The sequence below is a fragment of the Python bivittatus genome, unplaced genomic scaffold (assembly GCF_059951505.1).
Source record: "Python bivittatus isolate LINGU-HERP-01145 unplaced genomic scaffold, Pbiv_v1 ctg000480_np1212, whole genome shotgun sequence".
Lineage (NCBI taxonomy): Eukaryota > Metazoa > Chordata > Lepidosauria > Squamata > Pythonidae > Python > Python bivittatus.
The window spans coordinates 6,783,152-6,838,151 of NW_028277075.1; the positions used below are offsets into that span (position 1 = coordinate 6,783,152).

Here is a 55,000-nt window from a genome sequence, read left to right on the forward strand (position 1 = left end):
TGAGTAGGCAATCATTTAGGGCTAGGGTTGCATTCTGAGAGATTGTGAAGGGCATACTTACAAAATGGTTGCAATGGCTTGCCTGCTCATAAGTAGTTGGCATGTCCACTTACAAGACACTCATTTACTACAAGGAGAACTAACTCTTTCCTACCCAAGATGCTCTCTTCCATCCCAGTAGGACCTTTGTGGGACCCAAAGATATTGCTGCAAATATATATGATACTAGAGACTAATGCTTTGATTTTTTAATATGCCACCTTCCTATTTAAGTCAGGAGAGGTATGTAGCCTGGTGGGCACCAAAAGAGGTGTCTAAAGATGATATAAACAAGGCAACCCTACCAAAATCTGTCTTGAATTTTGTCATAAATGATCTGAAGTCTCATGAACATTGACCTGGTCAAGTTTGCTCATGACATCGACTTATTCAAAGCAGTAAAATGAAAAGACGGAGTTCTCCAAGAGATCTGAGCTTGGAGAACAGGTATTAAAACAGCAAATCTTGTTCTATGTAAGCAAGAGAAATGGAATAAAAAATAACAACAAAAACCCTTGATCACGTATTCACATTCATAGTGATGGGATCTTCTGAGTCTCATGTCTGATCTGGAAATGAATCTTGTGGTGATGAATAGCTTCATGAAAATGTTGCCCTGCTATGTTGCTGCTGCAAAAAGATGCAATCTCCATGTAGGACATTATTAGGACAGAAAATGATAAAAATAAATCTGCTAATTACATAATATATTTATACAAGATGATAGAGTGAACATATCTAAAACACCGCATAATTGATCACTACATCTTCAGAATGACCGGAAAATATATTGGGAAGACAATGAAAATTATTAAAAAGCTGGAGCAACTCTTCTGAGAGGGAGGATTAAAAACGAATGGGGAGGCTTTCTCCTTTCATAGTACATTCCAGGATCATCTAATGAAGCTACATTATTCACAGCAATAATAATTTTTAAAAGGCACTTTGTCCTACAATGCATGAACTTCACCTCTACAAATTGTACTGAAGACTGCCAAGTTGATGGTCTTAATATATTAGTGAAATTTATGAATGATAAGGCTATAATTAGCTGCTGGTTAACATAACTATATATTACACTTCCAGTATATTTCTTAATATACATTCCTGGGGAGCAGAATGTTTGTTTAGGGATATATTGTCCTCATCCTTCTTGTAGATTTTCTATACTAAATGCATGGCACTGTGCAAACAGACAGTTGAACCCAACAAGTGCTTGGTCTGATCCACTAGAACATTTCTGATATTCTTAAAGTTACAGTTTTAGATAAAGGCTCACAAGAAAGCAGAGTACATCTTGAAAATGCCTATCAACATGAAAAGAAACCATGCCCTTTATAATATAGATTTCTAATCGAGATATCATTTAAGCCAGTGTTGTCCAAACTTGGCCACTTTAAGATGAGTGGACAGAATTCCCCAGCCAGCCATGAGTTGAAGTGCACTCATCTTAAAGTGGCCAAGTTTGGACAACACTGATTTAAGCAGTGATGTGCTACAATATAGTCAGCTTACTATCTTCCATGGTTTCTTGAACATGCAGTATCATTGCAGAGCGGTCGCTTCCAAGTACACCATGAGGGTGACTTTGATGGCTAGAGAGATTCTGAACAACTCCACGGTTGCCCTTCTGACTGCCAGAGCCACTGCTGTTCTTGGGGGAGACTGTTTGGCCCCTGTAGAGTTGAGCCTGATGTTCACATACCCCAAATTTGCTAAGCAAGATGAAGATATCTCTTCGGAATGCTTTGGTAAAGATAGCATAAAGGAACGGGTTAGCACAAGAGTTGAGTGGATAGAACAAGACCAGCAGAATTTTTGAGTTACTGACTGTTATCAAGGGTTTGTTTATGACAGCAGATAAGGCATAGAATGAGATTGGTGCCATACACAAGAAGTCAGTAAAAATTAGCACAGCCATCCTTTTTGCAATGACTGTGTCTTTGTCCCCTGACTTGTATTGGGGATTCTGTACTGTAATATAAATTTTAATATAGCAAGCACAAATGATTATGAAAGCAACAATGTTTAACAGCAAAATAATTATAATGTAAGCTTGATCTAAAGGTGTTTCGGTGTCCATGGGAAGACAGATGCTAACTTTTCCATAACTACTGACTCCAATCAATGGTAAAAGGGCAAGAAGGAAACATACCAGCCAACCACCCAACATAATAAAAGATGCATGCCAAAGGCGGATTTTTTTATCCAGGCGCATGGCAAACGTGATAGCATACCAACGCTCCAGGGTGATTGTAGTCAGAGTAAAGACTGATAGCTCACTAGCAAAGACAGTAAAAAAGCCAGCTGTGCTACATCCAGGCCCAGTTTGCCAATCAATGGCATAGTTATAGTACTCTGATCTAGTATAAAGATCCACTGAAGCAATCAAGAGAAGATATAATCCCATACAAAGATCAGCAAAGGCCAAATTACACATCAGGAACCGTGGAACAGTCAACTTGTAATGGCTAGTAAGTAAGATAAAGAGAACAAAAACATTGCCCACAATGGCCAGCAAATTCACAAACCATACCACTATCCTTAAAAATCTGTACCCCATTACATCCTCACAGGGGTTGAACTCATCAGGCCCTGGGGTGCAACTAATATCATCATTACCTGCACAGATAATGTAGTCATAGTGACTGTCAAAAGTCGCAATATTCTCTTGGGGGTTCTTGAGCTCTTGACTAAATCCATCTTCTCTATTGTTATGTTCTTCGAAGAAGACATAATAATGGGAATTTCCATGAAGGTCTCTAAATTTGGAATTTTCATCAGAAACAGCATCTGTATGATCTGAATAATCTTCTGCATAATCTTGATAAAAGGGAGCCCTGAAGGTACTGGAAGATCTTCTTTTGCGAATGCTGAGATTGTTAGTTTGATTGCACAGCAAAAACTCCAAGATTCTAAGGAGCAATAGAAAGCACCATTAATAAAATCTGTAGCTTATCTAGATCAAGCAAATGAATCAGTGGGGAATATTTATTGTGATCTAAGGCAACATTGTTTTGCAAAAAGTATAGAATTCTGCCTTTGGAATAAAGCCACAATTCTAAGCTTTCTCTAATTATGATAATCACATTTTGATTGGACAAGTCTTCCTTTAAGAAAGCTATTACATATTTAATTATATTTCAGTGGTATTATACTGTATTTGGTTTCATTTCTATTTATTGTAACAAATTGCTATGCTGCTTTTCCTCTGTAAAAGTCATCAAGACAGTTTACAGTAAACATCATACTTCAGAACAAATGCAATCTAAATCTAACCTTATTAAATTGGAGCAGCCATAGAATATAAAATCTACTTTAAAGGAGTTCAAGCAATATTTAAAAATGATGACAATTTAGACCAAGGTGAAGAGGTGGACTTCATTGGGCATTTAAATAAACACCAGGTAGACTTTCTGTAGATAGAATTTGAGAGTCTGAGTGCCATTACAAATGTTCTCTCTCTCATTTGCCTCACTGCTGACGTGGAGAAAGGTTGAAGAGGTTTCTGAAAATACTTTTTCTATTGTTGGGCAGGTTCATGAGCCAGAATAAGATTCCTTAGATAGTTGGATCCTAACCCATTTAGAATTTAATATAGATTGTAAAACTTACCCCTTAGCTTTCTTCCAGTTCTTGAAAGCACAACAGTGACTTGGATATGACAGAGCAGCATAAGTTAGATAAGGAAAAGTTTTTACTGGGGGGAATTTCTTTAGAGTCCAGGTATTTTGAGCCATCAGTTCTTTCAGGTTTTCTAATCCTCTTGCTGGAAGTGTAGTGATACACGTCTGGGAGACATCACTGAAGATATACACAGAGGAAAAAATTAAGGACAATGAATAATGTCAGATTCCCATAAAACACTTGATGAATCTTTATATTTATTTAATTTATATACCATACAACTGTGAAATGCCCTTAGAAGAACTAACAAACACAGAAACTAAGAGCAATGTAGAACCAAAGCCTAAGTAGTTTTGTTTATAGCTGAAGCAGCTTCTTCCTAAATACTAGATTCTGGACAAAGGATAATCCACTCCTAGCCTCTTGTACTAGCCTGTTGGGACTTTAGGATTTGCCTTTCTCTCCATACCATCTTCATTAATTGTTCACACTTCCTTCACAATCCATCACTTTGACATGTCCTCACTCTGTTGCCTTGTGTTGCTTGACTCCCTCTTTGTCCAACTTTTAGATAGAAAATCACTGGGTTTTCATGCCAAGAGGCAGCTGACATCCAGTACTGTAGTTGTTTTTAACTGGCAAAATATTTGAAACTTTTGCTTGAGTTACTATTTCGGAGTTACCTTTTGTCTGTTGATGTACAATTTGAAAAGTTTAAACTTCAAAATAACATTATAACACAGCTAAGAAAAAACAGGAGAACCTTCCCCCTCCCCCCGCCCCCAGTTTAAAGAAATTCAAAGTTAATACATTCCAAATAATGTACAAGCCATACAGAACAATTTCAAGAACAACAATCCAGTTCAGCTGAAAGTAAATAGAAGTCACTCTAAAACTGCAAAATACATCTCTCTTTTTTCACAGTGAAAAGAACAACTCAGATGTCTTCATATTTGTTAGTTCACACCTGCCCCTATGCCTGTTTTTTCAGCATCTTTGGTATTTCATTATAGAGATTGGAAAGAATAATTGTTCAAGGCATTATGTAAGATAGTGTCAGGGGAAAAACCTTGTTAAACACGGGAGACAGACACACCAGAACATAACTTCAAAGTTCTAAAAGCTTTATTAAATGTTAGTTCAATAAGCAAGTAAAATTCAACCAATAGCGTACAAGGTACTTACTTAGATTCACATTGCAATGAGGACCAGCACGAGCAAGCGGTCAGGTAAGACAGCTTGGCCGAGTGGCCCCGACCCCCTTGTTGCAATCCTTTTTATCCTCAAAAACTGCAAACCACAAACATGACTCCCAGAATTTGCAACTGAATCATAACGTCCTTGGTGCTAATTTTACCACACTTCCCTGTTTCATTGCTCCTATCACACTCCTTCTATCAGCACTCTATTTTCCGGCTTCCTGTCCATGACTGAAAACTTTAGTCCACATAGCAATTTTATTTATTGCTCTGTAATTTTATTTATTTTATTTATTGCTCTTTTTCCCCTCACAATAGTAATATTTTTAGCAATGTACATTTTGTACTATATTCAATCTGCATATTTTAAAAAGCTATTTCTATTGCTATTATGTAAACTATTTTTTTAATGACTTTTTAAAATTCAGCTGTCATCATACATTACCACCAAGAGCTCCAGGTAGTATACATAGTACTTGCTCCTCAAATTTTACCATATAACCACAACCTTATGTGGTAGATCAGGCCAAGGGTTTTGTGATGGAATGGAATTATGAAGGCCAGACTCAGGGAGAAAAACATTTTCTTTCATCTCCTGAGGCGCGAGGGAGAGATAAGAGGATGAGACTGGCACCTCACTGAGGAATTCACAATGTTGTGGCTGGCATTACTTGGGAACTGGGGTTTCAGTCTGGGAAGATTCTTGCTAAAGGTTGTAGCTAATAAACATTGCTGGACTGAATTTACATGGTCTCTTGGAGTTCCTTGGGCTAGGCCTGACAGGTTTCTATGGCAGAAGATGCAAATGAACCTGAGTCCATCCCAGTCACAGTTCAGCAACTCGTATGTATCCCAGAACATCTCAACTGTGTGATCAGCCCACTCAATTTTGCAAGAAAAAGATGCAGATTCCTTCATGAGGAGGATATAGGACCCTGAAGCTTGTTTTCATCTATTACCAAAGACAGACTTGAAAAAAACTTAATTGAACTGAAACAGAATGTAATTATCCTGCAACAGGTATTAAACAAGAATTATATTTGAAGATATGAAAGAGAATGACAAATGGAATACAGTGAAGAATATGGTGACCAAATTATTATTTGCAATTTGAATTCAGTAAATTATATTTTTAATGCAAGTGAACATATAGGAATTGTATTACAGGAGTCTTGCGGGGGTTGTTATTTGACCATTTTGGCTTCACCTCCTCAGTGGCTGACTAAGTGGAAACTTAAGGATTTATACTTCTGAGCTCCTATTATTCTGATCTGTATGCAGGTCCCCATTACGTATATAATAGGCCCTTTCTCCTCAGACCCTAACCCAGTGTTTCTCAACCTTGGCAACTTTAAGATGGGTGGACTTCAAGTTCCAGAATTCTCCAGCCAGCCATGCTGGCTAGGGAATTGTGGGAGTTGAAGTCCATGCAACTTAAAGTTGCTAAGGTTGAGAAACACTGCTCTAATCTAATGAAACAATCAAGTGCTCATCTAGAATTTGTCAGTCCACCACTTCAATTAGAGGAGATGCTATGCTTTGATTGCTACCTCATTTTGTGAAACAAAGTGGTAACACTAATGTTGGAGATCTCTATCCACAATGTGCTGCAGTATTCTCATCTTCTTTGACATATTTGCTGCCATTAATTCTGAACTTCTATTATTGCTTTTAACAATCTGCTGTTCTGTCATTTTTGTGATTTTTTTCTTTTATTTTCTCTTTGCAAACTGCTCTATAATCCCATGAAAAGCAACATATACATTTACAAATAAACAGCTGTAAAATTCTGTGTATGAAGAGCCAACAAGAAACTCTTAAATAAGACTTTGCTTAACTAATCACACCGGCATTCTTTAAGGTTCAGAAGGATTCAAAGTTCTCAAGTCAGTTTTCTTAGGTGCTCCGGTGTACAAACCAGTACAATAATAACCCTGCTAAAATTAATAGTTAGATGAGCAAAACAGATGCTTAGTATGTATTGGATGCATTCTGTTCCCAAGTATATTTTACACAGGCTGTAAGGGGCTTCTAATGTAAATTACTCTTTTCATATTCCATGATTTCATGGTGGTGGAATGTGAAGAACTGCACCTTCCAGAATATTAGTCTTCAGTATAAATATTAATACTCTCATCTGATGTTTACACTGTTTAAAAACACAACCAGAATAGTGGTTTGAATGTACAGTGCTGAAGCCACTCTGACCATCCCAATTTAAAAAACAAAACAAAATTAATTAAACCATAGGGATTTGCTTAGACAACATGGATAGATGTAAAATTTGCATGGTTAAGTACAGCCTGGAAATTGGCGTAGTCATAAAAGCTACATTTTGTAGGTCACAAGGATGTTGGGAGGGTTGCATGAATTCCTTTGGCAGGATACAACTTTTGATCCCTGCTCTAGGGTAATCTAATGGGAATTTCATTTGGAAAGACATAACCTTCCAAGAATTCAGTTTCTCTTCTAATCAGGTTCTGAGACTGACCCAGCCTTTGTCTGATCCTTGTTGCTTTTCTAAGATGCTTTGGCATCTCTGTTCTAGTGGTGCCCACTAACTATGCCTGGTCTAAACCTCTTGGAACCAACTTCTCACCCAGAGAAAAAGAGAGAAAGCCTTGAACTCAGGAGACTCCTCGTGTGTGTTTCAAGATTGAATCAGTACAGATGTCCCTTGTTATCTGGGGTTCCATTAGCCATGGTTTCACATTTCCATGATTTCTAAAAAGAGACCAGATCTGAATATTTGAGGCACAGGTTTTTATATATCTGTGTTTTTTGGCATTGTTCATGCAGAAAATGGTGGAAAGGCTTTTGCACATACATAAAGTACATTTTTCCAAGGTCTTGTTATCTATAGTTTCTAGACTGGAATGTAACCCTCACAGACAATAAGGGACCTATATCTGGTTTCTTTAAATTGGGATGCAAAGTAACATGTCAAGAATATAGAGTCTAGCCTAGGTTTTATCCTGTGCAACATATCAACTGCACTTGAAAAAATTATCAGAATCCCAGAAAAATAATGTTTGTAACTCTACCCTCTTTTTCTGGAACTCCTTTTCTATATGTTCCAGCATTTACTCTGTTTCTCTAGGAGTCTATCAATTTTGCCTCAATTTTCCTCCTTTTAACTGGTTCCTGTGATCATTTAGCTGTCTAGTTCCTGACATTTTCCTGGCAACATTTTCCTTGCCATAGCTGATAAATGATGTTTTCCCTTCTCTCTTTATTTTTGTAATTTAAATATTTAGAAGTAGAGAACCAATCCACATGCTAGAAACAAACATGTTAATCACATAATTTTTCCTTTCTGTGATTGAATAATTGCTCCTGCTCTGATTATACAATCAAGAATACTTACTGAATTAAATATATTCTCCATCTGAGTTTGTATGTTAATTCCCAAATAAATTAGTATTTGTGTGTGAATGTTCAATAAATTATTTCCATTTTGATGAAAAAGTGTGAGTCACCATGAAATATGACAATCTACTGATGTTGGAGAGTTATTTAACATGTCACAAATGTGGGCTATTTGAATTCATGTATACATGAAGTTTATAAGTTTAAATAAAATGTGTTTATATAATTACAGAGAAACAAATCCATCAAATCCAAAATGAAATTTTATAAAGGCTTCAGTCTAATACACAAATTAGAATTTGATTCTTAAAATGTTGTGTTCTCTCTTGTGTTTTCTTATATCCTGCTCCCTTGTTTGCTATTATATTATTTTTATTAATTTATGCCCTGTTTATATGACTAAGAGATAATTCTAAAGTCCTCAGGAGGGTTTCCTAGGTATCACAAAATTTGGTAGATATTCTATTTTGTGAGCAGAAAAGCATAGAAACAGAACACTTATGTTGAAAGGGGACATTTAGAACATTAAGTCCACTGCCTGCTCCATGCAAAAATCCAAATTAAAGCATTCTTATCAGGTACCTTGTACAGCCCATCCAATGAAAGGGAGCTCACTAATCTTGGTAACTGGTTCCACTGCTAAATTCATACTTGGAAATTTCCTTCTAACGTCATAAAAAGATCTTGGTACTATTGCTCCTTCACTGTGCTTTCATGACAGTGAGAAGAAAAAGGGTTTCCAGAAATGGATTTGGAAAGGCTTGGGATACACTGGATCCCAATGCTGCCATTTAGAGGTGATGCAGTATACTGCAGATCTGAATCAAATATTTCTATTAAATTTTTTCATAGGACTATCAGCTTCCAGAAGGTTGATGGTCCTATCAGAAGAAGCACACAATAAATAATAAAAGTTAAGGCTTCAACCCTCAGCCCCACCTTGGCACTTGTTCAGAAGAATTGTTAGTGCTTGATTCTCTTTCCAGTTGGTGATACTGAAAGGGAAATGACACCCCTGAGACTACCCCACATTAAACTGTGTGAGGACAACAACTCATGGCTGAGGTGTGGTAAAGTTAGGCTGGGAGGACAGCACAATTTATGTTGATATGCTTTCCTCCCAGCTCAAGTATGGGAGGAAGCCACATTAATGTGGTTGTCAGGAAGAGATCTTAATCCAACAGTCAGTATGATGAACTAGTGCTGCTATTCAGCAAATCAATGAAGGTCATTGATAAAAGAATGGTTAGGTTGACTAAACAAATAAACACCAAAGGAGAGTTAGTAGCTGAGGATAAGAGGAAAAGAGGAACTAAAGAGGGTGCTTCCTAAAATTAGACAAAAATAATGGAAAAGTCTCAAAAAAGTGCAAGAGTGGTGGAAATTCTCTGAAAGCAATGCTGGCTAGCATATTTTTCTCAAGGGACTGAAAGTGGTAAAACTTCAATAATTCCAGCTGGGCAGACAGCTGATGGAGTTACAGGTATTTCCTGCCTTGTTAGAAAAAAGAGAAACCAAGAGAAAAACAATGACACTAAGAAAACTGAACCAGAACTGGCTGCCAGTAATGGTGGTGATGCTGCCCTCAGTGGAAATAAAGTTGAAGAGAAAGGGAAGAAATTAAGGGAAAGAAAAGCAACAGAAGCAGCAGTGGGAAGAATAATGTGATTGCCAATGCTTTATCAAAACAAGAAATATTACAAGATTTTTTAAAAGTAACACATAAGGAAGAAGAAGCTGTTTTGTTTCATCCTTAGCAGTACTAAGCTTGAAGGGGAAGGTTGGAGAATGTGTGGTGAAATGGTAATTTGTTGTTGTGTTACAGTGCAAGAAAACAAATATTTCCTTCCTTATAAGGAAAGCAGCCAGAAAGCTATGGCTATGAGAACTTGGTGTGTGTGTGTGTGTATGTTTGTTTGTGGGAGACAGGATTAAGAAAAGAAGCAACTGAAAGTTGAACAGAGTAAAAAGGGAAAGGAAAGGAAGAGGAAAATAAGTTGAGTAGTACAGGTAGTCCTCATTTAGCAATTGACTTGTTTAGTGACCATTCACAGTTACGATAGTGACGAAAAAGTAACTTTGTGACCAGTCCTCACATTTTCAACTTTTGCAGGTCTGTAAAGCAAAGTAAAGCTAAAGTAAAATTGTGATGTTTCACTTAGCAATTGCTTCACTTAACAACTGAGTTGCCAGTCCCAATTGTGGTTGTTAAATTAGGACTACTTGTACATATAAAAACACCCTCAGGATGAGCTGTAATTAGTCTGTAATTAAGCATGTACCTGTTTAAACAGAAACAACTTATAACAACTATGTTATCTGTTAATAATGATGTTACTGTTAAATAAAGTTTTCATTGTTCACAATCAACTGATCCTCTAAGTCAGTGAAAGAGGGAATCAAAGATTGCCCTACCAGAAAAAGAACTGAGAGGAGAGGGGACAACTTCATTCCACCGTCAGTGTTTATCATCTTGAGGAGAAAGTAGCAAGTTTTTAAATAGTTTGTATTTATCCCCAGAATAAATTTGGAACCAGTCATGGCACTTCAGTTGAAATCAACCTCAAGTTCATCAACTCTGGTAGAAGGGAAGTGAGATATGAATTTCAGAAGGAAGATCTAATCTGATTGAAAGGCCTGGAGGAAAATGAAGGCAGGAATCAGGGGAATGAAAAGTCTGAGAGACAATGTATTTTAAAAAGGTCCAAAGAAAACTAGAAATAACAGAGGAAGTACATAAAAATATCGACACAGAGAACACACACATACACACACAAGCCAGCTGCCAGACTATGGAAAAGGCATTGCTCAGAAAACAAGTCTAACAAAAACAGCTAATTTCTCTTTAAAAAAAAATATCACACAATTAGATACTAAGCATTTAGATATTAAACAGTTAGGATACAGAAAATAGCTATAAAGTAAAGAATTTAAACAGCAAATAAGCAAATATAGTATATCACATTTTCCCAGTCAAAATATCAGTAAATCCAAAAAGAACCACCCAGAGTATTTCTCGAAACTGTTTATAGCTATCCTCAGGATGAAAATGAAGCCTCTTTAGGGAAGGCAGGTTTAGAACTGGAACAAATGCTTCATTTGTGCTCATAATATCAGAGATAAATCTGGAACAGTATGTGCCACACAATATGATCAAGTCATTAAGCTCATTTTGTTTTTGCTGAATTTGTCCAGATCTTGAACTCTTTGTTTAGAGCTGAGGCAGCAGTGCTGGCTGACACAATAAGTAGCTCTCCTGGGCCTCAGAATTTTCACCAAGTTCTATTGCAAAGGGGAGCAAAGTCATGATCTTCTAATGTGTGACAGAGTTGTTGATTTCAGTTCCCTCTGCTGCACTGCTTGCTTGTGTCTGAGGATAAAGCATCATGACTGGAGAAGGAGAAGAGGAATAGCTGATGGTATCATAAAAGTGGTTGCACCAATAGGTGGCGTGACCGGTGCAACCTCTGTTCTGAAAGTAACAGTTAATTGATTCAAATGGATAAGCTAGAATGAGATTGGTCTGGTTTTGGCTTAGTAGGAAGTGATCTGGATTTGAATCTGATCCCCGATTTTATAACTATCCTCAGAATATAAACTGCATCTACAATGGTTCAAGTCATTCTATTACTTCATCTACTGTTCTATTGTTCCCTTTTAGGAGATTTTTTTTTTTTCTGTTCTACAGCCCTTCTCTAAAAGAGCTTCTAAGTAGTATCCTATGGATTACAACTGAGGGCTTATATCTGGTTGGGACAGGGAAGAAGATAAAGGAGTTATAAGGAGAGCAGATCATCAACCATCTCCTGCTTGCTTCCATCCTTCTGCTTCTATGCTAAGAAAAATTCAGAAGCATTTCATAAATGTGAGTTTCTTATATGGAGAAAATCTACATTTAGGAAAAGAAATATAAACAGTTATATATTTTCCTGCTAATACATAGACTACGCTGCCACTGGCTGGGTTAATTTTATTGTCCTGCTGAGCAAATCAAGTTTGTCTTGGATTAAGACACATACTTAGAAACTGAAACAAGTATGTAAAAGTTCTCACAAGAACGAACATAAACACCAATCTATTATTCATGATGGTAGTCTCCACCTTCTGAACTATATATTATTTCTTCTTCCATGAGCCAACAGCAGGTGGCAGGACTTAGCCAACCTTTACTAAACTCAAACTGTTTTGTTAAAACCCTGGTATGTACTTTGGTGTGCTATCTCTAGAAAGTGTCAGGGCTATAGGGTAGGCAGGGGAAAACTAAAAACACAATGAGAGGACTAACCAGGCCTCCTAAGATAAAAATTCTACAGTCTGTAGGCCTTGTATCATGTCCTAGCCAACTTCCAGCAAGAACATGATCCGAGATGAGTGCATGAGTGGTCACGCTCATGCCTTTAGCATTATAATTATTAAAATAATCAGAAACCTGACAATCATTACCCAATACTTATATTACCTTTGTATAACAGTATATATTCTTCCCCCAATACTCACAGTAGGCTTGGACCACTTTGAACACCCAAAAATGCATCTTCATCAATAACTTTTAGATATTTGTTCTTATGCAGGTACCTGCAGAGAAACAGTAACACAAATTATTAGTCTTACATGTATGATTACGTTAAATCAGAAACTTTACTCTAGTCAAGACGAGTCCTTAAATACAACAATTGTTTGCCCAATGCAGGCCAAAGAAGTCATACACACTAACATACACACACACATACACTGTACACTCATTCATTCCAGTGTCTAAACTATAGGCTTCTTCCTCTTATCCTTCAGAAGTAACAGATATTTAGCCATCATTTGGGGCCTTGGGAAGCAGTTGAGATATATTGATGTAATGGCTCTCTCTAGCTTGGAAACTGCTGGTTTACACCTCACTAGCTTCAGCCCTTACACCCTCAGTTTTTATTGTTAATTATGTTACGCTAGCTATTATTATCACTTTCTTCATATGAATAACTTGTTCCACACAATCTATTTTGAGCAACATTTCAATAACCATAATCATGAGCTATGTGTTCAGTATTAAACATCCAAATAATCTCATGGATGTTATAAAAACTTTCTATTTCAATTTATCCCCTGCCAAGAACTGATCACTTACCTGTAACTGCAGTTTTTTGGTAAGTCGTCTATGAATATACATATGGGTTATACACATCCAAAGAGTTTAGTAGGTTTAGAATCCTGAATAGTTTACAAAAATTCTTAGTGAAGAGCCCCGCACACTTACCACACAACATAGCAGAGTTTCCACCATACCTCATTGATTCTTAAAACTAATTTAGTGGATCTGAAAGAACAATCACATCACCTACAATCAAGCAAGGGAGTAAGAATGTGAATTCACTAATGATAACTTGAAGAACTGCATGTATAGTTTATTTCTGGGAAGTCTGGAAAGATTTGGCAGGATAGAACTCATAAGTTACCAGTTCTGCTTACCGTGGTTTCTCTGTTACATATACATGGGTGAATAGAAAGCTTCTTAGCTGGAGAAAGATCTGGTCATCATATGGTAATGGAGGAGAGGACAGTCTGTCCAAAACTTGAAGCTCTCTAGAGCAGAGCTTCAGTCTATAGGAATATATGAAGATGGAGGGCTAAGCTCACACAGATGCCTGGCATAACTCCAAAGAAAAATATCCTGCAGGAAAGCTGCTGATGCTGTTGTTATTCATGAGGAGTGAGCATGGCACAGAAGGGGGTGCCAATTTGTTTGTTGTAAGAGTTGAGGCCCTCCAAAGAAGAGCTGAATGCTTGAAACTCCAACCAGAACATTGGGCCAAGGGAGATGTTAAATAGCCTGAGGAGACATCAGAGGCATAATTGTCAGGATCAAGGAAATAAGCACCTCTTCACTAAAGGATAAATGGTACAGCTCAATGCAATGGACAAAATCTGAGGCTGAGCAGCCTCCACAAGATTTAATTGACTTAGGTGATCTTTGGGCAAGAGGCTGTACTGGCTAGGTATCGAGATGTGAGATTCTCTCTAAGGAAAATCAAGGAAGATAGAAGGGACCTGGGGATGCCCAAGGTATGGTTAGGTAGCAGAAATCAAGATCATGGAGTAGAAGACCAGAATATGCAATATTTTTGGCTGTTTCTGAGAGTATGGGTCCACTGATTGCGATTTTAAAAGGACTGATACCAAGAGGTCCAAATTACTCCCTCTAGAAAAATGGGGCAACATGGAATCAATCAAAATCAGTGAGATGTGCCTTTCAGAAGTAGAATGGGCATGAGGTGACCAGCTATGATCTCAGTGATCATAAGTTGGTCAAAATGGAGGGTCTAAGGTTTGACTATCCTGATGGATAAGACGATGTTACAGAGGAATAGATCATAAACATGATCCCCAAACCTCCCTTCTAAAATCATCTTCCCTGCCTGAAGATGAGATGATGGAGACTGGACCATAAACACTGGAGGCTGTTTGGAAAAGATTGTTGTGGAGAAAAACTCAAGGCTCTTGGAGCTGCAGTTGTTGGCATAAGGCCCTCATCTCCTCTTGTTTTTATCCTTTTCAGAATTAGGAGGGGCAGGAGTCTTAGAAGGTTTTCCATCCTTAATGGGCTATTTTGTTTGTGCCAATGTTGCTACAACAGAAACATCAGGATCCTGTATGGGCAGTGGATAACTTGATTGTTCTCTCAAAGACATGATGGAGCTATTGACAATTTTGAGGACATGACAGGATGCTTGGAGAAAGACACCGGGATTGTAGCTCGATCTGCCACCCTGAAAGCTTGCTCCCAGAAAGTGGTTCACAAATAAGAACAATTGCAACAATTGCTTTTTACAAGTGTTTACTGCATAACTTTCACCAAAGCAAAAGAGAGAGTTTATGCCCATCCAAGAGGAGAAGTTTTATCCCTCAAGCCTATTATTTGCAAAATAGGGGCCTTAGACCAGATGCCTGAAACAAGGTATCCTTATGTTGGTTTAAAGAAGAATTGAGAGATTTCTAAAAATTAGTAAAAGTTAAGGATAAAATAAAGAATGTTGATAAAGCAGAATGATTATCAGCCTAAAGACAAGGATGCTCACTTTCTAAACACTTTTGGATTTATAATTATTCTAAAGTTAAAGGAGGACTCCCAAACAAGTTCGAAAAACTACCTGGTGAGTAAAACTTCATCCCAAAATAGAGGAAAAACTAATTAACAGCTTAAAGAATTTTTTTAAAAAATCAAATCTTGAAGGACTAAAAAAATGGTTTCTCCAACTGCCACCCTGATTTACATTCTGTGTCTCTATCTAAAGACTGATTTATTAATGTTTTAGGGTAAAGATTTTTTTTTTCTTTTAATCTTGTGGAACTTAAATGGTGCCAAAGATCCATTTATATAAAGAAAAAAGTTGGGCTTGTACCAAATAGTGATTTCTTGTTTATTTGTATGGCATCAATTTCTAAGAGCTAAGGCATGACCAGTCTGAATGTTTTAGTTAAAAACTTACATAATGCTATGCAGCTGGCAATGTGTTCAGGTTTAAGTCATAGGAGTGACCAAGCCCTAAATGTTCTGTTAACAGAGATTATTCTTTGTTTCTACAGGTGCTAGAAAAGAACAGCCTTGGAAAAATGTTACCTCCTTTTTGGAAACACAAGTAACACAAGATTAAAACTATCAGACATGAATGAAAAAAATCCAGGTGACCACTAGACTGAAGAAAAGAGATATAGAAAACTCTTTGTTGCCATCTAATGGTCATCTGGGGTTCTGAATCCCCAAATTAGTTGCTTACAGACAGCATAGTCAGATTTTCAAATGAAGTATGGCAATTTTGTTTTAAATAGCGTGGAATACAGTTCCAAATGCTTAATCCTAAGAGCACTTCAAAATACCTGAATAACTTTAGCAGGAAATAACCACAATAATATTGTATACAGCGATGCTTTTACATTTCTGTCATTGAACGATGGTAATGTAATTCTGAAATTATTAAATATGGCAACTGTCATAGACTATATTTATATTATAATAATACTCATTAGGCTGCATGTTCCTTTCTCAGAACAAATAACAATTTAGGATTAGGTTGTTGCTGTTTGAAAGCCAGAAGGTGGGGCTTTTTTTTTTTAAAGCTTATTATTTGATGGAAAATGAAATTTGCCCTTTTATAAGGGCAAGTTCCTGAAAAGTTGAAAAATATACATTATATAGTGACCCCAATTTCTCAGTTAAGCATCCTTCAATTTCATCAAAGCCATGGTTTGATAAGGATTGTGTTAAAGCTAAGAAAGCCCTTACCTCAGCTTATCATCTTCATAAATCTGAAAACAATATAAGCAACTAGTGGCCTCTAAGAAGAAGAAAGATATAAGGACCCCCTGGAACAACTTATTCAAACAGCAAAGGAACAGAACGAAACTCTTTTCTGGCACCTAATATCTTACCGAGTTTCTAGAGCTTCTACCCCATTGGATTCTTATATTCCTCCTGAAGCTTGGAAAGTACATTTCCAGAGGATGTATGAAGATCCCTCTAGTGAGTCCCCAGTGCAAAAGATAGAGGTCTTACCTGAGTGGCTCCCAGTATCTGTGTCTGAAATTAAGTCCCTTATTAGTCAACTCAGGAGGGGGAAGGCCCCTGGAGTTGACTTTATTCCTCCAGAACTATTGAAGAATAACTTAGAGTGGTGGGCTCCACTTCTGGCTTTGCTCTTCACCTATATTGATACCACTGGATGTGTCCCCAAGGACTGGGGCTTGGCAATTATAGTTCCAATCTTTAAGAAGGGAAAGAGAAATGACTCTGCTAACTACAGGCCATTTAGCTGCTTAACATAATCAGCAAACTTTACGCTAAGCACCTCCATGATAAAGACTGGCTGGATCAGCAAAATCTGATAGCAGAAGAGCAGGCTGGCTTTAGAGAAGGCAGAAGCACCATTGATCAATGTTTGGTCCTACAGCACTTGATTGAAAAATATTCAACCAACAATGTGGTATCATTGTATGCTGCCTTTATAGATCTTAAGGCAGCCTTTGATTCTGTATCTAGGACCAAATAATGGGAGAAGCTGGAAGCCTCATCCATCAACAGTAGGCTTCTGTATTTAATCTGAGCCCTACACACTAATATAACTCTTAAGGTCAGGTGCAATATGTAAGGGTTTCTCTCAAAGCTGGTTAAAACTCAAAAGGGAGTAAAACAGGAATGCATTTTGGCCCCCCAGCTTTTCAATTTTTATATCAATGGTATGGTGAGATGTTTAAACAATCCAAATTTCCATCCCCTTAAACTAGGGGATTGCAGCATTGCCTTGCTGCTTTATGCAGGCAACACTGTCGCTCTTTCCAGAACATCAATAGGCCTTAAAAGAGTTCTAAGAACTCTGGTCCAATAAGGCAACAATGATCATCTAGAAATAAACTACCAGAAAACCAAAATTATGGCATTTGCCAAAAGGCTGAAGCTTCGTTCATGCAGCATTAATGGCCATAGAACAGAACAAATGACCTGCTTTAAGTATTTGGGAGGAGTCATGCATGGCACTGGCTCAAGGAAAGCCCACTGTGAATATGCTGCTGCTACTGGACAAAGATCTGCCAGTGCCATCCAGCTTCACTTAAGCTTTTTTAGGCTAAGCCACTTGCCCAGCTCCTTTATGGGACCTTGGTTGGCCCCTCAGCTTCTTGTTTCACCTCCTTGGAGAGAGTACAATCTAAATTCATCAGAGCAGCCCTTCAGATATTTTGTTGTGTCTTCAATGTACATTTATGACTGGAGACAGGTATGATACAAGTTGAGTCAAGAGTGTGTCTATCTTCTATAAACCTTTGGTTAAAGCTTAACTTTTATCCTCAAGGCCTGGCACCATTAATTGTCCAGGACAATTTTCAATCTGCATGGATCAAGGCTGTTGAATCCAAACTTTTAAATTTAGGTTACTCTCCCTCCTCAGTTCTTAAGATGAAATATGATCAGGTGAAACAAACCCTGAAGCAAAAGATAAAGGATATGGAGCAGCAAGTAGATCTAGGGAAGGCTCTAGCCTTCCTGTTACCAGTACACAACAGATATATTGTCATTGCTGCCAGCTATCTTACACAGCTAGAAACACCCAGCCATCAGAAAGCTTTCTCTCTTGCCCAATGTCATGCTCTCCCCTCTGCAGAATTGGATGGTAAATATAAAAAAGTACCATTGGCTGAAAGGCTCTGCCCTGTGATTCCAGAGAGGTGAAAACTACAGAACATGTTCTTCTTTGTTGCTCCTTTTATGGAAACATTCAAACCAGATACCTTTGATTAGTAGATATTCTGGTCAGCCAGACTCAGCCTACGCCCAGATGCTGCTCATAGACAAACTGCCTTCTGTTGCAGTGCAAGTAGCTAGGTTTTCTGCAGCAGCATGGAAGATCCACTGGACCCCGATGGGCCAATTTTTCACTAGCTAAATGCACTCTATGTAACTGAAATTCACTTAAATTTTAGATATTATCACTTTTTTGTAATTTTAGATGTTATTATATTTTATATAATTTAGTGTCTATTTTATAATTTAAATATAGACTGTATCCTGAACCTCACTCAATGATGCTAGTTAGGTTGTTTTATAAATGTATTTTAACTTTAACTTTGTCTTAAATTTTATTTCGTTTATTATCTATTAAGATAATAATGTACTGGTCTACAATTATAATAAATAAATTGATTGATACATTATATAGTTAAGAGTTTTCAGGAACACAACTGATACATGGCACTGATTAGCTTTCCATCAAAATATTTTTTCAAACACAACAGCGGGAGCACAATTTATTTGTACCTATGTTTTATGAACTGTGTTATGGTTTATATCAGTATGTTACATAAACCATACAGGGGTTGCACAACAAATATGTTAATTTCAATTCAGATAATTTACAGTGAAGTATTTTACATAAAAAAATTTTTTAAAATGTTCCAAAAGTAGTTCAGAACCATTGTTTAAACTCCCATAACACAGAGTGGAACAAAAAGAGTACCAATAGCAAACAGAAGGAGAAGTAGCACAAATTTAAAAGTCTTATGAGATCTTGAAAGGTAATGCAGATATCACTGTAAACACTTTTGTGGATCATAATCCACTTCATCAGATGCATGCAATAAAGTTCAGTGAAGATCTGGGACAGTAGTGATATTTCCAGTTAATGCAGAAAGTTTATACAACTTTGAGTAAATTGTTACTGAATAAATTCTCTGTCCTTGAAGATGGAGCTGACAGGAAAGGGTTAATTCCACTTCAGTCAGTCAGAAGACCAGGCTAAGGTTTGCCTCCAATAGAGGGTACCTCCTCCCTCCTCAGTCTTAGCTCTGCCTTCTGGTGAAGAAGAAGGTCTTTTTCTTCTCAGCTCCATCTGAGCCAAGAAATACATTTATTGCATTTGAACTAATAGAATAAAATAAACTTAATGGGACTGAAAAAGAGATTGGAGTGAATAGAAGATTGTGAGAACATGGAGCAAGGAGTTGGCTGTCTTTTCCTCCAGCCAGAAATTTTTCCCCACCCATTTTTTTTGGTGCATAGTCAGGGATCCGTAAGTTCCTATGTGCAAAATTGTAGAGATAGCTGGGAAGCCACTTTAGCCAAATCAGACTGCATGGTGGATAGGAAGCAGTGAAAGAGGTGATACACAAAATGTGCTGCTTCATGGAGTGGATTTTCTCCCCCACTTGTCTGCATTTTCCTTTCTTTCTTTGTTTTGGAATATTCCAGTACTTGTTCTGGGAGGAGGTAGTAAAAGAGATAAGTGACCCAGGCTAAGGAATATGGAGAATCAAAATACAGAAAACCATTCTCAGGATAAGAGGTATGGCAATGAGAGGACTTCTTCTTCCCCTTCCTCAGTATTCATAATACTTAAGTTAATAGGACTGAACCAGCATTCCAGCTGAGCAGATGGACAGGGCAGTCTTACCCTGTCTTACTGTCCCATTCTTTGGCTGTCTTGACTTGGATCAGGGTCAGATATCAACTGAAAAATTTGAAAAGACTGGCAGTAGCTTTCGGAGAATATTTAACACTGACCTTGTTAAGAGAAAATTATTGACAGTGATTAATTTGAATTTGGTTTCCTCTGCTACCATAGACTATGAAGCTCAAAGAATGCAGTTCAACTGAAGTTTTCTATTCTACAGCCAGTCTTCCACAGCTATTCACAGAAGTTATCAAGAATGAGTTGGACTGAGTAAATATGAGCCCCCAACTCTGGTTAATAAATCATGTCTTCTCCTCCAGGAGCCCATGGAATAGCTTAAGACACCTTCTATTGATGAATTCATCAATTGGTGTCCGACCAACAAGGTAGACCAGACTAAGAAACCTAGTGGCTTTGTAGCTGCTAGGGCTATATTAATTTGGGTGTGTAAGTGGAGGATTTGCTTTCAGATGAGATTTGCATCTTAAAGATGTATTCACCAACTTTGCCAAAATAGTTGAGTAGTTGCTGATATAACCTTAGACAGTCTTCAGTTTGCAGCCTGGCCTTTGGCAGTCAGAGTGGCAGCATGTCATGGTTTATGCTTAGAAATTGGAAAGTTGATCATAAGTCAAGAATTAATCTAGCACCCAAGTATTTTGTGAGGCAAAAGTTATTTGGGAAACCTACTGATGCAATGCTGGTGGAGAGTAAAAATAAAAATGAAGTGCTTACCATCAGCAATACAGAGTACCTAAGATCACATCATATAACTGGCTTTGTCATATGATGTGATCTTAGAGCATCAAAGCAGTCAAGGAAGTGGATGCTGGGAGCTTCAGGATAGAGAGGAAGCAAGTCCTAGGATAAAACAACCCCTATAATTTCTCAGGTTGCCAGATGACTTCAAAGATTTTGGAACACCTGGGAATGGACTTGCAAGAACAGGTGGGTGCTGGAAAAAGATAACAATATGGTCTGGAATACTTTTTTGTGACCTCCCAATGTGCATTGGTAGTGCATTAGATTTTTTTATATATCCAAAATCAAAACTAACCTATTTTTAAACCTATTTCTAACAAGTGCTAACACATTAACAAGTTATCATGCCTGAAATGAAATGCAGAAGGTGGCTATGTCCAGCATACATCTTTCTGCGTATATTAATTCTTATCATCTGTAAGGAATAAAAGGAGAATAATATATCCTTTTCATCGATCTTAAAGATGCTATTAATTTTCATCCAAGGTTACATTATATGCAACTGTTACTAGTTACTACTGCTTCTAAAAAGAATGAAATCACAGTACTGATTGGACATACGTAACTCTTTAGTAATGTATTTCAATTGTTGTGAAGAGTTTTACCAGTATTAGAGGCCCAAAAGATACCTTTTTGCCTTGAAAACATTGCTAGGAACAAAGTTTTACCCAGAGGTTTTGGTATTCACAAAATTTACATCAACATCATCCTGGAAATGGAATTCATACGCTTTCACAATTTTTATGTGTCTTGATTACTTTCAGATAAAGTGAAGAAATTATATTTCACCCAACTAAATTCACAAATAAATTTTCAGCAGTTTGCTTCTTTGTGGAAGATGATTTAATACAGGTAGTCCTCATTTAATGACCACAATTGGGACCAGCAACTCCATTGCTAAGCAATGCGGTTGTTGAGATATCACATGACCATGACTTGTGATTTTACTGCTGGCTTCTCCATTGATTCTGCTTGTTGGAAGCAGGCTGTGAAGTGCTCAAATGGTGGTCACAGGACCGTTGGATGCTGCAGTGGTTGTAAGTGTGAGGACCTGTCATAAAGTTACTTTTTCAGCGCTGTCATAACTCTGAAAGGTCACTAAACAGGGCAGTCGTTAAGTGAGAACTACCTGTATTCTGGTTCAGAGAATGAAAATTCAGAAACTCCCCAGCTTGAATCTCACTTTTGCATTGAACCTGTTAATGACATCCTCAGTCCTCACATTTAACATAAAGAATTAACACTGACTTACCTTTCAGCCTTGTAAGGTTTACAGTTAGAGAATATTTGTGAGTACTTATTTTGAGCTGTTAAAGTACAATGCAAATGCTATCTTATATTATTTACTTACACAGAATCTAACTTAGTTCCATTGAATGCATGGGCTTCTACCACTGTGAAACCATTATTGTAGAGTTTTCTGTTAATAAAAAAAAATGCATTATTATTGGGTTATATGATGAAACGGGTTTTGTGCTTCTATGCATATTTTGTCCCAAGTTATTTTAAATTCAAAATGACAAAAGCCAATCAGTACTCAGCACTATCTTCTATGATTATGTACACATAAACATCTGATGTATCCCTCTGTCCTGCAATTCTAGACAAAATAAAATAAAATAAAATAAATAAAATATAACTATGTTGTAAGAACCATCATGTGATGGTCAAGAGCCCATAATCACTTCCACTGCTATTCAACATATCTCCTTAAGTTTTCAGAATGACAAGGATGCCATAGACTTTAAATCATAGTTATGAAGTTACCCTTTGCTATTAATATTGTTATTAATATATCAACCTTGTTATTGTTATTTGCTGCTGCTGCTACCACCAATTCTACAAAGGTTTTCTATATAATTTTATGAATGCAGTACAATAAGTACTTGATTTAGCAGAGAGCAGTGGGGGGGTGGGGCTGTGCATCAAAATGTGAGTGGGAATTTTTAAAGCTAAAACCACCCTTGTACAGGACATTTACTTTACTGATAGTAGTGATAATTACAGTAAAGTCCCAGAGATTTAGAGTGATGTATTGGTTAAGGTGTTGGACTAAGAGTGGACAGACCTAGATTCTAATCCATCCTAAGCCACAGAAGCATACTGAGCAATTTTGGGCCAGTCGCTCCATCTTAGGCCAACATATCTCACATGGTTGCTGTTGTGGATAGGAGAATGGAGCACTATGTACCCTGCTATGAACTCCTGTACAAAAAGTGGGAAATGAATCTAATAAATAAATAAATAAATTGTTGTGATAGATAGCAGTGATCCACAATATATTATTCTAAGTTAGGGAAGGTGCTTGATTTTGGATGACAGACTGGTTGGTAGGAGTGTTGGATCCAGTTGCTTAGATCCAGCAGATTTTGTCCATTAAATCAGAAGTCTGCTAAACTGAGGTCTCTAAAACTGAAGGAACACTGTACTGCAAAGGAAAATGATTAATAAAGTGAAAGTACTTAAGGATTGTATATAATCATCAAGTTATATTTGCATGAAATGTTACTATGAACTTGAACATGAAAAAAGAGTATAAATGCTAGTGAGCAGTAAAAGCCACCATTTAAATTTTTACAAAACACCTCATAGTGTTGCACAGAAGCACTATGGGAAATTAAATGGCACTTACTAAAATGGCAGCATAGATAAATAGGAAAGCATAATGCTAAAAAGTTTCAAATTATAAGTATATGGAAACCTGAATGTTTATATTAGCTCATTAAGTTTTTATTTTTAACTTGATATCTATCTACAGTATCCATGTTTAAATGTTATTTAAAGCCATTACCTTAGCAGTTAATTATCTCCTTAGTAGTTAAGTGAGAAGCAGAGCTTAATCAAGTAGCCTAGCTCTGCCCAAACAGTGGCAAATATATCACTTAGTCCATGGGTATATGACATGTGAACCTCCAGCCACTGCTGAACTACCTCTTCCTTGCTAGTAAGCATCTTTCTTGGTTATTTCTGCTGGGAATATTCAGAGTTGTGGTTCAGCAACATCTGAAATATTCTGGTACAGGAGCACTGTACAATGCAGATAACAACTAGCATTAATCCTTTGTTCAGATGATGTCAGAGCTTCACCCAGGGCATACCAATAAATCTAGAAAATGAACCAGCATCGAGGAGTGAGCAGTGGAAGGGTCAAAAACAAGACCCAGATAGATAGGTTGCTCTTATGTTAGACACAAGAAGCTGTTACAATGAAGAAAATTAACTACTATAGTATCTAGCAATCCAGTCCACTATCTATGATAGTCTTAGGGTTTAATATTTTTTTTCTCCCAGCCTTATGTGGCAGTAAGCTTCTTCTTGCTTTGAATATGGCAGATACCTGCACATTTTTTGGGTAAAGCCTCCAGTTTTGACAGTTTCAGTTCTCACACTCTCTTCCTGTTTTCTTTTCCCCTTGGACCAGGAAGTATCAAGGCCACTTTCCCCTTCCTTTCCCTTGTTTGAAAAAGGATCTTTCCATTTATTTCCATCTGTTAATCAACTGGAGCTGTCAAAGATTTTCCCTTTCAGAGATCCTTCTTCCTGCTCATAGATCTCAGGAGGAGGAATTTCCTTTTCTTCTTCAATGGAGGTCAGAGATGTTTCTCTGCTTTCTGGAGTTTCGATCCTCCCTTCTTCTGTTAACAGATTGTTCATATCTTCACTTTCTATCAGCAATTCCCCTTAATTCAGGCTGTTCCCTTGATCCAGAGTGATCGCCAGCTTCAAGGGAAGGTCTCTTCCCCCCACCCAAATGTTCTCATATTGGACATATAACTGCCCGTCCCAAACTAGCCCCCCTTCTTTTGAGTCAGAACAGAAACACACTGATACAGAAAAAAATAGCAAAATCAGGAAACATTGTATATCCCTGAAAGTTCCAGGCTATTTTTCCTCCCCCACAAATAGAATAGACTAATCTTTGGCAAGGTCCATCTGGACTGGCTGGTGTGGGTCTTCCAGGCTGTGTGGCTGTGTTCTGGAAGTTTTGTTTCCTAACGTTTCGCCAGCATCTGTGACCGGCATCTTCAGAGAGCAAGAGCACAGACAGGAGCAGTTCTCTCTGTGCCCAACTGCTCCTGTCTGTGCTCTTGCTCTCTGAAGATGCCGGTCACAGATGCTGGCGAAACGTTAGGAAACAAACTTCCAGAACACGGCCACACAGCCCGGAAGACCCACACCAGCCATCATATTCCAGCCGTAAAAGCCTTCGACAATCCATCTGGACTCCTTCTAAGAAAATACAATAGCCAAGTCAAGGCAAATTTCTCTAGCTTAAAATAAATGTGTTTCTGAAGTTGTAGAACTGCTGTTGAGTGGGGATAGAAAGAATCTTGAAGTTGATCAGCAAATCATTCAAATAAACCATTAAAAATTATCCAACAGCTAATAAAAATATGGTTAATAAATCTCATGAAAACTTGAGGACTTCCAGAGAATCCAAACTTCAATAACTGATACCAAAGTCTATTAAACATTCATGACCATAATTAGATTGTAACTGTAATTGTAAGTAGATTGTAAGCTCCTCTGAGATCCCACTTGGTTAAAATGTGTGTTTCCTGCAGTTCTAAACATTTGGAGATGAGGAAGAAAATGGTTGCAGTGTTTAGGAGCTTGTAATCATGAACCACACATAAAGAGCCATCCTATTTTTTAATGGAGAAAACAGGAGCCCTGGCAGAGGAGGACAAAGAGGGTGGATGAAACCCTTTTGCAAGTTATTATCAATAAATATTCTTAGACTATTTCTGATATGGGGTAGGGTTTTGATATACAAAATCATGAATTGGCCTTTTACAAATAAATTATAGCAACTAAATGTTTGAGATCAGCATAGGTTAATATTTCAACATCTTTGTCAAGTTTTCTACTTAAACTATTTTCTGATATCACCATTTCAGAATGATGAAACAAAATAAAGCAAAGCAAAGCAAAAACAAACAAAAAAAGGTATTATGGAAGGATAACATACACTATAAGGGAGTCATTACATAATCCATGGAATGCATTTGAAGGCAATGAACTCAGGTATGGATTATCAGAAATTTCACTGTGAAAAAAGACAAAAAAGCTTTAGCATTACAATAAAATGCAGTTAATATTGCTATAACATGTGTATGCGTGCGTGTGTAGCATTTGTTTTATTTTTTTATAGTTCTGCCATTTGTCATTATATAACCTTCATTGCTGTTGTCTTTGTGACTAAATTAAAAGTGTCAGTTTGGATGAACAAAATTTTTAGTAATGCCTAACAAGAAAATCTGGTGGCCTATGTTTTACTGTGATCTTCTAAAACTGATAAAGCTTTGCATAAGCTAAAGCACATATTTCACTCCTCCAAACTCAAAACCTCAATAAATGAAAAATAGGTCTGAACATTTCATTCTAGACCACTCTGAGCAGTATGGCTTTGGGGCCCATTGGTCACTTGCAGGCCATTGATTACCAGCTCCTGAATTAGAGAATCCAGGAGATACAGAGTGTCTCTCTGGAAAACTCTAGCTGAAACTGGTCATTACAGTAGATATAAAGCTGCCAACAAAAATAACCATACATTCTCTACTCCTCTTTCTTCCATTCTGTTTAATAAAATATCGAAGAAGGTATGCTGTCATTGGACAACATGTTTCCCCGTCTCAGAATAATTTGCAAATCAGTAACCATGTCTTGAGCACTATACATTTACCATGGCCTAAGGGTCTTACAAGCCAGAATATATATCAATAATCTTAATATTGAGAGTATTATTGTATTGTCATTTGTGCTTTGTGAATGGTCACTGTTAATAAAATAATTGTCACTGTCTGTACTTTTGGGGTTTCGTTTCTTTCCGACTTCACTGTTTAGGTTCCCACATGATATCTGTAAATACCAACAACTTAGAATGACATTTTATGAGTATAGTGAAGTGGATTTCAATTCATAAAAAGTTATCCAAAATAACTGCATTAGTTTTTAAGGTGTTGTGGTTCTTGGGATTCTATCACACACTTCCAGTCACTAACTGGATCACTTCATGGGTTAATCATTCAGCCTTGCTTTCTTCTGACCTCTAGCTACTTAATGAAGTTCTTCAGAGGGAGCTAGTTGATCTCCCTTTTCCTTGGTAGGGGGAAGGGGGCTAGGAGTGCACCCTCTTTCTCCCTTGTTCACAGGTTAGCCTCTTATGACTTACCTACAAATAAGACTGCCTTTAATATTGTATTACTTTAGATTTCCATGGAGAAGATTAGAACAGGTACAAGGCTTTTGTTTTCAATAGCAGCCTCACATTTCATAGTGTATAGTTTGACCTCCGTCTTTGGAAGATTCCCAGATCTTAAAAGTTAAGACTAATTTTTTATAACAGATTTCAAGAGATTAAAGCATTTCATCTGTTTCTTATATTTTCTATATCATATGCATTTTAAAATATAAATTGTCCATCTTGAGAACTTCTGATGAAATAAAAAATTTAGAACGTTTATTTTTATTAATTTAATTAATACAATTACTATTTCAGGAGACAAAGCAATCAATCTTCATTCCCCCCACCCACCCAATTTTCATTTTAAATGGGCCGCTATTGACTGCTGTTTGGTCCTATTACCCTATTACTTTGGGTGATACATACTTACAGCAAAAAGTTCATATTTACTGAATTAATTTTGGTGAGGTCAGGAAAAACACCAAGTCCAGTATTCAAGATCACACTAAAATAAATAATAAAAAACAGATGGCAGGAGAACTCAGTAATGTGCTTAATACAGAAAACAATTCATTTATTGCACTATAGCCTCAGCACTCTTTCTATTAATAGCTCCTAGAAAAGATCGGGAATGTATATATGTACCCCTTTGTAGATCATCTGTCAGACTGATAATTAGGCAGACAAGCAGGATATAGAATATTTTAGAATAGTTTAAAATAAATTTACTAATCTAAGTCTTACATTTTTTTTATATACAAATAGTGCTTAGTACTTCCCAGAATAAAATGCTACATGGAGCTATTGTCTAACTTCTGAATGGTGCTTTCTCCTGTGTATTCCTGGAATCAACAGACTGATTTGAGAAGTATTCCTTGAAAGCTTCTCCTTAAAAGGAATCCAGTCTGAGATTATGTAATTTCTGCAATAAAAGTGCAAGAATTGAATCCTTGCAAAAATAAACAACTTGATCCTATTTCTCCATTGTGATATTAGAAATTGATTTTCTCTGGGATGAATTATTTAAAGCTAATTCTAAATGGAAGTGTCCCTATTCTAGCTATTTTGACAAATACTAATAATACTGATAACACAACTAAGTTGTGAGGGAAATGGAGTTCCTATTTTCAATAAGGTTGATTATACTGTAGTTCATAATTTATTCCAGTATTCTAATTAAGCTAATGATCTGGACTTTGGGATATTAATATTCAAGGCAACCAAGTACAGTAGGTTGCAGAAAAGAAAAACCTAAAAAAAACAGGTGTTGCTTCATTGTCTTCATTTATCTCTTTTAAACTATAACAAAAATCAAAATAGTAAAATGGCTGCTTTTTTTACACTTTTAGTCTGCCTTTAGGATGATTCCCAGAGCTTTGTGCTAAACTGGTTAAAATTAGATAAGTAGTTAAACACCATGTGTTTCTCATTCAAACACACGTACTACAACAATCAAAACTGGGATAAAATTAAAGGGCAGATTATCTGGTACTAGGTTAGTTAATTTGCCCTTTAATTTTATCCCAGTTTTGATGTGTACCTTTTCAAGTAATATTTACATGTCCTGAAAGGAAAACTATTATCAGTGCAAAAATGAAGTATTTTATCAAGTTAAGCTTGACTCATGGGGACTTCTTGGACCCATCCTTGTGGTTTGCCTTTGTCTTCTTCTTCAATGTTCTTTGACTTCCTGGACCAAACTAAAGCCCTGTAATTCCCTGGTCGTCTCCTATCCAAGTACTAACCAAACCCAGCCCTGCTTAAATTCCATTCCCAGGCAAGGTCAAGCAGATGCTTCCAGATTCCCTTATATTTGCAGACTGATATATTCTAATTCCCTTGTATGTTGTTGATGTAGTATCATCTTTACATTCATGATTTGGTCTGATTAGGATGACAAAACAGATGATACAGATAATAAAACTATTTTTTTCTGACAATTTTAGAGGAACCTCACTGTGTAATGCATAAAATAGGAAAGTGGCCTTTGATCAGAATTAATTTTAACTCAAGCCTGTTGTATTACTCTAGTAAGTATAATATTATTCTTAATTTCTGTAACTACTGCTGCATGATAGTATTATTTGCTGACTCATTTCATTTTTAAAATTTGCTAATAGATTAGCATAAAAGTAATTGAGTGAAGATTATATTAATAAAATTCATTATATGGATGGCTTTCTCCATCAAATTACACTAGATGGATTTCATGCACTAGAGTTTAATTTTCCAATGCACTGATGATACACGTAGTCAAACTGAATTAGTTGTTTTATAGAGAATGTAATGCCCTGCTTAATTTAGAATTCAAGATTGAATACTTCTTTTCTAAGTGAACCCTTAATTTTCTTAATAAGTATATTGCATTCTGCTTTTACGCCCGGCAATATATAAAAGTCACTATAAATATATTTTAATAGGTAGTAGGTTTAATAGGTAATAGGCTGAGTTGACTCTTTGGTCATTATTTCAAGATAATCCTTCATAATCATATATTCGTGAAGTTGATGTTTTGTGGCCTGTTCTTCCATTTAAGGTGATTTTTCTGATAATTTTGCTGGAAGATACTATCAGTAGTATATTGATAGTACTGTAATATTTTGGTGACTGTTAGGAAAATAAGTAAGTAATTAAGTAGCTCTTAATTTCTTCACTGCATAACTCTTGTAATTTGATTTTTAAATTATGATTTATTATTTTATTTTTAAAATTTATATCATTGATTTCTCAAGTCTCTCATCTGTTTACAGTAAAACATAAAACCAATTACATATATATTAAAAACTATTTAAAACAATTAAAATAAATGATTAAACCCTATTTAAAATGAATCACTGGGCATTGGGCTATGTACAAATGATTATTATTATAATTAATAATTATTATTATTATTATTTCAGAGCCCATTTCGTATGATGAAAATGGTAGGTCCCTCAACCCCACATTGCACAAGCCTTCAAATGGCCTTTATATCATACCTTAACAGATCTGAATCAAATATTTTTCCATCTCTTCTCTAGCCATTTATCTTGCTGCTTGAGGTCCTATAGTTCATTCATCAACAAACTATGGGGCCTTTTTTCTACCAAGTCAGAAAGGTCACTGAGAAGCAATTGTGTCAGCTGACCTAGCAGGTTAATCCCCTGAATTAATAGAATCACTGGTAGGACCTATCATAAATTCGTCCATGTTCTCTTGGAAACCAACTGGATCCTGTAGTCTTTTCAGACAACTTGTCCTAATTGTTTTATTGTCCCTACAGAAGTACAATATTGGCACTAATTTAAATTAAACTAATAGTCATTTCATGACAATAGAGGGATCAAAGGCATCCCCATCCATGGAACATCTTCTTGGTCAGAACAAAAGATTAAACTGAGTATCTCATCTGCCTTAACTTTAACAAATGGGGATAGACTGATGGCTTTCATGGTGTTAGAATTCCTCCACCACTTGGACCAGCCCCAAAGTGGATACTGAAATCATGGTGAATCAGAGTCAGGGATTCTGTTTCACCAGCTCAAAGACCACCAGTCCAGTCAGATTCCACTGGCATTCACTAGCGATGTGCAATGTTTGGAAAGGTGTCCAGAGCTATTGCTTTGCTCACCATACTAGTTGGTGGCTCCTTAAAGAAGTCACATTTTCTCTTAAAAATGAAGTCTATGCAAATTAAGATCTCTAATCTAGAGATTACTTTGCAAAGTAACAAACTGTTGCCTATATTCCATCAACTAGAAGGTACATGTAGTACACTGACATACACTCAGGATGCTCTTGGACAATGATTTCCTAGGATTTTGTTTAAAATACTTACAGATATTTTAGCAGTGGGAGATTCATAAAGGCTTGATTATCTATGTATCTCAGATTTTTAGCATTTCGAATTTCTCTGTTGAGAACATAAACACAGTTCCAGAAAAAATATTAATGTTTATATTTTTGTTTATTTGTGAATTAAACATGTACACAAAATATAACAATAGATTCTGGAAAACATAACCCTTTCAGGATTTATGGCTTATTAGCGAATGTTTTGTGCAAAAGATATAAAACAATTTGGCTTCAGTATTTCAGGCTTATTATCTGAGTAAGACTAATTTTGGTTCCCTAGGTCAATCATATTGCAGAAAATTAACAAGACTTTGAATTGCTTATTGACGCAGATATTGGCCCTTGTGATAAAAATCCAACTGTAGTTACTGAAATTAATTAAGGTTACACCACAAAAGTATTCAATCAGCATAATGCACCCTCATTAATCTAATAAATAGATGATCCACAGGGTTTTAGCTATAATTATGGGTTCAAGGGAAAGAAATACTATATTTGTTAATAATTAAAACATTAAGCAAGAGTTTATTTAGTATTGCTCTATAGCTGGATTCCCTTTGACTTGCTTATAATGGTATTACCCATGCAGAGACAGCCAACGCTACATAACAAAAATGAATAATTAGATTTGACTACCAGACAGCCAAAAACTAATAATGGGAGATGGCTCTTTTTCTTTTAGACTCCTTGATGAATTTGGTTATCTATAATTTGGAGCAATATGTTGGACTTAATAGTTTTTTCACTATTTCTTAAAGCCAGAACACTTCAATCTAACCTTCTATGAGAAACAAGTTCTCCAACTTTTATACCTTGATATACCTTAAAAATAAATGTTAAATCTAAATTTTAAAATAAAAGCTATACAATTTTCTGTTGTTTGATTCCGCCCACCCTAAACTGTTTAAGGTTATCAAAATCAATCTTTAAGTAAACTAGGATGATAACTGTAAATATTATTTTTAGAAGTCAGACTTCCAAAATATTATGCAACATAAAGGATGCAATTATCCCCCAAGAAATCTTACATTCTAGGGAATAATTACAAAGATGCCAACAGATTTGAACTAGCAGGAATGATTTCAGAAATTATGAAGCAAACTCAAAAAAAGTGAACCATTTCTAAGATCCTTCCATCATAGAACCACACCAAGGTTTCTACCATGCCAGTCAAACTTTTTAACATTTTACCTGTTAAAGTTAATATTTCATTACTCCCAGTATTAACTGACTAAAACTTTGGTTGAATGAACATGTTCTTATGGGTTCATATTCTTGGTCAACAGCAAAATATAGCAATTGTGGAAAAAAATGAAAGAAAATCAGCAGTATTATGGCACTTTATTAATGATATAGACTGGCATTTGTGTTCATATAATGTAGATTTCCCTGCATTAGAATAAACAGTTTAAATATGTACTATGCTATAATTCACCATGAAATGTGTTCTTAAATAGTCTTTGAAAAAAATATAACTTTCCCTGCAAAAATATTAGGGATTGTTTACTGGAAAATAAAATTTTGTTCTTAAATAGCACACATACACAAAATTCTTACTGCAAGTAAATCTTATATGCAGTGATTAAAAGATGGGTCTAGAAAGACAATGGTACAGAAAATGATAACAAATAAATATGTATATTGGATGTGCTCAGTTTTGGAGAAACAGGTCTCACTGAACTCAGAGGAACTTCCTTTTAAGTAGATACATGTAAGATTGCCAATTACAGCTTTAAGGACACAGTTCCCAAGATGACCTGTAACACTTTTAAAGTTCACCTTCAGAACTGATATACAGTAGCCAGTTCACACAACCAATGTGATTCATGATATATGCATATATTTATATATGTTATATTTTAGAGCCATTTTACTGAAAAGGATTATCTCCGATGTGCCCAGAACAGAGGACCAGCACTTTGGATTGTTGCCATACCAGAAATGATTGTGCAGATGTTCTTCCTCAACCTGAATTGCACTGAGAGATAGTTGGTATGAATCAGATTTCACAACCTGGGCTAATGTGAACAAACACATCTTATCTATGGTTCCAGCAGCAGCCTTCCATGTCCCACTGAAATGGTCTCATCAACTGACTCATGCCCAGGGATAGCTACAGAGTGAAACAGAAGGGCATGAGAAAATTACAGAACACTCAAGTAATTTCTAAAGAGAAGAGAAGAGAAGAGAAGAGAAGAGAAGAGAAGAGAAGAGAAGAGAAGAGAAGAGAAGAGAAGAGAAGAGAAGAGAAGAGAAGAGATTACTGCCCAAGACCTGGAAGGATTTATTTTCATCTACTTACATGTGAGTGACTTTGTTTAAGTTGTTGAAAGAATAAGCCTCCAACACCTGCAGCACTGTATCTATGCTGATATAGCTACATATAAGAAAGAGAGAGAGAGAAAAAGGTTCACACATCAAAACAGATGGCAAGCCAAGAGAAGAATTCATTATATATGGGCAAAGTGACCAGGCCATCATTTGAAACACAAGTGAAAGACAAAACAACAAAAAACAAAAACGATTCTCCCTTTAGATCTTGGCATTGGGAACCTAAAGGGTAGAAGAGCTGACTTAGATCCCATCTGAACTCCTAAACAAATGTCTATCTTATTTTTTTTCTTTTAACAGGAAAGACCTATTTCATTCTTATTGGAAGAACAGAAGTGGCATACATTGCAGTGGAGGGAAAACCCATACCCCACTCCAGGCACTAAAGAATCAGCTGTATGAGATAATATAAGGAAGGGAACAGTGTCTCCCTTTCTCTCTTGAAGGACACCTCAAGGTTGTAGGGATGAGGCAAAATGACTTCCTACAGGAAGCAGGGTTCAGAAAAATCAAAAGTACCAGAGTACCCTTATTCACTGCACAGCTTGCTATATAAAGTACATTCCTGGGAAGTACATCTCTACAGCATACACACCAATGTTTGCACTGAGTAGAGTTGCAGAGCATCTAAAACACTTCAATCAACATCTATTTCATTGCTTTTATTTCTTTTTTGTGTAAAGTAATTGCATCAAAATTAGTATTACTTGCTCTTGGTTGCATTCAACAACCATTTCTTCATACTGGCAGAACTGATAGGGCTAGTAAATATTATTTTACCTCCAAACTATAGCCTCCCTCCCCCTATAAACTAGGAGGATTGGAGAAGTCTTGGGACCAGATTTTGGTGCATGCAGACTTAGTTTCAGCATAAAGAGAGAAGGAAAATTTTACAAGCAGCTTGTAAAACACTAGAAACACTCGGTTCAAATTATTTTTAGACTTACATATTTTAATTTCCCCAATATTTTTATTTCAGCATCCAAAAGCAGTGATGGGAAATTAATATTCTCAAAAAATCTCAGTGCAGTACTGATGTCTTGATCATAAATATCAGTACTCAGTTTATAAGTGCAATGGATCTTGGTTTCAACTTCACAGTATAGTGTAAAAAAGCCTTTTATCTCATGACTCTTAGTCCATTATCTCTTGTGTAAATATTATGGATGATTTCTTTTTATTTAAAATCAATTCAGAAAATATGTCTATAACTGTCCAGGGCCTACCAAAAGAAGATATACAGGTTAGCTTTCAGTTACACTGGAATCAAAGTGCCAGATAAAATGTTACAGTAAAACATTACATCAGATTGAACTTCAAGGTGCATAACTAAAACTCCTCAGCTAATCTCTGTGAAAAAGTAGTTACCAAGTAATCTGTTGAGTAAAAATATATCCCATAATAAATGTGCTAATAAATTCAAATAAATCAATAAATACCAGACTTTCGCTCTTTTCATTGTTAATTTATAATTATTTAATAATTATTTATTAAATTTATTTTAATTATCACATTATTTGTCAAATTATTTAATAATTATTCATTAAATGAATAAATATTAATTTATTATGTTTGTGTGTTAGATTTATATCCCATCTTTCTTCTAGGAGCTCAAGTTGCTTATATGAGTATCCCCCTTCGTTTTGTCCCCACAACAAAATTCCAGTAAGTTGGCTGAGTTTAATTTAAAATGTTATTCTGCATTTCTATTGAAAAGCATGCAAAGCAGCTAACAGAAGCAAAAAGATTCAATATACTGTATGTCCTTAAAATATCATTTCTGAAAGATTAAAACCAAATAGAAAAAGACCCAAAAATCTTGGGAAAAAGCCAATTCTTCATTGTAGAGCTGAACATGGAAAAATATGAGTGTGGGTGAGCCTCAGGTGGTAGTCTTTCACAGAGTGGACGCCAATCACCATGAAGGCCTTTTGCCATCCGGTCACTAGTCTGGCTTTGGTAAGGAGGACTGGAAGAGGAGAAGCCTCTCAAGTTTTTCTTAAAGGCTGTGAGATGAACGCAGGAGGAACTGGTCTTTGGGGTATTCTTTAGGATTTTAAGGCCAATAAACAACACCATGAAGTATGTTCAGAAGTAACTAACGCAGTCACCTTATAACTTCTGTTTTAAAGAGTTCAAGGACAGCTCAATGTAGAAAGCATTATAACAATCTACAAGTGCTGAAAATGTATTTAATTTTTAGCTGGCATTTTTCAAAAGGTGATATTCTGTTTCTTGGTAACTGTGTGGCAATGACATTGTAAATGGCATTAAATATTTGATAGTTAAGTGGGTTGGTGCTGCATGCAGAAACAGCTTGCACCACAGACATTGCAATATAAAACACAGAAATGAATGAAAAGGGTCTACAAAGGAAGTGAAAGTAAAGCAAGACTAGGACTAGGAACTTTACAGTCACCCATGTTAGTATGCATAGCTAACAAAATATGGTTAGCTGAGCTAAAAACAAGTCTGGTTGATGCAGAAATATGCAGTTCTCAGGTTTGCTGCTTCTTGGCCACTGATCCAGATCACCAGACCACATGTTTCAAGCTTCACCCCTTTTTAAAACATGCATCAAGTTACCTTGAGTTGCTTTACTCTTCCCCCCATCCCACCCTGCCCCTTTATGGAGAACCCTGTAGTCAGTATATTTCCAAGGTAGGGCACTGGGGGGATTCTTTGTCACTGAAATGAATAGCTTACTGTTGTTGTTCTGTTCATGTGCCTGTACACTGTTTCCTAATGATATAAGTGAAGCTGAAAGAAGTTCGTAACTACAGATTGGATGCTGCCTTATTGAATATCCCAGAAAGGAGGGAAAATACCCTACCTGAAGGCTTTGCAATAGCCTTGGCTAAAATAAATTCAGAGATTCTCCTTTGGATTCTTTCAGATCTACAGCCCAATTTCATAAATATTTTGAACAGGGGAATTTCAACAGCATAATCTTGTAAATATTTGTGTAAATGTGTGTGTGTGTGTGTACTTCCAGGATGTGGAAAGTCAAGGCCAAGTGGTCCCAGTGATGGTAGGAGCACTCAGGGCTGTGACTCCTAAGCTGGGAGAGTGGCTCCAACAGATCCCAGGAACAAGATCAGAGCTCTCTGTCCAGAAGAGTGCAGTGCTAGGAACAGCTAAGATACTCTGTGTGTGTGTGTGTGTGTGTGTACATACACATACATACTTACACAGTTGAATGGCAAACATCAAATTCAAAAGTAAATGTCAAAACAGTAGGACACACCCAATAGGAGTATAACATAATAACATAAGAGATTGGTAATAAAATAATCAGTCAGGATGTCCATTCACTCTCAGGCTCCCTCAAAGTCCCAAAAATGCCCCCCTCAAAAGCATGGCTGAAATTGTTTGAACAGATTTGTTGAAGTTCCTTTGAACTCTATGTATATATTGACATGACTCAGAAAATACAGGAAATCTGAGGCAAGATAATTTATTTTCCTATCACTTCACCAAGCTCCTGCAAGTCTCTGAAATTTTCTTGGCAGCATTTTCAGAAGTGGCTTGCCACTGCTTTCTTCCTAGGACTGCGAGAGAGCGACTAGCCCATGCTTAAGGTGGGACTAGAACTCACGGTCTCCGGTTCCTAGCCTGATGCCTTAACCACTACACCAAACTGGCACTCAATCCTTGCTGTTTAGCCTGCAGCATTACATAGCATCAAACAAGCAAGTGAGCAATACTGTTTATTTTAAGAAAACAGTCGGGGTAAAAACTTACATCCTGGAGATGTTGGGGAGACTGGAGAATGCTTCGTTAGGAATTCTTCTCAGATATGTATCCATAAACCTCCTGTAGGAACAAAGCTTAATAAATTAATATATTTTCAAGATAATTATGCTGTTCAAATTCTTTACAGTAATGGTTTGTAAATCAGAATGGAAATAACAGCAGTGGAAAACACTGATTATATGACAGATGGACAGTTCATTAAGTTTGCTTACTTTCATCAGCCTTTTTATTTGCACTGAATACTCAGTAGAAATAGACTTTTCCTGGAGGCTCATACAATGAGTGATACTAGAAGCATAAGAACATTAACTTCTTGCTATTGTTGGTTTGTCAGTGAAGTGCCCAATCACTGTCCTTGAACAAAGAGGAGATACTGATAAATTTCTACCTAGGCATCAGATTGAAACGACTGAAAAAAAAAAAAGAATTTTGAAAGAAAAATCATAGAGCATAATATAAATGGTTAAGATAAGAGCTTTTACCTTTTCCTTTAACATATATTTATAAAAGTGGTTTTGCAGGATTTACTACTGCCAAGACTAAATATCAAAATAGGTAGAATATTATGCCAACTCTAAGACTTTCTTTAACAAATTTCACTCCAGACATTGATGAAAAATTATATCCAAGCTCGTACATCTGATTAAGGTTTACAGCGGATATAGTAAATTTAAGAGAAAATTACATATTATTGAAACAAGCATTATTTCAATATTATGTATTACAGTATAAATGTCCATAAAGGTGTACTATTTGTTCTATGGGCAATCCTTCCTGGAATTTTCATTATTTTTATTTTTATTTGAAGGTAGATGCAAACACTCCTAAATTTAAGTATTTCCCTTTCACTGTTTTGTTAATCTAAATCATAACTCAGTCATCCTACTGCTGTTTTCTTTTTGTTAAGTTCAGGTGGTGATTGGAAAAAAGAAATGAGATGTCTACTAGGGCTGTTGCTGTAATCATACCTGAAGCGCATCCCAACTTCTAGAAATCACAGATCTCTTATATAAAATATAGCCCTGAAGTACTGACATATATTAAATGATTGTCAGTAATGATTTAATGGAATATATTGGAGTATATCTTTGCACATTATTGCATATCACACAAACACACACATCATATGGAATTCATTCTTTGAGTAATAAAATGTAACTAAAACAGCACCATCCGTACACCAAACACGGAGAGCAGATCATGGAAATCTGATAGGTGGGGAACAGAGAAAAACCTGAAAAATCAATAATAAGAGGGAATCATATATCTTAGAAGAGAGTTATCTGCAATTTTTTTTTGCACTTTGACTTTCAATTACTGGAAACACAATTCTATACCTTTTCTAAATCCATTCAAATAACAGCTCAAGCCTGTGTCCATTAATTTTTCTTTTCCCTTTAAAAATGTTGTTTACAATGCTTCATATTACAGCTGTCAGGGTATTTCTCCTGTTGTATCAGTCTCTATGGATATTCCAGGTCTCTGGAATGAATTCAGCAAAAGACACTCAACCCACTAGGATTAGCAGAGAATGAAGAATGAGTTTCAGGCAGAATCCTATTAATTTTACACTTGTAAAATAAGGAGTAAAAGCTTTTACTGTCTTTCAAAAAGTCTTCCCAGAGTATCTTGGTAAAAAAATGGATGAGGTCTAAAAATCAATTGCTTTAAAGAGATGCATTCTATTTATTCTTAAAATTTTCATGACGACCATTATTAATGTAGTGGATTTCTATACTAGCTCTTCACAAACAGGATTAACTTACCAGGTTATTTAAGTAAAATATTCCAGTTCTAGCATTCCTACTGCCAAAATTGGAGGTAGATAATAGAAGATTATTTTATTTTTTTAATTTTTTAAAATTTATATATCAAATTTGTCACCGCCCATCTAGTTAAAAAGCCATTCTGGGCAGTTTACAGAAAAGATAAAATCAATTAAAATACAATGTAAAAGAAGTCTTAAATAATAGATTTCAAGTATTGGTGGAATTGGCGAGTAGCTCAGGGAGCGTCATGAGGGTGCCAGCCACCCCCAGGATTGATCAGAGCTCCCATCACCCCATGCAAGCTGGCAGAGCCAGGTCTTTAGCCCTTTCTGGAAAGCCAGGAGAGTAGGGGCCTACCGCACCTCTGGGGAGAGAATATTCCAAAGGGTGGGGGCAATGGCAGAGAAAGCTCTCCTCCTGGACCCTGCCTGCTGACATTCTCTTGCTGATGGGGTACACAACATGCCCTCTCTGTCTGATCGAGTGGTTGATGTAATGGGGGTGAGACAGTCCCTCAGGTAGCCTGAACCCGTGCCATGTAGGGCTTTAAAGGTGATCACCAACACCTTGAATTGGACCCAGAAGCAAATTGGCACCCAATGCAGCTCCCGCAGTAAAGGTGTTATATGTGCCACCCTTGGGGCACCCAAGATTATCCACGTGGCCACATTTTGAACCAGCTGTAGCTTCCGGATACTCTTCAAGGATAGCCCCATGTGGAGTGCACTGCAGTAATCTAACTGAGAGATGACCAGGGCATGAGTGAGTGACCAGAGAGCCTCCTGATCCAGGAAAGGGTGTAACTGGCATACCACATGAAGGTGGGCAATGGCCCTCCTGGCCACGACTTCCACCTGCTCCTCGAGCAGGAATCATGAGTCCAGGAGGACCCCCAGATTACACACTGGGCCTGTCTGGGGCAGTGCCACCCCATCCAAAACCAAAGATAGTAAATTCTTGGATACAGAGGGGCCTCCAATCCACAGCCACTCTGTCCTACCAGGTTACAGATGAAGCCTGTTGCACCCCATCCAGACCCCCACAGCCTCCAGGTACTGTGGAAGGGTGGTTACGGCATCACTCAAGTCATCCAGGATGGAGATGTATAACTAGGTATCATCTGCATATTGATGATACCTCATTCCATGATGGTGGATGATCTCACCCAGTGATTTCATGTAGATGTCAAAAAGGAACGGAGAGAGTATTAGCTAATAAATTAAAGTGCTAATAACATATGTAAATAATGGAACATCAGTCATCCTTCCCTGCTTACAGTTTATAACCAAATTTAATTGGAATAAATAATAAAGCTATAGTCCTGCCTCAAAGTTTCTAAGATACTGTAGACATCCCTCTCAGTAGGCAGAGAAGGGAAGAAGAAAGGACATTCTTTGCTGCAGCTGCAGAAATTTCTATTCCTAGAAGTTCTCTAGGATTTGCCCTTTCCTTTCCTTTCCTTTCCTTTCCTTTCCTTTCCTTTCCTTTCCTTTCCTTTCCTTTCCTTTCCTTTCCTTTCCTTTCCTTTCCTTTCCTTTCCTTTCCTTCCCTTCCCTTCCCTTCCCTTCCCTTCCCTTCCCTTCCCTTCCCTTCCCTTCCCTTCCCTTCCCTTCCCTTCCCTTCTTTCCTTCCTTTTTTCTTTCCTTTCCTCTGAGGCTGGGTGGGGATGTGAGAGAAGAAGGGAAAAGTTGGAGAGCTAGAACAGCTTTTCCAGCTTACTGCAGGTAGGGAATAGTTTGGTGTGAATATAAGCATACAACATCTTTCCAGGGAAAATTTGACTAAAATATTTGATAGTGATTTCTTTCTATCCCTAAACCATTTATGAACAGAAATGTTCATTCATGAAGAATCCATGAAATATCCCACCCACTTGAAACATTTCTGTCTTCCACAAACATTATCAAATCATCTCAATTAGAACAGGATTACATACAGAGCTTCAGAAATGAATAGTGGCTAAGTATTGCTTAACAAACTGGCTTACTTGTATGTCATTTTTCCCCTACATATTGGAATCCTTTAGTGTTCACTGGGAATAAGTAGACTGAATTCAGTGAGGATGCATTTGAGTGGAAGTGTGTGTTATAAGGCTGAAACACTAGCTATGCATCTATACATAATTTCCAACAAATTCTGTAGAAAAGACTTCTGAGTAACAAAAAATGCAGAGAATTAATCTGTACATCTTTTGGAAAGATATTGTTCCTCAAATCCCTGTTAAATATATTTGCATTTGTGTTGTGTAGTTTAGTTCACATTTTACCAAACCTACCTGACATAACTATTGCTATTTTGATCTCATCTTACTTTGCACTATCCTAACCAAATAAATAATCTTGTTATCAGAAGAAGACTGTAGTTCTTTTTTGTCCCCCACATCTTTTTCAAGCCTTTTCTTGTGGAATTTCTTCTTAACTTGACACAAGAAATTCCTGCCAAGATACCACCTTACACAACTGATTGAATATTAACAGATTTCATACTGAATGGAGATATTTGTTGCTTTTCAGAACTGAAAAGCAACAGATAATACAGTAGCATCCTTAAAGTACATTGGGGGTTTGCAGAATAGGATTACTTAATAAAGTGGTGTAGATAATGCAGTATAAATGGTCCAAGGGGCCACGTTCCTCCTGGGAATTATATTCTAGCAATGGGTTACCACACCCTCTCTCATAGGCACACAATACCCATTAAATGTACATATATACCCAGTACATACCCCCAAATTCACGCACTTTCTTCCCTTCATATCATCTTTTCCCCAGTCCCCTCTTTCTGCCCCTCTCTGGTACCTTTTACCCACTAAAGACAATGGGATGCTTTTCAAGCTAAGGAGAAAGTCATGTCTGTGGGAATAGTTGCAGGTGAATTAACCACTTCTTCCCTAGCTGATATTGATATAAAAATTATAGCAGGTTGGGATAGGAAAATAGAAGAACCAGCTTCTAAAGAAGCTTTCTTGGGAGAAGCAGGGAGGGATGCACAACTGGAGAGGAAAAGCATTGGATCAGATGGAAAGGCCAAGCATGCTGGATCATGCCTGGGGTCACTAGTTACCCACCTTTGCAATAAATAAGTCAGATACTAAGCAAATATGCTTACATCAAGGGCTTTTCCCTCACAGACATTTGCAATGAAAAAAAGGAATTTTCATATACATATACTGTAAGATTAATTTCCATGAGACTACCTAGTGAACCATTTTTAGATTTGCTCAGTATGCATTTTATAGATCATTTGTGTATGTAAGAAGTTTTGGAAGGACTGGAAGGAGCTGGTCACATGACCAACAGAGTTGCTCATTTCAAGCTTTCAATACAGGGCTCCCTCTCATGTCCTCTGAGTTTCTGGAAGCCATAATTTTACTTCATCCAAGCTGATCTTTCCATCAGCTCAGAAGGAAAAGAAAAATCAAGGGAAATCAGTAGGGTGACCTCACAAAGAACTAGAACTGAAGAGACTATACGCAGTCTGCAATAATCAATGAGTAATTTATTTTTTTAAGTGGGAGTGCCAATGGACTTGAATACCCAATTCAAGAAATAGGTGAAGGACAGGAATCATTTTGCTTTGAGGAATAGCTAAAATTTAGTTTAAAGGATTTGTGTGGATATTAATAGAAATGTTTTTGTTATGCACCAGTGTGACACAAAGTAAGTATCAGAGACAATTCCATAAACTGGGCATCACCACTGAGAAGGCTTTTCTCGGTTACATCTAACCCGAGATGTTATTCATATATGAGCCACCTGTGCATGTGGAAGACAAAGGGAAAGTCACAGTTCACAGCTCCCTGGATTTTATCACAGAGTGTTAATCAGATGATTCATTAAAATAGGATGAAAGAGATAAAAAAGAGAACTAATAGATACATCTTCTATTTAAATAGAATGTATCACCCCATTGAATATGTACAAAATACAATCATTAGAAAAATAACAAACATTCCAGTTTGGTTTTTTTGCTTGAAAGCAGCCAAGTGGAATAATTCATTCAGGCATCACTTCTTTTGACTCTCTGTGGCATTTCATGATTTCAAGAATGCCAGCATGGTGACCATTTAGACAACACTAACAAAGAGAACACGAGGGTATACTTTTCTCCTTAAAATTCTATATGTTGATTTTTATGTCAACAAATAAAGTCAGATTCAGGACCTTATTATAATAAAGGCAGCATAGAAGTATATGTAAGTTCAAATAATTTTTTAAAAATCAGTATACCTCACCACTGTAGGGAAGACTGTGCCCTGTATACATGGTTGGGGGGACTCTTCATGTCACTTATAGCTTGACTGGCTATGAAGTATATTGTACACAGCGCAGAATATTATACATAAAGAAGACTAGATATGACTATTCAGCAGTTGTGCTTGTTTTAACTGTGGTATAGTGGCTTAAGATTTATGGGAAAAATAGATAAATAAGTACACACACCCGTTTTTTTGTCTTTCTAACCCTTATATTATTGGCTTGCTATTGTATTATTTCCAGCAGTATCTGTGGCTGTGCGTAACTCTATATCTGCAGTAGCACATTTTATTAAATTGAAAACAAGCAAAGATGTATACAATGGCATATTGCATGGAAAATTTAAGAGGCAGTATATATAAATCTGTAAAAGGACTTTAAAAACTTAGATTAAGTGGACCATAAAGATTCTAATGGACACAACATCCTTAGTTGCATCTATCCTGGTGGTTTCAGTATCGACCTCCCAGCACCACTGGTCTGCAGGCTTCTCCAAAGCCATGGCCCAGATCACCCCAGGCATCTCAGGCACGATACTACTTAGCTATTGTGTGAGCAGTGTAACTTCAGAATTCCTGTCCTGCACTGCATACACAGCAATAAATACTAAAAACTTGGTGTCTGCTGAACTGAGCTTTTAGCTAGGGGGAATGGAATCTTGGCAAATCACTCCAACCTCACCTCCCTATCTCGTGAGCCTTGACTAATTTTGAAACCAGAAAAACAATTGGAAGAGATTTATTCTACTTGCTTGATCCAACCAAGTATTGGAAATTTATGCCGGATTAGTTTCCTCATCTAGAATCAAGTCTTGGATATTATCTTATTATTAATCTTTCACATATTAGCAAGCAAAACCTTCAAGCTCAAGGAGTAACTAACATGACTACCAAGCTTCCAAGCAGTGATGACTAGTGTATGATAGACAGGACAGCTAATGCAGGTGGAATCAGAGATCCCAACAAGTGGAGCCAATCAAAGGCGAAACCAAGAGTCATAAGAGGGCAAAGCAAAGGTGTGTGATCTCTGATTGATGCAGAAGAACAAAGACACTCCTACAAACCTGCATTTCTGTGATTCAGTTTCTAGCAGCAACGTATCCCACAAAGATGGCAAGCTAAGGCAGGTAACTTCAAACCCATGAAGCTACAAGCATGGAAATCAACACAGCAACACAAAAGTTTTTGTTTTACAGCAAGCAACAAACAATAACAAGACACTGCAAAATAGAATAGAAAGCACAGAAAATGGCAGTGCATTACATTTTAACAGAATGAGGAAGACTGATCAACAGGTGACCAGTATGCCAGCTCAATCTGTTATCTAGGGAGTGTCGACTCTGAATGGCACTTTATTATTAAAAGAGATGGAGTATAGGGCTGTCTGAAAATTTCAAAGTGGTGCTTCACTTCAGTGCCAATTCAAATGAAGCACCTCCTTGAAGCTGCTTGCTTTTAAGAGTGAAGAAATTTTCTTCCTGCAGAGCTGGCCAAAGTGCTTCCAGGCTGGACAGTTCTATGAACACTGTAGGATTGCCCACGGTGTGTGAAAGGCAGACAGGCTGAACCCTCCTCTGGATCATTCACTGAAGGTCTTCCAGGCTGGATGGCTCTGGTGAATGCTGCAGAAGATCCTGCAGTGTGCTCTCAGAACAGCCAGACTGGACCCAACCAGTCTGCACCTTAGTAGCTTTGGCATATATTGTGAGCTACCCATCATTGGCTAGAGTTTGTGGAGAAAGCCTTCTCTCTCACAGCCTTGGCCCAAAGCAGCCAAAACTGCTTCACTGAGGCAAATCACATTGCCTCCATAGTGTGACTCACACTGTCCAAGTGAATCTAGGTAATATCATATGCTGTATGCCTACTGGATAGCCTTTCCAACAGAAGACTGCTTTTCAAACTGGGCCATTCAGGTTGGCAGCTGCCTCCATTCATAAACTGAAAGGTTTTCACAGAGCACTTTAATCTGATTGCCATTTTAAGTTGCTACAGGATATTGTAGAAAATTAAACTAGTGACTAGTCTCACTTGCGTAGTGCTACTTAGAAATGCGAGCCAGAATAAAAGAAGACCCAGTGATCAATCAAATGCTGGTAGTGGTTTTGGTCTCATATTAATTCATTGCTGTACAACACGCTGATATACTATGTGGCTAGAAGTAGCTAGAAATAGCTTAAAAACATAATACAGTTGAGCTACAGTATATATAAAATTTGAAGAACCAGCTCCTATTTAGGTAGCATCTCAAAAGATATGCATTTTATCATTATATCCATGAAACTTCATTAAAAATAAAGATCCTAAGAAAGAAAGGCTAATTAAAATATTAAGTAGCTGGATTTTTTTAAAAAAAGAAGAAAAACTCTTACCCATTCCTAAAGTAATCCCAGCCAGCTTGAAAAGGGACTAATTTATACTGGAGTTTTCAATGGATAACGTCATCTTTGTGCATTATTGAACTCTATAATAACTTGTAAAATTGTTTTGCAGGCCCTGGCAACTACAATTAGGAGGACCTGAATGATCTTGGGTTTAGAGTTTTGTTGTTATTAGAAAAGCATTCACTATGGCTCAGTTCAAAGCCTGTGGCTAAAACAACATCAAAGCAAAATTAAGAATATTAGTTTGCTCCTACTCCTCATCGCTTTCTCTATGTGCTTCCATTTCAGAAATAAAAATATGAGAATTAAAAAAAAAAGTATAGTAAGGAAGGAAAAAGATTGATATTTACAGTCACATCCATTCTTGGTTTAGTTTGAAGAACAACGAAAGAACATCTCAAATTTTTGCCCATGTTGAGACCATTGTTATCGGAAATGAGATTGGGGGGAGGATCAGGCTTTTTTTTTTTTTTTAAATGCATGCTTAAACATACTTCATCATAAAGGGTGAAAAATCAGTTGTATTGAAAATAAGTCAAAGTCCATAGTGAGGCAGTATATTTATAAAATCTACTGAAATTGTAAAAAATAATTGCAAGCTTCCATTTTTTCAAGAACTCCAACTGTTGGGAAGCGGCCTCCCAGCCAGTTCACATCCCCACAACTAGCCAGCATTTGAACCTGAATACATATTCACATGGGTGAAACCTGGGTTTTGGCATATAGGCGCAGAGAATTCTCCCCCCACCTTGAAAAGAAAAAGGCTGCTTTCTTTTAAACTAGAGACAGAAGCTGCTGGACTGAGGCAGGAAATAAATGCCACGCTCTCAGCATTAACTGATTGGAATTTTCAGGGAAAAAGGGAAATCTAAACAAAAAGAAACAAGGGGAATATTTATTTCAAAAGGCTTGTTTATTTCTGTAGAAATACATAAATGTTTTTAGTCAGAATTCTGTTAGGCTTTTGATTTATTTTGCTGTGCATGCGTTAGAAGCCTTCTCTCAGGTTTCTATTTCTCTGCACACTTAAGGCCTTTGGGTAAGGTTCCTTTGAGTTCAAGATTTACCTTTTCTTTGTGAAGTTCTTGGCAGCTGGTATATATCTTGAAAGTATGTTTTTAATTGTAGAGTGCTTTTTCATGGTTAGTTTTTTTATGATGCATTTTTATTCTACGCCATCCAGAGTCATGCTTTGTGAGATGGGCAGCTATATAAATGTTAGGAAGGAAGGAAGGAAGGAAGGAAGGAAGGAAGGAAGGAAGGAAGGAAGGAAGGAAGGAAGGAAGGAAGGAAGGAAGGAAGGAAGGAAGGAAGGAAGCTCTCTAATGAGGTCATTATTATAGTGATCTGTCAAAAATCCTATCTGTCCCAAACATCAATGTGAAGGGGAGGATGTCAGATGAGGCACCCCAAGGAAGAGAATGAATAGCAGTAATTGCGAAGCAGCTGAAGCAAGGCAGGAAGGCAGGGCTGGAGGGGCTTCAGGAAGAGGAGATTTGAGACCTCTAGAAGCCATGTTCTATATACAGAGAGAGCCAGAGTACATTGTGCTCATACATTCCTTTCTTGTTTTTTTGTTCTGCATATACGAGGGGAAACAAAAATATTTGTAGTTTGCAATAAGCGTATTTCTCAATTTCATCTGAAGTTGAATTCACAGTCTTCGAGCTGTGAAGTAAGTGGTTTTTAGTGCAAATTTTTCAGGCTCTGGAACCTGTTAGCTAAAAAACAAACAAACAAACAAACACAGTCTCACCCCTATGGGAGGTATGTGTCTTCCCCAATCTTGGATCCTCTACCAGAGGCCTGGGACTTTGAGGGTTCTGTGTAGTATCTTAGCTGTTCCTAGCACTGCACTCTTCTGGACAGAGAGCTCTGATGTCATTCCTGGGATCTGCTGGAGCCACTCTGCCAGCTTAGGAATCACAACCCCAAGTGCTCCTATCATCACTGGGACCACTTCCCCCTTTACTTTCCACATCTTCTGTAGTTCCTCCTTCAGGTTCTGGTACTTCTCCAGCTTCTCATACTCCTTCTTCCTGATGATGCTGTCACTTGGCACTGCTACATTTATCACCACCGCTGTCTTCTGGTCCTTGTCTACTACCATGATGTCTGGTTGATTGGCCAGTACTTGCCTGTCCATCTGGATGTGGAAGTCCCACAGAATCTTAGCCCTGTTATTCTCCACAAACATCTGTGGAATCTCCTGTCTGGGCTTGGGAGGATTTAGCCCATAAATGTCCCTGTACACAATGCCAACTACTTGGTTGTGCCATTCAGTGTATGCTGTTCCTGCCTGCATCTTACACTCTGTCACTATGTGTTGGACTGTCTCTGAGGCCTCTTTGCACAATCTGCACCTTGGGTCCTGTCTGGTGTGGTAGACCCCTGCTTCTATGGATCTGGTACTTAGTGCCTGTTCTTGTGCTGCTAGTGCCTCATTGCTGTTTTTTAGTCCAGCCCTTTCCAGCCACTAGTAGGATTTCCCAATGTCAGCCACCTCAGCTATCTGTCAATGGTACATCCCATGCAGGGTCTTGTCTCACCATGGCACTTCCTCTGCTTGAACTTCCTCCCATATCCACTGCTGCTTCAGGCATTCTCTCAGCAGCTCATCTTTGGGTGCCGTCTTACTGATGTACTCCTGGATGCTCTGTGTTTCATTCAGGACAGCGGCTCTGACATTCACCAGACCCCACCTGCCCTCTTTCTGACTGGTGTACAGTCTCTAGATGTTGGACTTGGAGTGGAAACCTCTGTACATTGTGAGGAGCTTCTGGGTCTTCACATCAGCATCCTCCATGTCCTCCTTTTGCCAGCTCACTAGACTGGCAGGGTATCTGATGACTGGCAGGTGTATGTGTTGATGGCATGGATCTTGTTCTTCCCATTGAGCTGGCTCTTCAAGACCTGTCTTATCCTTTGGTGGTACTTGGACATTGTTGTCTCCTTGCCTCCTCATCGTGGTTCCCATATGACTGTGGGATACCAAGATACTTGTAGTTGATCTCTATGTCTCCTATGTGGCCTGCTGGTAGTTCCACCCCATCAGTCTTAACTACTTTCCCTCTCTTTACTACCATCCGGCCACACTTCTCCCATCCGAATGACATTCCAGTGTGTCCTCACTGTAGATCCATGTCAGGTGGATCAGCAAGTCAATGTCTCATTCACTCTTAGCATACAGCTTAATGTCATCCATGTAGAGGAGGTGGCTAATGGTAGTTCCACTCTTGAGTTTGTATCCGTATCCAGTCCTTGTGATTATCTGGCTGAGGGGATTCAAGCCTATGCAGAACAGCAGTGGGGACAGTGCATCACCTTGGTATATGCCGCACTTGATGGTCATTTGTGTGAGCTGTCTTGAGTTGACTTCCAGTGTTGTCTTCCACAATCCCATCAAGTTTTTGAGGAAGGTCCTTAGTATCCTGTTGACTTTGTATAATGCCAGGCATTCACAGATCCATGTGTGTGGCATTGTGTCACAGGCTTTTCTGTTGTCAATCCAGGTTGTGTTCAGATTGGTTTGTCTAGACCTTGAGTCTTGGGCAACTGCTCTATCTATGAGCAACTGGTGTTTTGAGCCTCTGGTGTTGTTCCCAAAGACCTTCTGAGCTGGCTCATGTACTGGCCCATATGGTCCTGTAGCTGGGCAGCTATGATGCCTACTAGAACTTTCCATGTTGTGGGGAGGCAGGTTATTGGATGGTAGTTGGATGGTACTGTTCCCTTGTGGGGGTCATTCATGATCAGCACTGTCCTTCCTTGTGTTAGCCAGTCTGGGTGGGAGCCTGCTGCTAGCAGCAGGTTCATCTCAGCTGCTAGGCATTCATGCACTGCTGTTAGTTTTTTAGCCAGTAGGTGTGGATCATGTCTGGGCCAGGTGCTGTCCTGCTCTTCATATTCTTGACCTGCTGTTGGATGTCTGCTACTGTGATGGTGACTGGTTCCTGTTTTGGGAGACTGCTGTGGTCTGTTTTCAGGTCCTGCAGCCACTTTGCACTGGTGTTATGTGTCTTCTCTTTCTCCCATATGTTCTTCCAACACTGTTCAGTTTTTGGTGTTGGTGGCTCTGCTGTTGCTGTGTTGTTGCACTGCAGTTGGGAGTACACCTTGGATGGTTCTTTGGAGAATAGGGCATTTATCTTCTTGGTCTTTGCTTCTCTAGTACATCTCCTTAGCTGGTAGCCAGTGCTGTGAGCCTTTGTTTAGCAGTCTCTAAGGCTTCAGATGGAGTCAGACTGTTGTATTTTTTCAGTAGCCAAGTCTTATCCTTAATCTCCACCCTTCTGTAGTTCCATCAGCTGACTAACTTCTCTCCGAGTTGCCTTGATCTTAGCCTCTAACCTCATTTTCCAGGGGGGTTATGTATGCTGTTCTTCTTGATCATGTAGCCAAGCATCTCCAGGATTACAGTGGCTGTAGCATATACCGGTTCATTGGTTTGAGTTATGGTGGTAGTAGGGATTGTCATGAGGGATCTATTGGCATCCTCTAGCATACTATCTGATGGTACTTCTCCACTGAGACTTGGTATTTGGTCTTGAGGGTTGACTGTAGCTAGTTTATCCATGATCTTATGCCTCATATCAGCTGCTGTGCTCTGTAATGGAGGGGGTGGCAGTGACGTTCAGTTTCAGCTGCACATCCAGTTGTTCTTCCAGGTCTTCTTGGGTCCGGGATGTAATGTGTAGTTAGTCTATCTCAAGTTGTGAGAGCAGCTTCCTCTTTACTATGTTGAAGTTTTGAGTAACTAGCTGTTTCTCAATTAGTGTGGATGCAGATCTTTTGTCCATCCATAGTTCCCTCATGTTTCACATATCCCCTCTCATTAGGTCTACTGTTGTAGTAGCTGTCCATCAATTCCAGGTGCTCTCGACTCATCCATATATGTTTTGTTCCAGTAGCCCACTTATTGTCAGATTGTCCTGGTTCTCCAACATCTTACATGGACCTTGTTAATCTGGGTGATGTCTGAGCCAGCATGACTCTCTTAGTTCATGTGACTCTCATATCTGAGGTAGACAGGTGATGCAGTAGGGGGTCTTTGCCCAAGGACCCCTACTGATAAGATAGGTACCAGCTGGGATTCAAACCCTGGTCTCCCACATCAAAGGGTGGTGTTCTAACCACTATGCTATCCAGCACTTCCAGTGTGTGTGTGTGTGTGTGTGTGTGTGTGTGTGTGTATCCTAGAACCCTTGATCTAGAGGCAAAGTGATGATCATTATGAATACCAGCACCCCTGGGGGATGGGGCTTCCAAATGTCAGCTGACAAGCACCATCCTTTGTGCTGTACCTTAAAAAAATTGCTATGCATGCCCCTGGAGCCTGTGTTCAAGTGAACTTTTTTTCCCCTTTAATCTCTCACAGAACCCTATCAAGTTCTCACAGAACATGGGGCTCCACAGAACACAGCTTGAAAAACCCAATGCTAGTTGAACAGACTGCCTTGGAAAATTGTGGACTTCCTTTTCTGAACTCATTTAAACAGGGCTATGCAGCCAAATACCAAAATGGGAAAGTTGCATTCTGCTTTGAGAAGGTTCTTGATCTAAATCAGCTTTCAGATATGTAAACCATAACTCCATGATAGTTGGGATTCTGGGAACTGAAATCCTCACATCAAGAACGTGCCCAGGTTGGGACAGTTTACATTGTTATACTATTTCAGAATGCAGTCGGTGTCACATGAGTGAGTACCAGCCTTTTTGTGTGCTTGTTTAAAAGACTGAATAGGGATTTGTGCAAATAGAGATGTTATACAATTGTTAAACCTGTAACTAGAGGTCGTCTATCCTCATGCATCTGCCAACTTGCTGGAATCCATGTGTAGAGTCAGCAACTGCTTTGAAGATTTTCCAGTGTGGTGCAGACAGTTAGCTTTATTGTTAGCTTTACTGTTTGTGGCAGCAGATCAACTTAAAATTGCAGTCAAAACTGTCAGATGATAGGACCAATTAGCTCAATGAGCATTCTCATATTTCCGTTAGGGCTAACAGGTTGGATTCAGTTCCAAGAGATGAAGCATTGTCTGTAACTCATGAAAGCAGCTGCATTTATGGAGGTGCAGACAAGTACTAGGTTCTTGTCCCCAAATTTCACTTACTGTCTCCCTCAAGCTGCAACTTGCATTGGCTTTAAAACTGAGATGGTGGAGGAGGGATCATCCAGAAAATCAAATGAAGGAGAAAGGATTAACCTACTCCAACGTGATCAAGATCTGGATTGGGGATGGTAGCATAGCTGTTGGTAGGCAAAAAGTATGACAAACATGCAACTGATAAAAAATATGCTAAAACTCACAGGTAGCTTAAGTCAAAGCATGTTGAACATTGCAGCATTCTTAAAATACGGGTTAACAAGCCTCATTTAATACAGTCACTAGGCTGGATTCACACTGTGCTGAGGATTGTATTCATGTACTCACAATGTCTGTGTGCTCTGTGGGAATGTAGGGATGAAACTGATCTCTGTACAAGTTATTTTGTAGTGTCCCCAGTCAGAGCAATCACACAAGGATGAAGGGCACACTTCTGTGCCTCTACTTCTCTGACCCAATTCCAGCAGAAGCAGCAGCTGAAGGAACTTGGGTAACCACAACATCTTCCTGAGTCTACTGCTGCAGCAGCTTCATTGCCGTGTGTAATCTTTTGCACCAGAAAGAGGAGAGGGGCTAATTAAGTTCCTTTCCCTGGGAACAGAACAGAAGAAAATTGGAATCTCCTGAGAAATGTCCCTTTTACCTAGTTATTCCCCCCTTCCCCTAAGTGTAAAAGCAAAAATATTGGTTAGAAAAAAAAGAAAAAGAAAGAAAGCTATGTACAAAAATAGGCTATTCAGCTACCCATCAACACCATGCTGAAATTGCTTTTTTTAAAAATTTCAGTATGTCTGCATATTAATTTGTCCATTAAAGTAAGATGAAAACAATAAAAAATATGCCAGAGCATCCCAGAGTAAGGTCTGGGCCACCTCAAATCCCACAGTAAGTATCTACCACACTGGCTTTGTGGAAGCATGTTCCTCTCTGACCAAATAAGGGCCTTCCAGAATGCTGGCCAAGGCTTCTTCATGTTGTAGCATGAAACATTCATAGGGCATTAGGCTGTCTACCATGCCTTGAACTTTTTGTTTTTTATGGTATGTCTTCTTTGGCACATTTTCCACAAATCTGATCTGAAAGACTTACTTACTTTTTCAAGAATGAAAAAAGGAGTTTAGAATTACACTGTTACATTGTCCAAGAAAAAGTAAAGTAATTTAGTTGTACTGATTTGACATTATATTATGACACCAGCCATATAAAATGGTTGGCATACAGATGATCAAGTAGCTAGGAAATGTATAAAAGAGTATTTGAGTTGTGGATTAAATCCTTTGCTTTGGATGAAGAAAGCTGATGGAAAAAAATAAACAAAATGCAATAATTTATTTTCAAGTATTTTGCAAGCATTGTTTGCAATGCTTCCAAAATACTGAAGTAAGCATTTGCAATACTGAAGCAAGCATTGCTTATTTTCAAGTTCAAGGCTTTGGGTATTAGATAATCTGAGAAATTCTGAACATTTGAAAAAAGCATGAGTTCTACCATTCTAAGGAAACCTGATTATGATAACATTTTCTCATATGGATGAAGATTTAATGAAATGTGAAACAGAGATCTAAGCTGGTTTGAATATGTGCAGATAAGACATCTAACAACATTGTTAGCAAACATTAGAATAAAACAAAAAAAAATGAATGCAAAGATGCAGTTGTTTAGAACAAAATATAAACTGTCCAAAATATATAACTGATTATAAAAAAAATAAAATTTCATCTACAAGTTAATAATATAAATAATTGAGTGACCTTAAAAGTAGTCTAAGCACTTCTGAAAACCAGAAATATTTCTGGAAAGAAAATCAGTCACCAATTTTCTATATGCATAAATATAGGAAGGAAGTTTTACATATTAAGAGAGAAGAGATGTGGGATTTCCAACAAGCTAAAAATAATGAATATAAATTATAGCCCAATCTGTTGAAGATATAAATCTCAAGTAGATTTTCCTATTCACTTATAGTGGACATTTTCAAAAAAAGAATATATTTTGTGACAAATCAAATACTGAGTTTTCTAATTTTTTAACTAATATTAGACTATTATTAGTCAACATAGGGAAACAATTTCTTACATGCCTGTTGTATCTAGGATAGCCTAAAGGGGGGGGGGCAGTTTAAAAAGAAAGATTGTCCAACCTTTGCATCCATTCATTACTTGTAAGGACAATCACATTTGTTGACAACAATGAAAAGAGATAAAAACTGGGCATATTTCACTAGAAATACTATCTGCTAATTTTTTTTAAAAAAAAAAATAGGGACACGATTGTAGATTTTTACAAATATGTGTATTTGGCATGGTGGAACATTTACAGAGCAATCCTATGCAGTCTTATTCAAGCTGTAAATGTTACAGTGAACTGTGAGATTTAAACATAGGTTCGCTGCCAAAAGTTATCAATGCATATACAATGTGCATTTCAACGTTAACAATAATCAAGGGGAAAAACCTCTACAGCTTTTCCAACACAACTGAGAAGATAGCAAAGTCTCCCCCCCCCCCCCGACCCCGGTTTAGGACCCACTTTTCTACAATCCAGCAGAAAGTCCTGCTTTCTCCTCATTCCTTCCCAATGTGTAATGGGCTCTATCCTAATTTGTCTGGGAATTCTGAAAATGGCAGCCCCAACATACATTTGAACAGACCTCATCAAAAACTAAGTTCAGCCGGGCATGTCACAGCAAGGGATGTTCCAGGGCGCCTTTTGTTTCTTTTACTAAGGCTTGTAAGCAGCATTCATCCTTGCTCAACAGTTGGACGTTCATCAGGTGGCACTTCCTTCCCTCAGGGAGATGAAAACTGAAGACATCTGCCAGGCTGAATTTCCACCTGCTGCCATTTGGGCCCCTTGAAACCATCTTCCCCCAACCCTATCAGCCATACCTGGATCCTTGAGGGGGGTAGCAACTCTTAATATGGAAACTTTCCTAGCACCCCCTTGGTAGCCTTCAGGAGCTCTGCTTTAAGAGGTAGACGCCTCCCCCCGCCCGTCTCCTCAGGCACCCCGCCTGCGTCCACTTTGCTCCTCACCGTGACTCCCAACTTTGTGAAGTTGGTCGCTGCCAAGGAAGACGATCGCCTTTCCCGTCTTCTTCTCCCGCCCAGCGCCTACTGAATACTCGGCCCGAAGCTGCGGAGAGCCCTCCAAAAGTCCCATCGGGGATGGAGGGTGAGGCGCCGCCACTTGCCCGAGCGGCAGGTAGCGAAGGGACCTTCGGCAGAAGCCCGCCGCGCGGCACCCGATCGCTCCATCAGTCCCGGCAGAGTCTTCGAGGCTGGACGTCGGTTGCCATCTAGTGGCGACCGGCCAGATCGCGCCGAGCCGAAGGCTTTCGCCCGAGAAATGAGTGACGTCGCGCGTAGCGCACCTGGTTATCTGTTCAGTTTAGTTCAGCATTAATTATTGGTCAAAAACACCCATTTATATCCCGCTTCTTTAATTCTTAGCGTAG

The 55,000-nt window shown here is 37.9% G+C and overlaps 1 protein-coding gene across 1 annotated transcript; it reads right to left on the reverse strand.

Annotated features, from left to right (window-relative positions):
• Positions 1-1,455: 1,455 nt before the first annotated feature.
• On the reverse strand, positions 1,456-52,046 carry TSHR (thyroid stimulating hormone receptor). Its single transcript, XM_007432744.2, has 10 exons — positions 51,871-52,046; positions 37,017-37,088; positions 33,244-33,318; positions 30,925-30,999; positions 27,538-27,612; positions 25,893-25,970; positions 22,272-22,340; positions 12,732-12,809; positions 3,655-3,843; positions 1,456-2,954 (listed from the first exon to the last, which is right to left on the reverse strand). The coding sequence occupies exons 1-10, from the start codon at positions 52,044-52,046 to the stop codon at positions 1,535-1,537; spliced, it is 2,307 nt and encodes a 768-aa protein (XP_007432806.1). The 3' UTR covers positions 1,456-1,534.
• Positions 52,047-55,000: the final 2,954 nt, after the last annotated feature.

Excerpts from the sequence above, each read along its gene's own strand:
- TSHR (XM_007432744.2), bottom strand. The coding sequence starts at position 52,046 with ATGTTGTGGTTACCCAAGTTCCTTCAGCTGCTGCTTCTGCTGGAATTG. Across the intron at positions 25,971-27,537 it reads GTAAATATGAACTTTTTGCT|TGAAATTTCTGATAATCCAT; the intron begins GTAAGTATGTAT and ends CTTTTTTCACAG. Across the intron at positions 22,341-25,892 it reads TGTAATGACTCCCTTATAGT|AAAACTCTACAATAATGGTT; the intron begins GTATGTTATCCT and ends TTTTATTAACAG.